Source organism: Alnus glutinosa, chromosome 7 (genome assembly GCF_958979055.1).
Source record: "Alnus glutinosa chromosome 7, dhAlnGlut1.1, whole genome shotgun sequence".
In the NCBI taxonomy this organism is placed as follows: Eukaryota; Viridiplantae; Streptophyta; class Magnoliopsida; order Fagales; family Betulaceae; genus Alnus; species Alnus glutinosa.
Genome location: NC_084892.1, coordinates 8715347 through 8768526, shown reverse-complemented (window position 1 = coordinate 8768526; position 53180 = coordinate 8715347). Strand labels below are relative to the sequence as shown.

At 36.0% G+C, this 53180-nt stretch overlaps 2 protein-coding genes, 1 long non-coding RNA gene, 1 other non-coding gene and 1 pseudogene across 5 annotated transcripts; 3 read left to right on the top strand and 2 right to left on the bottom strand.

The window, feature by feature from the left end:
• Positions 1 to 10197: 10197 nt before the first annotated feature.
• Positions 10198 to 10270, top strand: TRNAA-UGC (transfer RNA alanine (anticodon UGC)). The gene has a single exon. It is a non-coding gene; the product is annotated as a tRNA-Ala (tRNA).
• Positions 10271 to 10372: 102 nt separating this feature from the next.
• Positions 10373 to 18743, top strand: LOC133873095 (homogentisate solanesyltransferase, chloroplastic). The gene is made up of 10 exons (XM_062310815.1): positions 10373 to 10670; positions 11328 to 11449; positions 11556 to 11702; positions 12164 to 12389; positions 13059 to 13132; positions 14207 to 14299; positions 15705 to 15822; positions 16059 to 16121; positions 17536 to 17568; positions 18476 to 18743. Exons 1-10 carry the CDS (start codon positions 10446 to 10448, stop codon positions 18548 to 18550), a joined length of 1176 nt encoding a protein of 391 aa, XP_062166799.1. The 5' UTR covers positions 10373 to 10445; the 3' UTR covers positions 18551 to 18743.
• A 9677-nt stretch (positions 18744 to 28420) lies between these two features.
• LOC133873212 (uncharacterized) lies at positions 28421 to 34306 on the bottom strand (annotated as a pseudogene).
• A 1572-nt stretch (positions 34307 to 35878) lies between these two features.
• LOC133872741 (uncharacterized) lies at positions 35879 to 42180 on the top strand. Of its 2 annotated transcripts, none has more exons than XR_009901070.1 (6): positions 35879 to 36142; positions 37049 to 37112; positions 37766 to 39261; positions 39399 to 39461; positions 41261 to 41892; positions 42050 to 42180. It is a non-coding gene; the product is annotated as an uncharacterized LOC133872741 (long non-coding RNA). The 2 variants fall into 2 exon arrangements; XR_009901071.1 differs by lacking the exon at positions 42050 to 42180 and having other exon boundaries at positions 41261 to 41475; positions 41791 to 41892.
• Positions 41885 to 46357, bottom strand: LOC133872740 (IQ domain-containing protein IQM6). Its single transcript, XM_062310332.1, is given in 10 exon segments — positions 41885 to 42113; positions 42116 to 42749; positions 43011 to 43112; positions 43225 to 43464; positions 43798 to 43885; positions 43988 to 44076; positions 44165 to 44230; positions 44421 to 44535; positions 44796 to 45257; positions 46084 to 46357. Coding segments are annotated over 9 exon segments (1830 nt in total). The 5' UTR covers positions 45185 to 45257; positions 46084 to 46357; the 3' UTR covers positions 41885 to 42006.
• Positions 46358 to 53180: the final 6823 nt, after the last annotated feature.

Here is a 53180-nt window from a genome sequence, read left to right as displayed (position 1 = left end):
TTGAATGAAATTTTTTGATCTCTATTTGTTTTAACCCTTTTCCTTAATTCCTTCACAGTTTTGTTCATTGAATCTTACATTTGTGAAATATTCTTTAATTAATATTGAGATAATAGCCAGTAAACATGATAAGACTTTCTTCATAGTTAATTCATAACATAAAATCAAATACAAACAGGGCTAACGAGAACCAAACAAAGGCCACAGAAAATAATCCATGGCAGAAGCTCAAGTACACAGAACACCATCCTCTTAATTTCCTCTGTGGTCTTAACAAAAAATGTTGGATCAAAACTACTGCACTAAACTCCGACAAAACTAGTGAATTAAATAAAAAAGAGTTAAATCCAAAATAGAGAGAGGAGCCATCAGCGAAGCCTTCTCGTCGGCCCTCCTCCCTCAATCGCATCTTCCGGCCTGAAAAGAAGTTAAGATTTCCTCCCTCAGAATCAGACATTTGTTTCCCTTGTCGCTTTTCTTTCCTGAATCTGCAGCTGGCAGCAAAATGAGACAAATTCTTTTGCATTTCTTGCTCCAAAAGCCCACGCAGACGCTGTTGCATTTCAGAACTTGCTGCCTTCTCCTTTGCATGCCGTACTCTCTTCTTTTGCTTTTTTTTTTTTTTTAAAATATATATATATATATATATATTTCTTTGGCTTGACTCGCACGCATAGGTCATAGGTGGCTGCAATGGATCCCAATTATTGAGATATGATCATTAGTAGCTTTGATTATTAGTAGCTTTGATCATTAGTAGCTTTTACTTTTGAGTTGTTTTTTCCTTTTCCATAGATCATGGCTTTTACTTTTTCATAGATCATGGCTTTTACTTTTCTTTCTTAGTCCTTAGATCATGGGATTTTGTTCCCTTGGCTGTAATATAAAACAGAGAACAATGACACATAATAATCAACGAGATTAATTCTCTTCTTCTTTTTCTTGTTCAATATTGGTCCCATTGTCTTTCTCAACATGGTAGATCACTCTCTATTCACTCAGTCACAAGGCTCTTCCTTCACAGTTGTTCTTGTCTACATTGATGACATCTTGGTGGCTGGCAACAATCTGGATTCCATTAACAAACTCAAAGTCTCCTTAGCTCAACAGTTTCGGATCAAAGACCTTGGTACTTTAAAATGTTTTTTGGGCCTAGAAGTTGCTCGTTCTCCATCCGGTATCTTCCTTAATCAACGAAAATATGCCCTGGATATTCTCAGCGACAGTGGTCATCTTGGTGCTCGGCCAGCTTCTTTTCCCATGGAACAAAACCTCAAGCTCACCAATGAAGAAGGCACTCTCCTACTTGATCCCAGTACTTATCGGCGCCTTGTGGGTCGTTTGATTTATCTCACTATTACTAGGCCAGACATTGTGTATTCCGTCAACCTTTTGAGTCAATTTATGCATCAACCTCGCCAGCCCCATTACGATGCTGCCATCAGAGTTCTCCGTTATATCAAATCATCTCCTGGCAAAGACATTTTTTTCCCTTCTGACTGTGATCTCCAAATCTATGGTTATTCAGACTCTGATTGGGCGAGTTGCCTCATTACTCGTCGCTCCACCACTGGCTATTTTACTACACTTGGAAATAGTCCTCTCTCATGGAGAACCAAGAAGCAAACCACAGTTTCCCGCTCTTCCGCTGAAGCTGAGTACCGAGCAATGGCAGCAGCTACTTGTGAACTCCTCTGGCTCAAAATGGTTCTTCAGGATCTCGGGGTTTCTCATTCTCAGCCCATGAAACTTTATTGCGATAATCAAGCAGCTCTTCACATTGCTGCCAACCCTGTTTTTTACGAACGAACGAAGCATATTGACATTGACTGCCACCTTGTCCGTGACAAACTCCGTGCTAAGATCATTTCTACAGCTCACGTCCCCTCTAGTAATCAGCTTGCCGACATTTTCACTAAAGCTTTGGGCCGTGACAACTTTCATCGCCTCCTTAGCAAGTTAGGCATTACGGACCTTCATGCTCCAACTTGAGGGGGAGTATTGAGATATGATCATTAGTAGCTATTAGTAGCTTTGATCATTAGTAGCTTTTACTTTTGAGTTGTTTTTTCCTTTTCCATAGATCATGGCTTTTACTTTTCTTTCTTAGGCCTCGTTTGGTTTGTGGAATGTCTATTCCATTAGGAAAAGGAATAACTATTCCTGGGAATAGATGAAGGTGGAATGGAATAACTATTCCTATTCTTTTGTTTGGTTGTAACAGTGGAATAGAACATTGCATATGTATTCTTTTGTTTGGTATAGTGCAATACATTGGTGAATGGAATCATATTATAATCAAATTTCCTAAAACACCCTTATAATAAAAATATAATTTATATTCTTAAGGACATTTTTTTTCTTTATTTTAGAAACATAAACAATCATACTATGACCTTTTTTTTTTTAATTTCAAAGAGTTCATGGCTTTTTTTTCTTTTTTTTTTTTCATATACAATTACGCTACAAAATGATTTGTAAGGAAAAAAAAAACACACACACACACATATAATAATCATATCACCATCATAAAAAAAATAAAAAGAAAAAAAATAGATCATCTGCAAAGCCCTTTTTATTTTATTCTTTTTTATTTGTTTTCCAACAACAAACATTCATTCTTTGCTTATAAAGTAAAATGATTTATAAGAAAAAAAAAAAAAAAAAAAAACATAATCATCATAAAAAAAATAAATCATCTTCAAAGCCCTTTTTATTTTATTATTTTTTATTTATTTTTCAGCAACAAACATTCGTTCTTTGCTTACAAAGTTTTTCTCAAACCTCCGCCAGGCAATTGGAGTCCTCCCGATATTAAGAGGTACTCGTTTTGCTACGTCTAAGTGCATTATGTAGGCTAAATCATAGGAGGAAAAAAAAAAAAAAAAAAAAAAAAAAAAAAAGACTAACCCACAACAAATTAAGCTGGGTTGAGAAACAGAGAGAGGGGGATGGGAATATAATTGCAGAGATGGAGAGAGATATTGATGGTGCATTTGAGTAATGAATTTTTGAAATCAGAATTAAATTCTTATTCTGTTTGCGAATTTTGAGATTTGACTTTTTAGAAAAAAAAAAAATAAATATATTGAATAAAATATGATTTGTTTATAAAAAGTTGAATAAAATATGATTTGTTTTTGAAAAATTTGAATAAAATATGATTTATTTTTGAAAAAAGTAGAATCAGAATTATATTTTATTTTCAAAATTTCGTATCCAAATACACCATGAGTTGAGAAAGAGAGAGAGAGAGGGATAAGAGACTTGGATGTTGAGAGGGTTGGGGTTTTTGGGCAAAAGACGAATTTTATTTATTCCCACAGAAAAGGAATAGGTATTCCACTCCTTTTTGAGTGGAATACCTATTCCTCTTCGTAAGGGAATAGCTATTCCATGGGAATAACTATTCCCTTAAATAATATACAACCAAACAAAGGAATAGCTATTCAGTAGGAATAGTTATTCCTTTCCATGGGTCTAATCCGCAAACCAAACGAGGCCTTAGTCCTTAGATCATGGGATTTTGTTTCCTTGGCAGCAAAATTTTTTTTCTGGTGATTGCCACGTGTACACTCACATGTTGATTTCTCTCCAATCCTATTTGATTTTTTTTTTCTTTATTAATGCACCATTTAAGCTCAAATTTAGGAACTCAACAATATTATACAATTAAATATAAAATGCAACAATTAGTAAAAAAAGGAATAGGAAAAAATTATGATAATGCTTACTACGCATTTTTAAGCTATTATTCGCAAGGCAGTATTTTGTTTTATATAATTCACGTGTAATATGGGAACATTAGGGTTTAACTGATTGGGGTTAATAATTCAATTTATTCAAGTGTAATATTACGTGAGCATTAGAGTTTGTGGGCAATTATGGTTTTGTTAGTAAAACTTACGGGATATGTTATTTTTACTTTATTTTGATTTTACATTAAGAAACACATTTTTTTTTTTTTTTTTGACATGACATCAAGTAACACATTAGGTGTGAGACTATGCACCTATAATTCACATGTATAGATTTTTTATTTTATATATTTTGGTGTAGAATTGGTGTACATTAATATTATGTAAAATAATTATTTTCCAAAACGTAAATAAACCTTGTATTTCTCTTCCACGGATCAAAGAATAACACTTTCGTAAAATTGGGTTTTATTTGTGGTAAGACTCCACAAACTGCATTTAGGGCTAATAAATGTTGTACTAGCTATTAAACTTCCCATTTTCCATACATTAAACGTTCTTTTTATAATGATAAATACGAAGCTCCAAAAAGAAAGAAACTAATTGGTAAGATAATTTGTAAACATGGGCAATTTCTTAAACGTGGAAAACATAACTTAATGCTAGCAATAATCTAAAAATAAGAAATTTTAGAATAATTGAAACTGTATTAGAAATATGGAAAGTTAATATCAAAATAAATAAGAAAAGACAATTTATAGAGACTTTCAAACCCTGCTGCCATTTCCCTCGCAATTCGCATGGCCGCCTGACAACCCACTCGACCACTCCCAACCCAGAAAGAAAAGACAGCTAATTAAAGGTTTTTATTGGATTGGAGATAACGTACGTACGAAGTAGAAATCACGTATAGCTCCTCCTCACGCTAAAACCCTGTACCCTACAGGTGGCTATAGACCCGCAAGAGGCGCAGATCAGACTCTCTTTCCCCTTATCTTCACGCAGATGTACACGTAGAATTCAGAAAACAGCTTCCACAACCTCTCCGGTGTCGACCATGAACGACGAGCATATAAGCATCACAACCACAACTACTCAGAGACTCCGAATCTTTAGGGTACTCTTCTTCGACCGCAGCATCCACGTCACGGTCACCTCCACCCCTTCCGAAGTTCGTACATGGCTGAAGAAGGCTATGCACCGGTTCCGCATCGATGTCCGCCGCCGCCGCCTCGTCGTCGGCCTCGGCGTTCAGTGGACCCCGTCGTCCGACTCCGCCGCCACTCTCCAACTCTGCATTGGTAACCTCTGCCTAGTGTTCCAACTGCACCACGCGCCCCGCGTCCCCCTATACCTCCGCCGCTTCCTGTCCGACTCTGACCACACCTTCGTTGGCGTGTGGAACTACAACGACCAGGACATGCTCCGCAGATCCAAGCACAGGCTCCGTGTCCCGCGCCTCGTTGATATCCGCGACGTGGTGGAGGAGAAAAAGGGGTGGAGTAGGCAGCTCTCTATGGAGACGCTGTCAGAGGATCTTTTGGGTTTCAAGGACGTGACGAAGCCGGCCTGGGTTCGGAGGAGTGACTGGGAGGCTTATTGGCTTGAGGAAGAGCAGGTTCAGTATGCTGCCGTCGACGCTTATCTTTCGTTCAGAATGGGAAAGGCCTTGCATGTCTGGAACTGGTAACTGCTGATTTTTTCCTTTTGGGTTGGCTGATGTGATTAATGACGCTATTTTACTCATGCGTACATGATCAGTCTCTGTTTCTATATGTATATTTGTTGTATGTGATTTTTGAATCTAGTTCTTCTCCAGCTGCTATTTTACTCATGCGTACATGATCAGTCTCTGTTTCTATGTATATTTGGTGCATCTGATTTTTGAATCTAGTTCTTCTCCACCTGAATGAAACGTATTTGACTCGACTTGTGAAGATAAAGCACTCTTTGTTCTTTTCCTATGCTGTCTATGATATGACATACAGATATAGATTAATATATATATCTCAAGGCAATGTTTATGAAATCAATTTTGTTGAGAGGTAATCTTCAAAAGATAACCCGTATAAAGTTGACTCATTTCAAATTCTGTAAGAATCAAAATTTATTCATTTACCTTAATATTGAGATGATAGCATGAAACATAATGGGTTGCTTTACATGGAATGCATGTCCTCCATTTTGTCTTCAATTTTGTATAAGGTAATATAACTGTTGAGATTTTGGTTACTTCTAAAACGTAATAAACAATGAACAAATGGAACAATAATTGCTTACTGCTATTTCTTCTGTTCGATCGAATCGTGCCTATTTAATTTGGTGGCCAAACAATGAGAGCCCCTTTTGACCGGTCAGGGCAGAAAAGCACTGGTTTTATGCCTATTAAGAGATTGACACATCAGCCTATAACAAGAAAAATAATTGTTTGCAAAATACTGAATCCCAACCACCGCCACCCCAGACGCCACCATCACCGCTGCCACTATTCCACGCTGGAAATTGTTGTGTGGCCACTTCCCAGTGGCTGGGGGTGGCCTCACTGGGGAGTGGTCGCGATGCCCGGTGGCAGTTACTCCCAATTCCGGCGTGGGGTAGCAGCGGCTGGCTGGGATGGTTTTTTATTTTGTTTTGTTTTTTATTTTTTATTTTTATTTTTGTAAGACTAAAAGAGTGAAAATGAGGGTTTAGATCTAGGGATTTGTTAGGTTTTGTTAATATTTACTTTTTTTTTGGTTTAATAATGATGTGTCAATCTCTTATTGGAGGGCAAAAGCTAAGGGATTTTTGCCGCCACCGGATTAAAGTTATTCCCCCAAAGAATATGCATCTCTTTTAAAGAGCTTTGCTCTTCGATAGTATCACTTGTTTCGGTAGAAATTAAACCATTTGCACCACATAAATTTTTCTGGCTCTGATGCAACTCTAGCTGCATTTTTATTTTTATTTATTTTATATATATATTTTTTATGAATATGATATTATTGAGAAAATAAAAGAAGAAGGTTAGAACTTTTTTACACGAAAAGTATACGAGGGCCGGAACTCTAAAGGTGGCTACAATGTAAAAAGCAAATTTAATCAACCAGATTTGTTAAGACAAAGTTCGGAACATTTACAATAACCCATCTCAAGAGAGATTTAAAAGGATGATTTTAGAAATGGCACGTCGGTTTCACTATCCTTAAAGAGATGTCGATTCTTTTTTCTCAAAATGCCTTACATTAATAGAGCAAGAATAATTTTTCAGAATGCCTTTTAAGAATGTCCCCTCCCTTAAAATGAATAAGCTCTAAGATGTTGCTATGCATAACCCACGAGACTTCAAAAATGTTAAGAGTCCAGTGCCAGAGATTTGAAGTATTCTCGCTGTGGATGAGAAGACTCTAGCCGCAAAAAATGGTTGTTAATATGTCTAGTTTATCTAATTTTCTTTTTCTTTTTAATGCACATAAATGATCTTTTTAATACTCTTCTTAGTAATGCTCATCAATGATCTTGATTCTATACGAATTGCTCCACCAGAAGCTATAAGCATAATAAAATTGGATCTATAATACACATTCATCAAGATTAATCATAACAGATGCTATTATTATTTTAATATAAGCCCACAGGAAAAAAAAAAAAATCCATAGCAAAAACTAAAGTACTCAAAAAGAAGAAGAAGAAAGATAAAGAAGCCCAATAACACCATCCTCCATGTGGTCTTAAATAAATGTTCGATCAAAATAAACTCCGACTAAACTGAATTTAATTAACGGGTTATATTTGTAGGATCGGAGGTACTACAATAAGTACTTATTGTAGAGGGGGTCAAGATTTTTTTAAAATTTTATTATTATTTTTTTTAATGAATAAAAAAATTAAAATTGAACAAAAATTAATTAAAAAAAAGTAAAAAACGAAATAAATAAATAATATGCTCATAAAAAAAAGAAAAATGAAAAAAGAAAAAAGAAAGAAAACACTTTAATGTTTTGCCATCACAATTCAATTTTTTGAATATAATATATATATACCTCGGTAAGTTTGAAATTGAATGTGGCACCATTTAAAAAAATCAAACCCTCCTATTCCTATAGTTGCATTCCTACGTAAGACTTAAATTGATTAGGAAAAAAAGAAAAAAAAAGAAAGAAAAAAAAAGAGAGGAAGAGTCGTACCTAAGAATTTGAGTCTATCTCAATTAAGGAGGAGCTGCCTGGTAGGCTTCACTATGTGGCTCAGACCGGAGTGACTCAGAGAGAGAGAGGGAAAGAAGATGATCGAAGACGGTAAAGGGAGAGAGAAAAAAAAAATTTAGTTTGTGGAATAAAGTAAAAAAAATAATGATATAGGAAAATGTAAAGGGAATTTGTTGTGGAGTGTATTTTAATAGGGAAACAAAAAGTGATTTTGTTCTCTATATTTAAAGAAAATAATTAAGAAGCTGCTGGAAATACTTTAAAGGGATGAAGTCGACGCCTTTTATTCATTAACAAGTTATGCTTTTAGAGTTTTAGAAGGTGTCGCCTTAAGCTTTTTTTTTTTTGTTTTTTGTTTTTTTGTTTTTGTTTTAACCGATATAAAACAACGTGCTAGGAGAGCATTTAACAAAAATAGTTAAACGCATCGTTTTGTAAGCCTAAACGGTGTGTTTTTGTCAAACATAAAATACTCTTATCAATTGTCTTCAACCTTTGTTTTTTCAACCTGGTTTGACCTAAAATTATCAAATAACCTGAAACAGTCATAGAATGTCAGCGTGAGTCAAGATTATTGGTATTCGTAGAAAATATTTGCCACTTGATAAATGGTTGAGGGTGGGCAACCAAGGCATTCCAAAAAATTCTTCCAGGTGTAAAGGAATTTTTTGGAAGGTGAGGCCGTGAGGGGGGTATCTAATCCCTCTCGACCCCATCCCTCCGCCCCCGACTACAACCAACCCCAGAGGAGGTGGTAAAAAACGGATTAGAATTCTTTCAAATTATTCATCTGAATTTGAGAGAATTCAGACAAGTGATTGTGAGAGACCACTTATAGAACCTACCTAACCGGATAAGTGGTTAGGAGCCCAATTTTTATTTGGTCAGGTAAGTCTCATAAGTGGTCTTTTACAACCACCTGCTCGAATTCTTTCAAATTCAAACAAATAATTTAAATGATTCTGATCCATACAAAAAAGCCAATAGTAGCCGGTACAAACAATCCCGGCTTTGCTCCCGGGACCCTTCACGTTCCCATCTCCGAGAAACAAGATTCTCACCCTCCGATTCATAACCTTCACCACCCCTCCCTGTTTTACTTGAGACTCCATCCCTGCACAAGGAAATTTGTTTTTAATACAAAAGAAAGCATGGAAATATGAATATTTATGCAAATTAATTGATGTGAATATTTTGCTATGGCGCTGGCTGTGGCTGGGGCTCCAAAGTTCAACCCCATCCCATTCCATGGAGGCCTCCCAGCAAAAGCTGGAGGAGTCGGATGAGGAGTAAAACTAAAGGCACTGTCCTCCGTTTCCCAAGAACACAACAAAGAGCTAAGGTTTCGTACAAGCATATCTAAACACTAAATCTAAGGAAAAAAAATCCATGAATAAAAGATATTTTCATATTTTATAGGTAGTTCCCTTCTTAAATATAAGAAAAATTTGAAAAAAGTCGCAAAAAATCACCCACATTAGTTTTTCTATATTTCTCATAAACCTTTGGATAGCTATGGCCTAGAGTGCTAGAAGCTACCCAATGAATTAATTATATAATGATAAAAATGACAAAAAGTAGGAAAGTAAGAAAAATATAAAATAAGAATAAAGAAAGAGTATTTAATTGATATAGAGAAATATAAGGAAATCTATTGTGAAAATATTTTTTTTATAGAGAAGCAAAAAGTAATTTTATTCCCTAAATTTAAGAAAAATGGTTGGGTATCTACTGCTAGTGCTCTAAGATTGATCTGAGCTGACCGACATCGACGATGGAGGACTAAAGGGTTTGTAATTGTAGAGCGACGATGGACGAGTAGTTGGAGCCGGGCTCCATGAAAGTGACACTTAAAAAACAATAAGGGAATTTTTGGACTTGTTTATTTTAATTCACTTTTTGCGAAGTGACATGCTAATTAGTGCCACGTCACAAATTTATGACGTGTCATTTTTTGCCTCATCAAAAACTTTTTTGTCGTAGCAAATTTTACCACGTCAAAAAATTTGTTGGCATGGCTATACGTTAGAAATTTCTAACGTGGTAAAAATACATGTCAAAAAATCATTTTTGACGTGCTAGTGTTTACCACGTCACAAATTTCTGACGTGTCAAATACTGGCGCATAAAAAAATTCTCAGTTTTGACATCCTTATTTTTAATGTTGGACACGCGTTAATAATGGCACGTCAAAAACATCAGGAAATTATCACTTTTTTTTTTTTTTTTTGGCATGAAATGAAAATTACATACGTGTGAGTTTCTGCATTGATTAGGGTTTTATATTAATATTTGAATCAAATTTTGCATATGGGGATGTAGCTCAAACGGTAGAGCGCTCGCTTTGCATGCGAGAGGCACGGGGTTCGATACCCCGCATCTCCACGACTACATTTTATATATTTTTTCGTTTTTGTTATGGCCTCTGCGGACCGCCGCTAAAAGTGGTCGCTGTAAAAACTGGGTAAAACTAAAATTTGAAGCTCTTGTAAAGAGTGACCCCACTGCTGGACTAGTACTGTTCGCTTCCCATCCCCAATCTCTCTCTGCTTACCTCTGCATGGAGCTCTCCTTCTCTCCTTCGTCTTCACTTCGAATCCAAGCCGTATTCCCTCACTGCAAGACACCCTTTTATCACACAAAGATACCCACAAAGCCCACAAGCAAATCTCAGCGCTCTCTCTTAGAATGCCACCCGTTATTGCCTTCGATTGCGCTGTGCGGTCACCGAAGTTGCTCAGAACCTGCATCAAACAGACGGTATAAGCGTAATTATTCCATCTGGGTATGATTCATTTCTTTAACAAATCACATTGAATTTGTGCACTTTTTTTCTTTCTTTCTATTTTTGTTGTTGCTTATCTATGTTTCATAAGAAGTAGACGTATTTGATGATTGAAAACCGAGCGACTATCATTTATATTTGTTGTGAGGTGTTGTTTTTCATCTGGGTTGGTTTAATTTCTTGGGATTAGAGAAATTTATATGCAACCATTGAAATGTGATTAAACTGCGCTTTGTTAATTTATTCTTCTATTCTTTTTTCATGAAAAGAAAACAACAATACACAAAACCAATACCATCTGAAAGCTTCAAAGCTCAGGAATAGTATTGGACCATCCAATTGAGATATGATTTTTGCCTGTTGAATTGAACCAGTCATCCTTTTGCCTGTGAGAAAGGGGAACCGAAAATTGGTATAAACTGGTGGAGCTGCAATTTTTTCCCTAATTGTTATGCCAAAGTTGTTATCAACTTTCATAAGAATATCAAGCTTTTACGGCCTATTGGCCCGAGATAGATGGTGGGCAATTGGTTTTGACAGTGTCTATCCTATTGTATAACTTGATTTGGTTCAGTTAACATTATTGTGTCCAAGTTGTTTTATGGTTAATGAGTCTAAAGACTATGTACGGCATTAATGTGAAGTGGATACCGACAGGCCTGCACTCAAATTGGAGCAGCTGGGTCTGATCCAATACCAAATAAAATTTCAGATTTTAAAGATGCGTGCTGGAGATTTCTTAGGCCCCATACCATACGTGGAACAGCTTTAGGGTCCTCGTAAGTAATTACTACAAGAACACATTGACTAACACTGGTTTACTGATCTTCTCCCAACAACTGCCTAGTAGAGTAGACAAAACATCATCTTTAATATGTTTTGCAGTGCTTTGGTGGCAAGAGCGTTGATTGAGAACTCACATTTGATAAAGTGGTCTCTGCTATTTAAGGCCTTCTCTGGTCTTGTTGCTTTAATATGTGGAAATGGCTATATAGTTGGCATCAATCAGATCTACGATATTGGGATTGACAAGTAAGTCGTGAGAATATGCACAGATTTTTCAGTTGTATGTAAAAATCAATTTATGTAAGTGGCTTAAACTCAGAACGCACGATGACAAGACTTATGACACGTTTTCTGTGGTCTGAGACCAGGCACAAGATGAGCCATTATCACCCTGATGTTAATCCTTGGACTGTATAAAAACATTCGTTAGTATTAAAGAATGATTTCGGTATAGCCAGACGGTATATAGCCAATAAGTCTCTCTCTCCCCCTCCCCCCCCCCCCTTCTGAACAATAGATATACTAGGTTGTGTATTATTTTCCGTAAGCCTTGGTCTATTATTTAAAAGCCACGGGTACAAATTGCAAAAGTGTGCATTTTTGGATTTCGAAGTGTTTGATACAAGATTTATCCTAATGTGTTCACCTGTTCATGGAAGTATGCATGCAAAATTCTTTGAACTTAGCCTCTTTTGTTTCATTTTCAGGGTAAACAAACCTTATTTACCTATAGCTGCAGGGGATCTATCGGTTCAATCTGCATGGTTATTGGTGATATTTTTTGCAGTAACTGGCCTGTTGATTGTTGGATTGAACTTTGGATCATTCATTACTTCTCTTTACTGTCTTGGTCTTTTTCTTGGCACCATCTATTCAGTTCCTCCATTTAGAATGAAGAGATTTCCTGTTGCAGCATTTCTTATAATTGCCACGGTATGGCTTCTTTTTTTCGTGCTTATAATTTTGACTTTCGATGCCCACACAAGATTAAATAGGATATCCGTTAGGCACAAACGTCAAAACATGTGATTGGTGTCTAAAATTTAGTCATCCACAAATTTACCAAATTGATAATGAAGTTGAGGAAGGGGTTGTTACTTTATAGTTTAAGATGAACATATTATTGCTGAGAAAAAAAGGGGGACAGTTTTAAGTAACAGAAATTCAGGTTGGCACATTTGAAGCCATAGCCAGGGCAAACTGAAGTTGAAAGGGTTATCATTTCACATTCTAAGATGACCTTAACTAAGTTTTGAGGAAGGAAGAGGGCCCAACAAAAAAAATGTAGATAGCTTACAAAAACATAGACATAACGTGCATATCCACATTCATTTATATATACATGAATGTGGGTATTTATGTCTGTATAAATGAAGTCATTTATTTTAGAGGCCATGAAGAACCAAATTAATGGGATTCAAGTTTTGACAAAGGAAGGACTGTTTCGGGTTTCAAGGTAGGGGGACATGGTAATGGAGATTGTTGTTGTATACATTGATGATGCTCTTTTGACTGCAATAGCACAATAATTTACAACTATATTTTGCTTGCCAGGCGATTCCCTAGAACGCATTGGAATTGACCAAAAAATAAATTTTGCAGGTACGCGGTTTTCTTCTAAATTTTGGTGTATATTACGCCACTAGAGCGGCCCTTGGACTTACATTCGAGTGGAGGTGAGTTAACATTTTATTATATGTCTTTCGTAATATAGTTGAGTAAGATGAAGCCGCGCTCACATGCTTCACCTAGGGTTCAAAAAGATAGACTTTGTAAATCAACAGCCTAGGACCTGTTAAGTAGGTGCCTTGATTTTAACTTATAGTGAGAAACGGCAAATCAACTGTTGAATTAGGTTTTGAAAATTCGTAATTTACAGGATATAGGGCTTTCGAAGATTATGGGTTCGTTTAACTAAACTTTTTAGTGGGTGTTTTTTGCTTTTTGGTTATGATGTGACATAAAGTTGAAAATAGTTTAGAGTGTTTTATGAGTGTTTTTTGTTTTAAATTGTTTGTTAATGCTTTTGTTTTTATGCTCAAAAGCAAAATGCTACCCAAAAAAGCGTTGCCAAATAAGCCCTATGTGGTTTAACTTAAGTCGTTTGAAGATCTGGAGCCACTTTAGTTTAATGTGATTGGTGTGACTCCATAATCAAATAGCTCATGATAAGGCTTGATAAGCTCCTTCATATTGCACTTCCAATACATGTCTGAAAGTTATAATTGCGCTTCTGTATGACTTATGGGCTTCTATTTATTTAAAACATGGATCTTATAATTAGTGAGTTGACCGATTTTCATTCCTTTAAGTCACAATCAGTAGTTTTATGTACTGGAACATTTCCTAAACCTATTTCATGAACTCCACTGGTTTAAAAATAGCATGCTTAACGATATTGGTTTTCGTGTAGAGGACGAGCTACACTGATTAATTTAATGGGAGGAATATAAAATCAATCCATCTGGTTTAACTGATTTGCAATTAGCTCACCTTAATATCAAAATGAATTCAGAGGTCCTTGAGTTATGCCAAAAAAACAACTTACTTCCTACAGTCAAATTTTGTCTAGTGAATTAACATATTCCGATGGTGTGAGCTAATTGCAAATCAGGTAAACTACAAGGACTTATTTTGCATTTTTCCCTAATATAATATCTAATTTTATATTCTGAAATTTGAACCTACAATAATATTTCCGCTACATGTACACATCTTCAAATTTTTGAGATCTTAATTTCCACCTGCAGCTCACCTGTTGCTTTCATCACTACTTTTGTAACATTGTTTGCGCTGGTCATTGCAATAACAAAAGATCTTCCAGATGTTGAGGGTGATCGCAAGTAAGTTTCATGGCTTCTTTTTGTTAATTTACTTATTTCTTTGAGCTGCTGATATCCATTGACCTTTTCATCTCTATGAATTGTATGTCTTAGATTTTACCCTCTACATGCCTTGGAATTGGATCCTCTCCATTTCAAACGAAATGGAGAGGAGTCGGTTCATGGCCTAGATTGTCTTAAAAAGATCTAAGGTTATAAATTTGCCACGTCATTTAAAAGGCTAGTTAATGGCATCTAAAAGAAAACGACAGAATTTCAAACCAAACCATCCCACGTCTAAATCAGATCTAACTATGATGGCGAAGGCGATGGAATTGGGGAAAGAGTTGTAGTTTACGGGTCATTCTAAATTTCTCCTCATTTCTTCACTTCCAAATCATTGAACGGGTTGCTTTTGTTTATTTTCTCTGTTTGGTGCGGGAGTTTTCATTGCAGTAACCAAAACTTTCAGAACTTTCTTCCAAGTCTCTTTCTCTTGCTAATCTCATAACCCATTTCTCACTTTTTTTTTATTCCCCCCAAAAAAAAGGTCCTGGGCAGTAGCACAGCAAACATTGAATCAGAATTCAGATGCTATTATGCAGAATATAACCAAACCAGAGGGCGTATGTGAACAAGGGAAGGGGTATACAAAATCATTGGGAGAAATAGCCTAAGAATTAGAGAACTCAAGGTTCAATTCCAGCTTGCCCCAACCATTCTCTTCTATTTTCCTTATACAGTCCCACATAATCAACACCCCCACCAATTATCTCCCCGAAAGACAACACATACGTTCAGCAGCCAAAAAAGAAAGGGAAAAATGGAGAAGAGACACAGAGACCATGTTGGTTTTTAATGCTCTGAAGCTGAAAAAAAAATTTGGGGAAATGAAGAAGAGGGGGGAGAGAGAGAGAGGGGGGCAAACAAGGAAAACAGCTGCGACACTTACAGATAAGAAATGAGGAGAACGACCCATGTACTACACTTACAGAATAGAACAACCTATGAACCGCAACTCTTTCTCCAATTCCATCGTCTTCACCATCATTGTCGGATCAGATTCTCTAGCAGACATGGGGATGGAAGAGGAATTTAGGTTTGGATGGAAGAGGAGGGGATTTGACGATAACATTGAACGTTTTCTTTTAGATTCCGTTAACTACCTTTTAAATAATGTGGCAAATTTTTATTCTTAGATCTTTTTAAGACAATCCCAGCCGTGAACCGGCATTTCATTTGAAATGGAGAAGATTCGATTCCACATGCCTTAATTTTTGCAATTTGCTTGCTCGTTTCTTGTTTGAAACTCGATTCACATTTTCAATCAAACCCAACCCAGCTGTTTCTTTTTCCGAGAAGCTGGCATCCCTTGTTTAAAAAATCAACGTAGATCTAATTTCAATTTGATATAATCATTTTACAGGTTTGAGATATCAACCTTAGCAACAAAGCTTGGAGTTAGGAACATTGCGTTCCTTGGTTCTGGGCTTTTGTTGGTAAACTATGTTGCTTCTGCACTGGCATCAATTTACATGCCTCAGGTGAACACATTTCCATTGAACTTTAACTTTTCTTCTTCTTCTTCTTCTTCTTTTTTTTTTTTTGAATATAACCAACCAAGGGTAGGGAGAAGGCGGATTCGAAGGAGTGACCTCCACTTCATGGGGCTTGGTCTCTTTACATACATTCTGCTCAGCTTATGCATATATGTATTTATTATTGATATTCTTCAGCAAAGATGAATCCAAAATGAAGTCCTTCAATTGCATGTGTACAGGCTTTCAACCGTAGCTTAATGGTACCTGCTCATATAATCTTGGCATCAATATTGATCTTCCAGGTTTGTTTCTTGTGATTTATAACTCTTCTTCTTACTTATCAAAATAACTCTTCTTCTTACCACAATAACCAGGATGTCTTTTTGCATGAATATTTTTGCCCTAAATACTTCTCTATTTGATCCACTCACAATTTTTTTCCCACTACAAGAGAGATTATGGGCTTGTTTGGCAAAGACATGTATAGAACAGAGTAGTGGGTTGTTAATTTTGAAATTAGTAAAAAGTGATGATGCGATATAAAGTAAAAAGAATTTGTGTAGAAAAGTGAAAAATTTTTGTATTATAGTGAATTTTTTTATTTGAATAGTAATAAAAAATTATTGATGTGATATAAAAAGTGAAAAAAAGGTGGGAATGTTTTGATGTTGATTGGTATTAGAAAATATGAAAAAGTTAAAAAAAAAAAAGGTACATGAACAATAATCCGCATTACTGTGTTCTGTTCCAGTTTTTAACAAACAAGGCCTATGTTTCATTTCTGATCTACTATTCGGGAACCTCAATGAATGTTTCGAAATGAATTTGGGTTTGGCATAAATGATTCTTTACAAGAGAGGAAAGCAACTCCAATGACTGCCTTTTGGCTATATGATATATTGGAATTTAAACTGATACGATTAAAGTCGTGATCAGGTCCGCATCTTATCCTGCATTGCTAGTACTAAGATTTTGACCAACCCCAACACCTCGCCATGGTTTTAGGTACCAACTAGACTGGCTGATCTGAACCAGTGACCTGCTACCTATAACGGTCCGATCAACCCCCTAACCCTGCAAGGCTGCACCTACCAAAAACCGCCCAAACCTACCAAACCTGGGGTCCAACCATACGACTAAATGGACCATTAGCGGTTTTGGACAAATTCGAATTAAAACACCTCGCCACCCCCGCAGGAGTCTTTGAACACCCTTGGACCCTTTACCTAATACCCGTCCACCTACAATTGGCTATCAAATAAGCATCCAAACCCTTAATTGCCTCAGCATCTAGCAAGTAATCACCATTGCAGTCAAGTCTGCCCCTTCCCCGTCAACTACAAACCATGTTGTTCAAGATTAGAGGTCCGTTCTAGTACACCAGAGTAGAAACTTTTGTTTGCTTCTGTTAAAAAATAGGAAGAAGGTTGGTTTTGACTCACATTCATACATAATGAATCCTACTTTGCTACCTTCAACAATATCAGTGCAAGTAAAGAATTATTAACTGGTTTTTTCAACAAACTGTCATAGCAATATGATATTTATATGCATGTCCTGATGCAATGACTCTTTCATGTTTCGCCTCTTCCGGCTCTCTTATGTGGAAGTTGGTTTGCTGATTGTTGATTCTTTTCCACAGACAACCTGTTTTTGTGCAAATATTTTTAAATTTTGAAGGCTCTGGCTTACAATTTTCTTTTTGTGTAATATCAGGCAAGGGTGTTAGAACAAGCAAATTACACTCAGGTAATTCATTGCTTCATGTTGTATGAAATTATTGTAGACAATTTTCCAGTATCATTACTTTAGCTGGAGTAATTATTTATCTTTAATCCAAAAAAGAAAAAAGGAGAAAGAAAAAGAGTAAGAAGAATAGCTAAATACTGCTGCGGCACAAAATTCAAGAGGAGTCAAGTCTTTGTGTTCAGATATTGAATTTAGCTAAAGATAACGAATTCAGTAACACAAACTCTATGTCAAGGAAGTTTGGAGTGTTCTATTTGTTTAATACCAATCAAGTTGTCAAGGGGACAAGTTGGAGTCTTGGACACAAGTGAGAGAAAAGTTTGTTAAGGTAAGGAAATAAAACGATTCTATTTGTTAAGAGGCACGATATCTTTTCTTCTTCTTCTTCTTCTTCTTTTTTCTGAGCGTGCGGCAGGATGTGCACGCGATTTTTTAAACCCTAAACAAATCCATTAAGAGGCATGATATCAGAACATACTTGTTTTCACTTTTCTATTGGCAACTTTTGACGACTCCACTATATATGCTTGGCTTGTGCCTTTAAAAGTGAGAAAGGGAAAATGGAATGATCATAATCCCCATATGATTCATAGACACTCCTTATTGGTACACTGTAACAAAACAAGTCACACTTTGTCTGGAAGTCATATGAACAATTTCAGCCTTCTGAGTAGTCCCAAGTATTACTGTGTGAATAAATTACTCTGGATAATATACATAGTGAAACGGATTGGTGATTGTAAGATTCTCTTCACCTCTTCTCTTACTGATCAAAGTCATACTAATTGGAATTCAGGAATGCAGCAGAAGGATTTAGATATATATTCTTGTCAAAAGAAAAATAAACACCAAAATGAGAATTTCATTTTAATTAGTGTCTGATTTCAAGTTTGATGGCATTGTGCAGGAAGCAATCTTACGGTTCTATCGATTTATATGGAATCTCTTCTATGCTGAGTACATTATATTTCCTTTCATCTAGCAACTTAATCTTTATTTTTCCTGATCTCTTTTTAGAGAGAGAGAGAGAGAGATTTGTACTTTTCTGTAAATATCAGCATATGCTTTTCAGTTTAGCAATTTTGTTGTATGAATTCATTGATAGTGTTTGTCTACAAGGACATGAACAAAACGCTAGTTTTGTCGTCTAATGCTCATTCTCCTTTTCAACTCAATTTTCTCATCTTATTTTCTTGTAGTTAACTATTTTTTTTTTATTTTTTTTTATTTTGGATAATTGCACTTAACCTCCACAAACAAACTACCAATCGTATCCTGTAAAAAATCATTCTACCCTTTTCTTTGACGCCCTCCCTTCTCTTTAACAACTCTCACTATCATTCAACTACTTCTTGTCCTTAAAAGTCCTAGCCTCTTTGGGCACCCAAAGCGAGCTCATAACCCTGGATTTGGGCAACAACGAGCTCAGAGGCCTCTTAATTACCCTCGTTCTTGGCGTTAATGCCAAAGCCAAGAACAACAAGCTCATTGGTATGCTACCGATCATGTACGCCTTAAAAGAGTTGTACTCCGACCAGGAATCTCATCGTTGGCAACGCTCTCGCTCGACGACAACTACTTGTTCCGACCCATTTCGGATCCTCTAATGGGTATCAAACCGTGTTTTGTTAATGTAAGAGCTTTGCTTCTTTAACACTTGCAAATACCCATGTTTCTGATCCCGACAACATTTGGGTTTTTTTTTTTTTAATATCTGGACCCTTATTTTTTTCTTTTTATAGCAGAGGTATAAGTTAATTTAACTACATTACATAAGCCAAATCGTTTACCGATTGTCCCTACAAACTACTACTCGTGACACATGACCTCCTACGTACGATTACTAATTGTAGGTGTTTTTCTACCAGATAATCAATTTTGGCTTCTCTGCTATGCATCCGTCCATCTACTTCCATGCCGTGCCGTTCATCTTCTTCCTAGCCGCCGCTGCTGTTTACTGATTGTGTTTTTACTTTGAATAAGAGTTTTCTTCTCTTTACATTTGTCTTCATGGACGATTTATGGGATGCAGGTTACTTAGGTGTGAGAGATTATCTCTCACAGCTTGGATAGCTCGGTTTGAGAGGTTATCTCTTACGGCCGGTTTAAATAAATTTTTAGAATATTTGGCTACCATTGTCTTAGATTTAATATGTTCGGAGCATATCTGTTCTTTAACTATTTTTGTATATAGATTAGTGGAATATGAAAGCTACAGATATCACTTTATTGTAAGAATTTTGTTTGTTTTTATGACTACGTAACCTCATAACATGTGACTATAATTTTGCAGAATTTTATACTTTGTGATGTAAGAACTTTATGCTCGTAATCTTTGATCAATAAAATACTAAATTCTTCCGTAAAAAAAAAAAAACAATACATAGGCTAGACCGGCTATTGGAGAGGCATTCGATCAGTTGGATTTCATTCATTCATGTGCAAGGTATCCTTAATGACGAAGCTACTGGTTTTTATTACTGAAGTAAAAGCTTAATTACATGGCTTTCACGCACTTAGGTGTGCTTGTGAAGCTCTCATTATATATATATATATATATATGGATCAGGCTTCAGTGCTGTAGTAGAAAACTACAGCACATCTGCTGTAGAAAAATAAAGGGTCCAGATTTGTTTTTACAAAACACAGTCGTTTCACTTATCCATACAAAGCTGAAAAATTAAACCGGCAAGAAAACGAAAGAAAACGTCCGTTTGGGAAGGAGGAACAACTGTTTCCTGTTTCAAGCAGGTGGAAACAACATCCATCCACCATTTGATTTGAGGAAGATGGATCTGGCTTTCAACCCAGCAGGAACAGGAAACAGCAGGTCGCCGAGCCCAAGTACGTCGCCGCGCCGTCACACAAGCAGCTCCCAGTGCCGGCGGAGACGGGAGGCATTGGCCGCCTCAGGTGGCCGAGTGGGTGGGAAGTCGTTCTCTTCGCGTTCTTCATCATCGAGAGCTATTCGGTGTCGTATAACGCACCTTCGCCGTTCGGTTTTAGCGTTGGCGGAGGTGGGTTTTTCGTGGGTCCGGCTGTTGACGTCGGAGTGGGTGCTAGGTCGAGTTTCTTTTTATTTTGATGGGTTTCGCGACGTTTGTTTTGGTTTCTGGATTTCTTTCGGACCGGTTGGAGGGTGGTGTGCTTACTGCTACGGAGAAAACCAGTGTGCTCAAGCTTCAGGTACTGTGGAAATTGGATTTTTCTCTTATTTACATGGCCTTTGAGTGATTTGATGTCTGCTATGCCGAATTGGGATCGTACATCAACAACAACCCCAACAACACCGTAGCAATCGCGGGTTTTCTCAATGCCTTCAATGTCAAAATTAAAATGCAAACTTTTTTCTCCCTCATATATACATATTTTCCTGCATTTTCTCAGCAACCAAACAGACCCTCCAAAGAAAAAAAAAAAAAAAGCAACAATGTAAATCTTACAGCAAATTCCACCGCAACAAAATGCCAACGCCTAAGCACATCTATTTTTAGGGTTGAAAAAGGAAATAAAAATTCAGTTGAGTTAGAAGAAGCAGTGTTTGAGTGTTTCAGAGGTTGAGAGGAGGGATAGAGGGAGAGGAAACTCAGAAGGAAGGCTTAGTTTGTGCCAAACGGACGTTTTCTTGTTTGTTTTATTATTTTGGAAAAAATAAATCTGGGCCTTTCATTTTCTAGAGCAGATGTGCTGTAGTTTTCAACTACAGCACTGAAGCCTGATCCTATATATATATATACATAGGAATCAAATTTCTCAAATAATAATAATAATAATAATAATAAAAAAAAAACTCTTATCATTTACATCTTTTCGAAACCCAAAAAACGTGGAAGAAGATCGATAAATAGTACTTCACATATACGGATGGATGCATAATATAAATTTGATCATCAAACTGCAAATTTCCTCCTCTTGGCATTAGCAACGATAACAGGCTTGGTCGAGCTGTACAGATGATAAATCGATCGAAACCTCCTCTTGCTTGGCCAGCAAATTCCATCTTCTTCAAAGGTTTCTCCAATGGTATTAGTAGAAGACGCATCACCGACTTTGCTTTGTTCTGCTTTCCCTTTGGCACAGCTGTTATTATTGTTATCGTCGTCGTCGTCGTCGTCGCGGTGGTGGTGGTGGTGGTCATCGGACTCTCCGCTGAGTTGTATTAGCTGCCGAGCCACGTCCATCTCGAACTCGGAGAATCTAAAGACCTTCTGGGTTCTTCTTGCTTTGCATGCTAACGCTGATTGTGCCATTATTTGCCCGTTTGAAGACTTGAGAGTTGAGAGAGAACGAGATTGGGTGAGACAGAATGATGCTTTACATATATATAGACGAAGATAAGTCGGTTGCAATATTATTTGTTTTCTTGCTGGGTAAGTTATCCGTAGTTAACAAGGCGAGGAGGGAAGTCGGTCTATATATATATATATATATATATTAATGAAACAACTTCATTCAACGACTGAGGGTTTTCCATATTTGTGGGTGCATGCCGCTTATCGGTTCGACTCTTCAACTGGGTTTCGAGCTCTCTGATATGATCCTGAATTAAGTATGGATTTAAGAAACCTCTTATATATATTACAAGTCGGATCATGTAGATTGACGAGCGCCACGCCATATACCTCTCCGTAGCAAACTCAGGCTGGCCCAATGGGCCTTTATTACTTTTTTTTTGTTTTTTTTTTCAAACAGTGCCTTCTTCTCCATTTCTGATAAATAATCCTCAAATGGGTTAAACAATCAGAGAAACAATACAAAGAACAAGAGTACCAAATACAACTACAACGCCCAATGACGAGAAAACAGAGTCCAAATGCCATAACTGTGAACTAGAGATAAAGAATCTCTATCTACAAAGTTAGGAAAAAACCTAACTTAAAGCTAGGCTTGACAATTCGGGTTCATGAGTTAGGTTCGTGTCAACATGACTGACCCGATTATGTAAACGAGTCTGACACGAAACCCGACCCAATTATTAATCGGGTTAAAACATGTGGCCCCGATAAACACGATTACGGGTTGTATCAACCCGACACGACCCAAACCGACCCAATAAACACAATTACTTGATCACTCTTCTTTGCAACAAAGCCACCCTTCTTGATCAACTTCTTAATCGCACTTCTTAATACATCGTCCAAAACTAAAATAGAATCCAGATTGGATTCAAGACCAGGACCGACTCTTTCGTCAATCTCTGCAAGTACTTGGAGGTATTCCAAGTCGGCCACCATGGAATAGTCCATTGGCAACGCGTGCGACGCCAAGCGCGGCCAGATTGTGGTTCACAGGCCCAAGATAGAGGCGCGCGGCCGCTTCGGAAAGGCAGCGTTGGTAAAAGGCTGGGTCTCGGAGCCAATGGGCAGGAACATGGAGAAAAGGCAGTGAAATCTCTGGTCGAACTTCAAGCGTGCTCGTAGGTTGGGTGGCTTGGCGCACTTGCCTTCCTTGCATGTGTTCAAGAGAAATCTCTGGTCGTAGCTGAGGGCTGAGGCCATTGATGCTAGGGAATCAGGGACCTAGGGTTCGTTTCTGGCTTTTAGTTCAGCGTTTCTTGAAGTTTTTTTTTTTTTTCGTTTTGTGCTGGGTTCGTGGGTCGTGTCAAAAATTGCCAAGCCTACTTAAAGCAGCTACCAAACGGTAAACTGTGAAACAAAGACAAGAATATACATAAACACAAAGCAGAAAAACACCAAAAATAAGCCGCCGGCAGTGGAGACAAGGCTGACTTCGTTGGAGACAGCGGCGCGTGAAGGACATACGTCGTCATCGGTTGCACCCCACCGCAAATCGGACACCAAAGAACCATCCCCCACCGTGCACGACCAAAAAAGGCAGAGCGTGAACTATCACGCGAGCCAAAGAGCAAAAGGCTCTTTGGCGCGTGAAGACCACGCGCTGAGCTCCGACGCCCGATGTGACTTGTGCTTCCGGCAGCGGGTGCGGACAACGACAGGGAATGCTGTTGGGTGGCGCGTGTTTAGCAGAAGTCGGTGGACGTGCGTAGATTTGGCTTCAAAAATCTAAAGAAAAAATAGTGAAAAACCGGCCAAAGCACTCCGACGACGACACGAAAAGCCGACCACTCCCCAAACCTGAGCTTCTTGAGTTGAGCCTTCATGCCTGAACCAAAGAAAAAAAAACAAGAAAACACAAACCACCATAGCCCAAAGGGTTAGGATAAGATCAACCACTACTGGATCTACTGGGGAGAATAAAAGCTCTACAGCCTTAATGGCTGAGAGAAAAACTAACCTCCATTGGTAAACATCATGGAGGGACAAAAACACACTCTCAACGAACCAGCTTCAAAGAAGGACTCTCTCTCTCTCCAGAAAAACGGGAGCTTCTCTCTCTAGAAATTAGAGAGCTTCTCTCTCTAAAATATTTTAGCAATGGGTCTTTATTACTTAAAGGCATTTATTGCATCACTAGGCGTGCAAAGTTTTCAACATCTTACAGATAGATCTCACTCAAGTAGTCTAAACTGTGCTTAGATTTTGGATTACCTAAGGAAGGAATTATAATTATTTTAGTAAGGGGTAAAAAAAATTATTTCTAAAGGGTTTATCTCATGAATATGTGATGGGAACCTTTCAAGGTAGAGTCACTCATTGTACTCGATCATTTCTTTGGACCCATACAAAATAGTCCTTCCATACAAATCGAATAAGACTTGTTAATCATGTCAGTTTTGCACGAAGCATTTTGCATTGACCAATAAAGCTAATTCTTCCCTCTTCAGTCTTCTGCATAATCGATCAATATTCATATAAAGAGAAATGATACGTTTACATCCATAAGTATGTCTGATTTAACTCCGACCTTAATTGAAGGAATTGAATTTTTTTTTTTAAAAAAAAAACATAAATATTTGATTAATAATTGAGATTTTTTTAAAAAAAAAAGGGAAAAAAACAAAAAATGAAGAAAGTTAATTTAACTACATTACATAAGCCAAAACCTTTACCAATTGTCCCTACAAATTACTACTCGTGACACATTACCTCATTCGATTACTAATTGTTGGTAAAAAAAAAATTATTCTATTAACAAAGCATGTCAAACCCGACAGGAAAAAGCACACGTGACATGCATGTGCTATTTTTACTTGAAATAGTGACAGAGCCCTCAAAGTAAAAATAAAAAATAAAAAATAACTAAAAAGACTTAAAGCAATATATAGGCTAGAAAAAAAAAAAAAAATCCAAATTGTATCTTTTATAGACTTCACCCATTAGAAAACAGATCTGAGATCTGCTCCCTCCTCCTCTTCCTTTCCCTTTCTACCCCCCGCTCCTGCCCGGCATCCCCCTCCCATTCTGGTTTTTTCTTTTGTTTGTAGGTGTTCTTCGACCAGATCATCAATTTTGGCATCTCTGCTATGCATCCGTCCATCTATTTCCATGCTGTGCCATTCATCTTTTCCTTAGCCGCTGCTGCTGTTTACTGATTGTGTTTTTGTTTTGAATAAGAGTTTTCTTCTCTTTAGGTCTGCCCTCATGGACGATCTATAGAATGAGGTTTACTCAGGTGTGAGAGGTTATCTCTCATGGCCTCGATAGCTCAGTGTGAGAAGTTATCTCTAACGGCCGGTTTAAATAAATTTTTAGGATATTTGACAACTATTGTCTTAGATTTAGTATGGATGCTCGGAACAGATCTGCTTTTTAACTATTTTTGTACATGAATTAGCGAAAGATGAAAGCCATAGATAATACTTTATTGTAAGAATTTTGTTTGTATCAATTTTGTTTGTATCTATGACTATGATTTTGTAGAAGCTTTATACTTTGTGATGTAAGAACTTTATACTCATGATCTTTAATTAATGAAATACTAAGCTCCTTGGATTAAAAAAAAAAAAAAAAAAAAACACATACAATATATAGGCTAGCTATACCGGCCATTGGAGAGGCATTCAGTTGGATTTCATTCATTCATGTGCAAGGTATCCTTAATGACGAAGCTACTGGTTTTGATTACTGAAGTAAAAGCTTAATTACATGGCTTTAATTCACGCACTTAGATGTGCTTGTGAAGCTCTCATTATATATATATATATGGAATCAAATTTCCAAAAAAAAAAAAAAAAACTCTTTTCATTTACATCTTTTCGAAACCCAAAAAACAACATGGAAGAAGATCGATAAATAGTACTTCACATATACGGATCGATGCATAATATAAATTTGATCATCAAACTGCATGTTTCCTCCTATTGGCATTAGCAACGATAACAGGCTTGGTCGAGCTGTACAGATGATAAATCGATCGAAACCTCCTCTTCCTTGGCCAGCAAATTCCATCTTCTTCAAAGGTTTCTCCAATGGTATAATTAGTAGAAGACGCATCACCGACTTTGCTTTGTTCTGCTTTCCCTTCGCCACAGCTGTTATTAATGTTGTTATCGTCGTCGTCGCGGTGGTGGTGGTGGTCATCGGACTCTCCGCTGAGTTGTATTAGCTGCCGAGCCACGTCCATCTCGGACTCGGAGAATCTAAAGACCTTCTGGGTTCTTCTTGCTTTGCATGCTAACGCTGATTTTGCCATTATTTGCCCGTTGAGACTTGAGAGAGAGAGAGAGAGAGAGAGAGAGAGATTGGGTGGGACAGAATGATACATGCTATACATATATATAGACGAAGATATTGTTCATAACTCATAAGTCGGTTGCAATATTATTTGTTTTCTTGCTGGGTAAGTTGTCTGTAGTAACAAGGGAAAGGAGGGAAGTCGGTCTATTATATATATAATATTATTATAATGGGACAACTTCATTCAACTCCTCAACTTTCATTATTTTTATAATTTTTTCTTTCAATTTTAAAAATTCTTTTACACGTTAGGATTTAAGGGTTAAAAATTTTCTCAAAACATCCTCAATTTTTTTTTTTTTTTTTTTTTTAAAAAAATTATTTGTAATTTAAGAGTAATTTTATAATTTTATAAAATTTATAAAAATATAATAATCGTTTTCCCTTTTGAGTCTTTGACCCTCTTATTTAACTTCGAACCATAATCGGAGGAGTGGAATTAAAAAAAAAAAAAAGAAAATTGAAAGTTTTGACTAAAATTTTGAAAAAAAAAAACCAATATGATGAAAGTTTTGGAATTATTAAAAAAAAAAAAAAATTGAAAGTTTTGACTTAAATTTTGAAAACAAATTACCAACATGATGAAAGTTTTTGGTGCTAAGCGAAGTTCCCTGTTTGTTATAATACTAACTCTGAAGACATGCAGCATGTAGCTCTCGTTCTCTCCTTCGTCTTGACTTCGAATCCAAGCCATATTCCCTCACTGCAAGAGACCCTTTTATCACACAAAGATACCCACTAAGCCCACAAGCAAATCTCATCGCTCTCTCTCTCTCTCTCTTAGAATGCTACCCAATGTTGCCTTCAATTGCGCTGTGCGGTCACAGAAGTTGCTCAAAACCAGCATCAAACAGACGTTATAGGCGTAATTCCATCTGGGTATGCTTCATTTCTTTAACAAATCACATTGAATTTGTGCACTTTTTTTTTTTGGTTGATTATCTATGTTTCATAAGAAATAGAAGTATTTGATGATTGAAAATCGAGCGACAATCATTGAGATTTGTTGAGACCTGTTGTTTTTCATCTGGGTTGGTTTAATTTCTTGGGATCGGAGAAATTTATTTGCAATATTCATTCAAATATGATTCCATTGCACTTTGTTGATTTATTTTTCTGTTCTTTTTTCATGAAAAGAAAACAACGATGCACAAAACCAATACCATCTGAAAGCTTCAAAGCTCAGAAATAGCACCGGACCATCCAATTGAGATATGATTTTTGCCTCTATCGAAAATGATAACGCTGAATTGAACCAATCATCCTTTTGCCTGTCCGATATTAAATGTTTGAGAGACCTATCTCCTCTAATTTCTTGAGAGACCAATATTCTCAGAGGAGATAGATCTTGACCAAACTCAGCCAATAAAAGAGAAGAACAAGTCAAAAGTACTCATGATTCAGCACTCCAAGCACTGAAAGTCGTCATTTCAACCCGCTTATTCAAAAGTCGTCATTCAAAAGTTTTACAAATAAAATAGGAGTAGAAATTCTGAACAAGTAAATTGTTATGAAAGTCACAGTTAACATGATATATAATGCAAAGGCAACTCGTTAATATTTTCCCTATATACTTGGTGTAAATGAAAGCATAATTTTTCGCAAGCTGAAAAAGAATAGCCTTAAAATTGAAAGCCAAATACCCACAAAATATATGACTCCATAGAAAAGAGTTCTCACCAAATGTAAACTGTTCTCTGCAACAAATAAGACTCCTTTTGGGCATTCCACAGAACATACAGGGGTCACATGTGTCGAAGATTGAACTGAGATGGATGTACAAGAGAGGTTGTGCCTTGCAGTATGCAACAACCAAGGTCTGTTACTGTTGATGATATTTTTGAATCGGTGACATGGCATGATCAAAGACGTCCTTTCTTCCCCGTGCTGGCCTGCAAAACAGGAAAGACCCGTCGGAGGTTGGCCGGCGGAGCCTCCTCCGACGATCAAGTCAGTCCAGTATTTATGTGAAGAGGGGAGACAGAGAGATCTTAGAGAAAATTGAAATTACCCTTTAATAATTTTAATACTTCCTTTTTATACCCCTATGTGTTATATGTCTCTTTTACCCCTGTCAAGCGCAGGGCTCCATGTAGACGTTTTATATCTTCTCTGACTTGATTTGACTGGCCTAATAAATACTAAAGGCTGCTCATGACCGAGGCTCAAGATCCAAAGACCAAACCGGAGTCCGAAGTCCGGGATTCCATTATAAAGGCAAATCTGGCCCCACATTGATAGGGGACGAATATTCCCTAACAGTTACTAAGAGGAATTAAATCTGCATCAAGTGAATCACTCAGTGGAACGAGGAAAACAGGAGTGCTGCCAATGCGACTAATGGCAATCAAGTGAAGATTAACAGGAACGTCGTCTGTCTTCTGAAATAGATTAGCCTCACACAGACGTGGGCTACAAGAAGTTGGCACTCTAACACCTGATAAGGCAGTAGGTGTATTTTCTAAAGACGAACTAAGAGATTGGTATCTGGGAAATTCTGATGAAGACACCTTGGAGGCATCAGGCCACTCGAACCGGAGCAGCATTCCGTTCCTCAAACCAGAGAGTATATAAAGCCTATCAACCGATACAAGCCTTACATCTTGAGGAATGCAGCCACTTATAGCAGTTCCCATGGTATTTGTTAATGAAATCATCCCTGAAGCAAGGACTCGTAGGCCTTTCTTCGGTATAGAGGACAAGATTTCTACCGAAGGCCTATGTGTCCTAATAACAAATGTTTTACCAGTGTCAACTCCAACTGGAAAGGCATCCACACGGCTATTATTTACCAGTTTGATGGAAGAACTTGATTGTCTTTGCTCAAAATGTTTTTGAGGTATTGAAATGCATGATAATTCATTTTGCCGGCTCAGACGTTGCATTTCATATATTTTGTAATTATAAGCTGATAGAAATCTGATCCAAAGGATAAATAAAAAGCATGGATTAGAGGTAGAAACAACGACCATATTATGTCCAACTGCCCCCAAACTAATACTCATATTGTCTGGGAACCAAGATGTGAAAATTGGATAGGACAAAGGGATGCCCTCAGAATGAGCAACCTTGGTAGGTAAACAAAGCCTGACAGCATTTTGGTGAATCTGTACAAGCAAACCATCACTTTCAAGGCCACATGCCAAATTATAGACATCAGGTTGGAAACCAATTGAATCAGTCACATCAGTAAAACTTAAGCCAACCGATAGCACCCTGGTCTCTCCAACAAATGATAGCACAAGAAAAGAATGATAAGAATCATTTACTTTCATTCGAACTGTCCAAGTACCAGTTATGCCTTGATAAATAGGAGCAGTCTTCAACAATTTTTCTACACTGATACCACTGCGAATAATCCTTAACGATCCCTCTGGTGCCACTCCACAGCAGGCAAACATTTGATCATGTTTCTCATCATGGTAATCAACAAGTGACATATCTAATATTGGTGCAATGTTTTCAATAGTACTTGTGTAATGCAGTCTTCCATTCTCCAGTGTGAGGACCATCCCATCGCCCGTCTCCACAACTGCAATCAGATATCTGCCTTGAACCCACAAAAGTTCCTTGCATGGTAGACCTTTATAAAGGCATTCTGATGGATTAACTTTAAGGCCATCAGAATCAAACGAAATTTCAATCATGAATAATTCTCCAGTATCCACTCAAAAAATCATCATTGGATTTTTATGATGTTCTGGTTCCCAACTCCACGAGCATACATGTTTGCGGGCTGAACCCACATTTCCATTCTCACCATCTATACACATAGGATCATAATCCCTCCTCAACTCCAGCAAAGCACATGCAGCAACATTAAATAAAACTTCATCATCAACATCATGTACTCTACATGATTCCTCAACAAAATTATGCTCATCCACTGCAATAGGTAAAAAATTTAAGCTCGTTCGATATAGACAGCATGGATTGTGCGGATCTCTAAGATCCATTAAGAGAGCATCACCAACCCTGAACATAAAGGCAAACCCGTTACAGTGTGGAACTTCAACAATATTATGCGCCAAGGGTCCGGCTTCCGTATGCTCAGAGAGAACAGATATAGCACATTCTCTGATATTCCATCCCAATAACAGAAGTACATTCCCGTCTGCTCCCCCGCCTGCAGTCCAAACTTTGGTTTGTAGTTATGTTTACCTTAGCAGAACACTGATAGAATAGAAATAGAGAATAACTTTCATCCTAAAGCCACATAACTATGACAAATAAAGACTATATTCCCCTATGACAGATACTCAATTACCATACCTATTTAGAAGAATGGCTAGTTCAAGATTATGCCCCTTACTTGGTTGACAGGAATCTTGTGAAATAAAGCAGGTGCTCCATATAGTACCCCGTATACTGTTTTCCTGGACGCTTCTGGACACACTTGCATCCCCTTCATTTTCAGGAGGGTAAATTATTCTCTGAATTTGTGTGACAAGAAAACATCTCAGTAACTCCATGTAAAATTTCATGTCATGAGAATAAATAAGTAAATTAAATAAAATGCTCCCTCCATCCCCATTTTTTTTTTTTTTTTTTGATTAGTCCACATTTCCTTGTTGGGGTGTCCTAAAATTATTGTCCCTTTTCAAAACGTCTATATATATTACACTTTCCACAGTACACCTTGTCATCACATGTGAAATACTTAACTCACTTTTCAATAAAAAAAAAAAAATTAGGATAATAATAATAAGGTACCTTAAGTAGGTGGGATAACATTTAATGTTAATAAAAGAAAATGTCTCTTGTATTATTAATCAAGGGAGTAGTTACGTTCCATATATTGCTTTCTTTCATACATACAGAACAACAAATCACTTTCTAATACGTCAGCAAGTTAACCTCATCAATGATATCGGTGTCATTATACATTGAAACGGAAAACAGAGCCAACCGATCGATCTTCATATGCACTAGCAGCAATGAAGCAGCCACTGTAAAAAGAGAATCATAGAAGTTAGAACTTAGGAAAATCCTAGGTATATATTCCAGATACTTCTCCTTTTCTTCCGAAACTCGAGGAATGAGAAAAGAAAAGACAAACACATATTGACATGGAAGTTCAGGCTTTATTTCCATAAACAATCGATATATATCCTACTTAATACAGTTGATGTATTAGCCTTCAAAAGATTAAGCATGCGTACCATAAGGCATAATATAATCCTACATAAAAAAAAAATGATGCATTTTTTTCTTTTCTTTTCTTTTTTCCTTTCCTTTTAGACAAGCATAACAGAAGAAATATCATGCTTGTTTGTCTTGTATACCTTCACGTGCACTTGGTTTATGCCCCTCTGCACTTCTTTATGAGATTCGATTACTTATCAAAAAAGAAATATCATATTTTGGGGTTGCTAATCAGTAATCACCCTAGCTCATTGAATCTTCCTCGTGTACTTTCATCAAATTGCTTAATAGAAAATACTACTTCTACCTTCATGTATTTGACATAGGCAGTTACTCAAAAAATAATTTATCATCCAAAAGCATGCATGGACTGTTGGACAGGAGTTTGCGTAGCTTCAGAGAGATTTCCCATATAATATAAGACCAATGCCAAAAAAATAATTTGCTAGTAGTAACAAGGATTGTTACCGCACTACTCTATAGAAAGGGCCCTAAGAGTTTTGCAAATTCAGCACTAGGACTCCAATTAAGTCCAGCAAAAGGGGAAAGTAAAAAAGCAAAATTTAAATTTAAAAAAAAAAAAAAAAAAATTAAAAAGGAGTGCCAAACACCGACTTAAACAAACCAGCCTGATCATGAAAAGAGTATCATTTCAAATTTGTCTAATAACCACAAATGCAGCCTACCTGGAATCAACAGCCAACATTCTTCCAGGCTGATGCCTTGAGTTTCCAGGATTGGAAAGTTGAACTTGTGTTAGCGGGAAAAACCTATAGGCTATATCAACAACCAATATACGGTAAGCAAGCTTAATAAGGACTAACCCACTGTAAAAAATTAAACAAAGAAGTAGCGAAGTCATTTATTTCTTTTGACCAGGAAAGAACGAACTAAGCAAAAAAATAAATAAAACCTGTGCCTTTCACTGCAAAATGCGAGAAATGAGAGGTTCCCCGAATCAGAAATAACAACCACAAGGTGGTTCGGTCATCTCAAATCAGTTTTGTTGTCTTTTGTCTGTCATAATTTGTCGAACTTAAAGGCCCAAACTCTTGGGATAGTGAAGAAGATTTCAACAATGCCCTTAAGCTAGTGGGATTGCTGTGATATCACTCATAGGGACAGACATTTTTGTTATGACCGATCCAAAAAAAAGTGGTTCGGTCATCTCAAATTAGTTTTGTTATCTTTTTTATGTCATAGTTTGTCGAACTTAAAGGCCCAAAACATGATTGGGGTATGCAGAATCTTTTAGAGAAAATACTTTGTATAAAAGAAACAATATGCCGAAAAAGAATTTACAAAATAGAGAAAATTTACCATGAAACAAGAAAATCAGTCTTTTGTTCTCTTATAACTGTAGAGATTGACTTTCTAAAGACTTCATCTTTCATTTCTCTTGAAAGTTGAAAGTAAAAGGATTTGAAGAATTTAGAAAGTCTTATGGTTTTATTACAACAATGGAGTATTGTCGATCAAATCCTTTTATTTTCAACTTTCAAGAGAAATGAAAGATGAACCGTCTTTAGAAAGTTAATCTATACAGTTATAAGAGAACAAAAGACTGATTTTGTTGTTTCATGGTAAATTTTCTCTATTTTGTAAATTCTTTTTCGGTATATTGTTTCCTTTATACAAAGTATTTTCTCTAAAGGATTCTGCAGACCCCGTTCATGTTTTGGGCCTTTAAGTTCGACAAACTATGACAGACAAAAGATAACAAAACTGATTTGAGATGACTGAACCACCTATTTTTGGATCGGTCACAACAAAAATATTTGTGTCCTTATGAGTGATATCACAACAATCCCGCCAGCTTAAGGGCATGGTTGAAATCTTCTTCATTATCCCAATAGGGAGATTTATTTCGTGTTTTTTTTTTCTTTCTTTTTGCAAAATTACTAATGAGAAAAATGATATTTATTTAATGGAGGTATGAGCTATATATGGTGTATAACTAATGAACAACCCACTCTACTCACTGAACTAGATGCTTACAAGTTACAACCTCAAATGATTATACTGAAAGATAATTTCCCCCTTTTTTTCATACAACCTTTGTATATAGAAAAAGTTTGGATATTAGTTAAATTATTCAATTTTTTTATTTTGTATTAATTTAAACTTTTAGAGTAAATAGTAATTTTATATGGTATTAAAGTAGTAATCTTGAATTTGGGGACTTTTTGATTCTACAACCTTAACCTCGCTTTTAATTAAAATATTCCACACATGCGAAGAAGAGTATTAAAAGACTAATTATATTATTAAATTTGCTATTTCAGTAATGTTAGTTTTTGAGGTTTATTATATATATAGGTTAGCTAGACCGGCCATTGGAGAGGCATTCAGTTGGAGTTCATTCATTCATGTGCAAGGTATCCTTAATGACGAAGCTACTGGTTTTTATTACCTAAGTAAAAGCTTAATTACATGGCTTTCACGCACTTAGATGTGCTTGTGAAGCTCTCATTATATATATATATATATATGGAATCAAATTTCTCAAAAAATAAAAAAATAAAAAAATAAAAAATACTCTTTTCGTTTACATCTTTTCGAAACCCAAAAAACATGCATGGAAGAAGATCGATAAATAGTACTTCACATATACGGATGGATGCTTAATATAAATTTGATCATCAAACTGCACATCTCCTCCTCTTGGCATTAGCAACGATAACAGGCTTGGTCAAGCTGTACAGATGATGAATCGATCGAAACCTCCTCTTCCTTGGCCAGCAAATCCCATCTTCTTCAAAGGTTTCTCCAATGGTATAATTAGTAGAAGACGCATCACCGACTTTGCTTTGTTCTGCTTTCCCTTCGGCACAGCTGTTATTAATGTTGTTATCGATGTCGTCGCGGTGGTGGTGGTGGTCATCGGACTCTCCGCTGAGTTGTATTAGCTGCCGAGCCACGTCCATCTCGGACTCGGAGAATCTAAAGACCTTCTGGGTTCTTCTTGCTTTGCATGCTAACGCTGATTTTGCCATTATTTGCCCGTTGAGACTTGAGAGTTGAGAGAGAGCGAGATTGGGTGAGACGGAATGATGCTTTAGTGCTTTACATATATATAGACGAAGATACGTGTCATAAGTCGGTTGCAATAATATTATTTGTTTTCTTGCGGGGTAAGTTATCCGTGGTTAACAAGGAGAGGAGGGAAGTCGATCTATTATATATATAATATTATTATAATGGGACAACTTCATTCAACTCCCCAACTTTCATCATTTTTATAATTTTTTCTTTCAGTTTTAAAAATTCTTTTACACGTTAGGATTTAAGGGTTAAAATTTTTCTCAAAAAATCCTCAAATTGTTTTTTTTTTAAGGGTAATTTTATAGTTTTATAAAATTTATAAGAATATAATAGTCGTTTTACCATTTGACCCTCTTATTTAACTTCAAACCATAATCGGAGAGGTGAAATTAAAAAAAAAAAAATTGGAAAAGCAATTACCAATAGATGAAAGTTTTGGAATTATTAAAAAAAAAAAAAATTGAAAGTTTTGACTTAAATTTTGGGGTTAAATACCTTTAAGGTCCCTGAGTTTTGACAACTTTATTTTTTAGTCCCTGAGTTTCAATTCGCATCACAGATGATACATCAATTTTGAGAAATGACTAAATTAGTACCCCGGTTAACTTTTCCTTCCAAAAATTAACGGTCCGCCACGTGTCAACTTCAAAAGTTGACACGTGGCACTATATAAAAAATAAAAAATCTTTAAAAATTAATTAAAAAATTTAAAAAAAAATTGAAAAAACTATAAAAAAAAAAAAAAGGGGTGGCTCTTGGCTACCATGGGGGTGGCCGGCCACCCCCATTTTGGCCAGGGAGGTGGCCGGCCGGTCTGGGGTGGCCGAACCACCCATGTGGTGGTTCGGCCACCCCCTGGACAGAAAAAAAAAAAAAAAAAAAAAAATTGGGTTTAGGGTTTTGCCCTTGGGGGTGGTTCGGCCACCCCAAGGGCGGAAACGGGAAAAATAAACCCTAAAAAAGAATTTCCCGTTTTGCCCTTGGGGTGGCCGAACCACCCCCAAGGGGCACGGGGGTGGTTCGGCCACCCCCAAGGGCAAAACCCTAAACCCAATTTTTTTTTTTTTTTTTTTTTTTCTTCTGTCCAGGGGGTGGTGGTGGTTCGGCCACCCCAGACCGGCCGGCCACCTCCCTGGCCAAAATCGGGGTGGCCGGCCACCCCCATGGTAGCCAAGGGGGTGGCTCAGCCACCCCTTTTTTTTTTTTTATAGTTTTTTCAATTTTTTTTTAAATTTTTTAATTAATTTTTAAAGATTTTTTATTTTTTATTTTTTATTTTTTTATATAGTGCCACGTGTCAACTTTTGAAGTTGACACGTGGCGGACCGTTAATTTTTGGATGGAGAAGTTAACAGAGGTACTAATTTGGTCATTTTCCAAAATTGATATATCATCTGTGATGCAAATTAAAATTCAGGAATTAAAAAATAAAGTTGTCAAAACTCATGGACTTTAAAGGTATTTAACCCTAAATTTTGAAAACAAATTACCAACACGATGAAAGTTTTTGGTGCTAAGCGAAGTTCCCTGTTTGTTATAATATTAACTCTGCAGACAGCATGGAGCTCTCGTTCTCTCCTTCGTCTTGACTTCGAATCCAAGCCATATTCCCTCACTGCAAGAGACCCTTTTATCACACAAAGATACCCACTAAGCCCACAAGCAAATCTCATCGCTCTCTCTCTCTCTTAGAATGCTACCCAATGTTGCCTTCAATTGCGCTGTGCGGTCACAGAAGTTGCTCAAAACCAGCATCAAACAGACGTTATAGGCGTAATTCCATCTGGGTATGCTTCATTTCTTTAACAAATCACATTGAATTTGTGAACTTTTTTTTTTGGTTGATTATCTATGTTTCATAAGAAATAGAAGTATTTGATGATTAAAAATCGAGCGACAATCATTGAGATTTGTTGAGACCTGTTGTTTTTCATCTGGGCTGGTTTAATTTCTTGGGATTGGAGAAATTTATTTGCAATCAATCATTCAAATATGATTGCATTGCACTTTGTTGATTTATTTTTCTGTTCTTTTTTCATGAAAAGAAAACAACGATGCACAAAACCAATACCATCTGAAAGCTTCAAAGCTCAGAAATAGCACCGGACCATCCAATTGAGATATGATTTTTGCCTCTATTGAAAATGATAAGGCTGAATTGAACCAATCATCCTTTTGCCTGTCCGAAAGGGGGAACAAAAAATGAGTATAAGCTGGTGGAGCGGTAATTTTTTCCCCTTAATTGTTATGCCAAAGTGCTGTTATCAACTTTCATAAGAATATCAAGCTTTTACGGCCTATTGGCCTGAGACAGATGGTAGGCAATTTGCTTTGACAGTGTGTCTATCCTATTTTATGTAACTGGCTTAAACTCAGAACAAGGTTTTCCAAGCACCATGAAAAGACTTGGGGCAAATTTTCTGTGGTCTGAGACCTGGCAAAAGATGAGCCATTATCACCCTGCTGTTAATCCTTGGGCTGTATAAAACATTCATTAGTATTAAAGAACGATTTCGGTATAGCCAGATGGCTTTTATCCAATAAGTTAATTTAAAAGCCATGGGTATAAATTGCAAAAGTGTGGGTTTATGGATTTCTGCGTGGTTGATACAAGATTTATCCTAATGTGTTCACCTGTTCATGAGTATGCATGTAAAATTCTTTGAACTTAGCCTCTTTCGTTTCGTTTGCAGGGTAACCAAACCTTATTTACCGATAGCTGCAGGGGATCTATCAGTTCAATCTGCATGGTTATAGGTGATATTATTTCCAGTGACTGGCCTGCTGATTGTTGGATTCAATTTTGGCCCATTCATTACTTCTCTTTAGTGCCTTGCTCTTTTTCTTGGCACCATTTATTCAGTTCCTCCATTTAGAATGAAGAGATTTCCTGTTGCAGCATTTCTTAGGGCATGTTTGGGTAAGACATTTATTTTTATTATATTTTATTATTTTTGAAATACATGTTTGGATTGTTTTGCTAAATTTGAATTCTACTCAAGTTTTATCCAATTTTTTTCAATTTTGTCTCAGGTTTTTTAAACTATCTAAACATAATTTCAAAAAATAAATTTTTTCGGTATTCGCAATTTTGAATATAGTAAAGAATAGTAGAATATAATACAAAAAAATCGCATACCCAAACGTGCCCTTAGTCATCCACAATTTTACCAAATTCATAATGAAGTAGAGGAAGGGTTGTTACTTTATGCTTTAAGATGAACAGATTATTACTGAGATAAAGGGTTATCAATTCACATTCTGAGATGACCTTAACAAAGTATTGAGGAAGGAAGAGGGCCCTACAAAAAAAAAATTGTAGATAGAGTAAAAAAACATAGACATAACATGCATATCCGCATTCATTTATATATACATGATTGTGGGTATTTTTGTCTGTATAAATGAAGTCATCATTTTAGAGGCCATGAAGAACCAAATTAATGGGATTCAAGTTCCGAGAAAGGAAGCACTGGTTCGGGTTTCAAGGTGGGGAACATGGTAATGGAGATTGTTGTTGTATATATTGATGATGCTCTTTTGACTGCATTAGCACAATAATTTACAATTATATTTTGCTTGCCAGATGATTCTCTAGAACACTGGAATTGACCAAAAAATAAGTTTTCCAGGTACACGGTTTTCTTCTAAATTTTGGTGTATATTACACCACTAGAGTGGTCGTTGGACTTAGATTCAAGTGGAGGTGAGTTACCATTTTATTATATGTCTTTCATAATATAATTGATTCAGATGAAGCCACGCTCACATGCTTCACCTAGGGTTCAAAGAGATGGACTTCTTAAATCAGCAGCCTGGGACCTGTTAAGTTGGTGCCTTGATTTAGCTTATAGTAACAAACGGACAAATCAACTATTGACTTAGGTTTTGGAAATTTGTAATTTACATGATATAGGGCTTTCAAAGATTATATGGTTTCGCTTCAGTCGTCTAAAGACTAAAGATGTACAGCAGCCACTTTAGTTAATGTGATTGGTATAACTCCATAATCAAATAGCTCATGATAAGGCTTGATAAGCTCCTTTATATTGTACTTCTAATACATGTCTAAAGGTTATAGTTGTGCTTCTGTATGACTTATGGGCCTCCATTTATTTAAAACATGGATCTCATAATCAATGAGTTGGTGGTTTTCATTCCTTTAAATCGTAATCAGTGCCCAAATTGATGAATGAATTAGAGTTTGAGTTTTTATGCACTGGAACATTTCCTGAACCTATTTCATAAAGTCCACCGGATTAAAAATGACGTACTTAACGATATTGTTTTTCATCTAGAGGATGATGAGCTAGACTGGTTAATCTAATATCTAATTTTATAGTCTGAATTTTGAACCTCTAATGATATTTCCGCTGCATGTTCTCTTCAAATTTTTGAGATCTTAATTTCCACCTGCAGCTCACCTGTGGCTTTCATCACTACTTTTGTAACATTGTTTGCGCTGGTCATTGCCATAACAAAAGATCTTCCAGATGTCAAGGGTGATTGCAAATAAGTTTCAAGGCTTTTTTTTTATTTTTTTAATTTACTTATTTCTTTGAGCTGCTGATATCCATTGACCTTTTCATCTTTATGACTTGTATGTCTTGGATTTTCCCCTCTACATTCCTTAATGTTCGCAATTCTCTTTCTCATTTCTTGTTTGGAAGTCGAATCACATTTTCAATCAAACCCAACCCAGCTGTTTCTTTCTCCCAGAAGCTGGCATCCCTTGTTTGAAAAATCAACGTCGATCTAATCTATCAATTTGATATAATCATTTTACAGGTTTGAGATATCAACCTTGGCAACAAAGCTTGGAGTTAGGAACATTGCGTTCCTTGGTTCTTGGCTTTTGTTGGTAAACTATGTTGCTTCTGCACTGGCAGCAATTTACATGCCTCAGGTGAACACATTTCCATTGAAGTTTATCTTATTTGTCTTTACAAAATTTCTGCACAGCTTATGCATGTATGTATTCATTATTGATATTCTTCAGCAAAGATGAATACAAAATGAAGTCCTTCAATTGCATGTGTACAGGCTTTCAACCGTAGCTTAATGATTCCTGCTCATATAATCTTGTCATCAATCTTGATCTTCCAGGTTTGTTTCTTGTGATTTATAACCCTTCTTCTTACCACAATAACTAGGATGTCTTTTTGCGAGAATATTTTTGCCCTTAATACTTCTTTATTTTATCCACTCACAATTTTTTCCCACTACAAGAGAGATTATGTTTCATTTCTGATCAACTATTCAGGAACTTCAATGAATATTTTGAAAAGGAATTTGGATTTGGCATAAATGATTCTTTACAAGACAAGAAAGTAACTCCAATGACTGCTTGTTGGCTAAATGATACATTGGAATTTAATCTGACTTCCTGTATGGTTGCTGATGTTAACCTAAGAGTCTGTTTCAGCTGATATACAATTAAGGTCGTGATCAGGTCCTTGCATGTGCTGCATCTTACCTTACATTGCTTGTACTAAGATTTTGACCGATCCCAAGTCCCAACACCTCGCCATGGTCTTAAGTGTCGGACCAGACTGGCTGATCTGACCCAATGACCTGCAACCTATAACAGTCCGATCAACCCCCTAAACATGAACCTACTAAAAACCGCACAAACCCTTAATTGCCTCAGCATCTAGCAAGTGACCACCATTGCAGTCAAGTTTGCCTCTTCCCCATCAACCACAAACCATGTTGTTCAAGACCAGAGGTCCTTTCGAGAACCAGAGTAGAAACTTTTGTTTGTTTCTGTTAAACATAGGAATAAGGTTGGTTTTGACTCACATTCATACATAATTAATCTACCTTCAACAATATTAGTGCAAGCAAAGAATTATGAACAGGATTTTTCAACAAACTGTCATAGCAATATGATATTTATCTGCATGTCCTGATGCAATGACTCTGTCATGTTTTGCCTCTTCCAGCTCTCTTATGTTTAATGAATCTCTAGGTTATGTGGAAGTCAGTTTGCTGATTGTTAATTCTTTTTCACACCAACAAACAAATCTCCTTTCGTGCAAATATTTTTAAATTTTGAAGGCTCTGGCTTACAATTTTCTTTTTGTGTAATATCAGTTATGGGTGTTAGAACAAGCAAATTACACTAAGGTAATTCATTGCTTCATGTTGCATGAAAATATTGTAGAAATTTTTCTAGTATCATTACTTTAGCTGGAGTCATTTTTATCTCTACTCATCCAAAAATGAAAAAGAGTAAAAAGAATAGCTGGATTTGTGCCTTTAATAGTGAGAAAGGGAAAATGGAATGATCATAATCTCCATATGATTCATAGACGCCTCTTATTGGTAGACACTATAACAAAACCAGTCAGGCTTTGTCTGGAAGTCATATGAACTATTTTAGCCTTTTGAGTAGTCCAAGTATTACTGCGTGAATAAATGGCTGGATAATATACATAGTGGAACGGATTGCTGGTAAGATTCTCTTTACCTCTTCTCTTACTGATCGAAGTTATACTAATTGGAATTCTGATAGATGGGAGATTGTGGATTTAGATATATATTCTTTTCAAAAGACAAATAAAAATGAACACCAAAATGAGAATTTCATTTTGATGTCTGATCTCAAGTTTGATGGCATCGTGCAGGAAGCAATCTCACAGTTCTATAGATTTATATGGAATCTATTCTATGCTAAGTTCATTATATTTCCTTTCATGTTTATCTTTTCTGACCTCTTCTTTAGAGAGAGAGAGAGAGAGAGTTTTGTACTTTTTTGTGAATATCAGCATATGCTTTCAGTTCAGCAATTTTGTTGTATGTAATGTAGTGTTTGTCGACTTTCACATACACAAAATGCTAGTTTTGTTGTCTAATGCTCATTCTTCTTTTGAAATCATTTTTCTAATCTTATTTTCTTGTAGATCATTATTTTTTATTTGGGAAAATTACACTTACGCCCACCAACTACTATTCACTTACCAATTGCCCCTACAAACTACTACTCGTGACACATGACCCCCTTCAACTACCAATCATTGGTACATATATAAACAGAAGAGGAGTGTTCGAACCACCCCTATTGATGTTAGAGCCACCCCAAGTACTTAGTGGTGGATCAGTCACTCTCGAATCACAGGTGAAGGAATTGTCACATCCTCGTTGCCTTTCTTTTATATGATAAATATTCTTTTCCTTTCTCCCCCCATCAAAGACTGCAAATTCTGAGCCGCCCCATCATAGACTGCAAAAGTCCGGGTAATAGTGGACCAGTTATTCACATGCAAAAATATCAGTGTGTCTGTGTGTGAATAAGGTCCAGATAATACTAAGCAAATGGCGATCAACTTTTGCAAATTTCTTCAACTGTAATCTACAAAACTTTACTCTGTGAGAACATTCTCATCTTCAAAAGTGATGCTTTTTGGTTTCCTGCTTTATGATTTCAATACAGGATTACATAGAATTGAAAGAAGGGAAAGGGGTCTCTTCTCTTTTTAGTTTAAAGGGCTGCACATCCTGCAAAACCCTTTTCAGTTCTCATTCAATTTCTACGGTAAGCTACAAAAATGTGTAGAATAATGGCAGGCATAGAAAAGAATGCAAAAGAATCCTATATCATTTTCTCTACCCCCAGCATGATGTAATAATTCCAGTATGGGTTTTGGTTTCATCTAAATTTACTCAGTCTATGGTGTTGCTGATTAAGACAGTATATCAGTTGCTCCGGAGCATGGGAACTTCTGCTTGTACTTGTCTCTCTACACAAAGAAGTTGAGTCACCACCTTTGGGCTGCAGTGGGATACGATCCGGGGGGATGCATTAACACTTCTTGATCTTGGAGACAAGTTGGCTTGCTCTAAAACCTGGAACTGAAGCTCGGAAGGATAGTCTCTCATGCAACCAATCCGTGGCCCGGCTCCGGTTGCCCATTTACTGGATAATTGCTTAGCTAACTGATATGACTTCATTCCTTTATGTGAATCTATCCTTTGCATGATTTTCTCTTTTGGGATGGGCTGTTCATCGTCTTCTTCTTTGTCTCCATCAAACAAGTTCAGTTTGGGAACCATGAAATCTTCCTCGGATAAGAACGACTCTTCCGCTGTCTCATAACCATCTTCTGCAGAATCTGGAAGGTGAGTATGGCAACCTGATCGAAGTTCTTCCTTCTTAAAAATGTCAAATACATCCTGTTGGTATGGTATTTCAAGTCTGGGTACTTTTGACCCTAATTCTCGTGACAATCTTGACATGGAGGGTCGGGGATTTTCTTTAGCATTAGAATCCTGGCCTCTGGAATCAGAGTACTCTTGAGCCAAGAAACTTTCACTCATTGATGGGATGCTTTGGAGGCAAATGTCATTGGCCTTTTCGTTAGGGGCTTCTTCTTCCTCTTCATTTGGGCTTTTCTGTTACATACAAATAGAGAAGCGCATCAGTGATTTGCCTTCATGGTGATAAAATTCAATATGAACTCTGGCAAACAGTCTGTGTGCAATGACAAAGCAGAAGATTTTGGCTAGCTGCTAAACAGCATGTGTTCCCATGTTTAAGTGTCACCATTGTATGAAGTATCCCAATACTCTCCTGCTATGTCATCTGCTACATAAATGAGACTGGATAGATGTTAACTTTATGAAACTATGAGAAGCATAGTCAGCTTGTTCTACCTTTACATTGGTTAGATCTATATTCTGTTCCTCAAGGAACAACATGAATTCTTGAAAATTTTCTTCTGTCGGTCGATAATGCCCACTGTGAGGCCAAACTGCCTAATGAGTTTACAGGAATCCTATTAGAATGTCACACAAATTCCACAAAAAGAAACAGCAACCAATTAATCAAGCTATTCTTTGAAAAACCGTCTTTTTTTTTCTTTTATACCTTCAGAATGCCGTCTTCCACTACCAATCTTCCAGCAGACAATGTGGCGCCTCCTGCCAAGAAACTAGAATGTTGAAATGTGCCCTTGTTCTTCAGCCCAACATACAAGGTTTTGGATGTGCTAAGAACAAAGATCCACTTAGCATCTTTGGGTCCTTCTGTTGTATCAAGGAATTTATCACTCTGCTTGTACAAAAGTTTCCCATCCCGCACCACAACTTCATAAGCCTTCCGTTCTGCCTGCAATTCGAAACATTTGTCAGTAAATAAATACCAATGGGAAATCATATGACGTTTTGTTTAAATTTTGAGCCACTTAAAAATCTTGAGCTTTAGATTTAATCAACTTTGCCTTGTACTTCAAAGTAAATTTCAATTTATGTATAAAGATAATATAGAAGATACAATCCATTAATTCTTAATTATATTTTACTACTGCAACCAAAACAAATGAATAAGAGTAACATTGGCCTAATAATTATTCCTGTCACTAATCCATTTGATTCAGTGTACCAAACATGACCTAAACCTAATTCTAATTCCTTGAAATCACAAAGGGGACATGAGGCTCACTGGACCAAGATATTTGATGCATTGTTGCTGAAGCTTCAATCGAGAACATCTCTCAAGATTTACTTCTTTTCCGTCTCCTATATCGAGCCTGCATTTTTTCGAAGTCCAAATATCAAAAGGGCAGAAATAATATTCATTGTCAAGCAAAAGTCAATCTGCAGGATTTGCTTTTGATCCCAACCAATCTTACCAGTAGAAGAAAGGCTGTTTACTCTCACACTGAAGCCAATTAACATAATAAATTTGAAGATTATGGCCATAGCGATGACGGGGATCAATCTGTTAAGGAGAAGGGACAAGACTAAGAACAAACAACAAATGAAGCTGTTTGTTTGTTTCGAAGATTTTACTTTAACCATGGACTTACTGCCTCAAGCCAATGTTGTAAAGCAAGTTTAAGAGCCTTTTCATCCTTAGATAAGCCTTTCCCCACCTGCAAAGGGGTAAATTAAAATGAAAAAAACAAAAGAATCAGCAATTTTGTTTGATCTTATATTTATAGGGGATCTTCTATAATTTTGCACATGAGGGGTTATTTCTTGGTTTCGTCTGGTCATTAGTAACTTGATTATTTTATAACTGAGCAACATCATATAAGGATGCATTCAATTGATTAAAATTACCTTAGCAGCTTTAGTTCTTGCCCTGGACCAGCGTGAAACAGCAGTCTCAGGTTTCTCGATGTCAAAGAATGATATCGAGCTCCGCTTCAGTTCTGCAAAATCGAGCAGCTTCCACCTACAAAGTGAATTGCAAGAAGCTTATTATACAAATATGGAGACGGTGTTTGGACAAACAGACCTAAAACCAATCCATTTAATCCTTGTAAAGCAAAGACAGACCTCAAACACCACATGTGAACATAAATAGTGACTCCAAATTAAATTATCAATCTTTGTTCCCAAACTATATGGGACGAAATTAAACGGATGCTCTCATCTTCATGTATTGTCCAAACTTTCCTTAAGAGAAATGCATGTAATAAAACTAAAACAAACCATCTCTGCTCCACAAGAACTGCACAATCTGCCAGCTGTCTCCTTGTTCGGAAACTCTTGTACACTTTCTGCAACTTTAATGCAGCCTGGTTCCTATGCTTCTTTGGGTCCGACAATGGTGATTGGTGAGTTTTCTCAGACAATCCATCTGATCTTGGCAATTGGTCTACAATGTCTTTAGTCTTAGAGCTCACAGTACATCTACCAAACACATTGTTCTCCTTTTCTGCAGAAGGAGTTTTGACTGAATCACGGCCATTGAAACTGACTGGTCGCAATGGACTCATCACATCTCTGCCCCCAAAACTAATTGATCTTACAAGAATAGCTTCAAAGCGACTATCCACATCATCTAGGTCAGCTAATGGACAGGATAAGGATAACCCCATCTATCAAAATTGGATGTCTTGTATATCCAAATAACCAAGATCTCAATCAACAAGTTCTATGGGGACTGGATACCTGTTGAAATATATAAAAGTCGAAAATTAAACACCAGAAATTTGTAAATTGGTTGCAACGACAGACAATCAAATGGTAAAGAAAATAACACTAGGATATCAGTATTCACCAATGAGGGTATATGATTGATTTCATGAACACCTGCCCATACTTTGTTTAATGATAAGGAAGAGAAGGAAAATGCCTGACAAAAGTTCGCCAGTTTTGAGCATTTCATCCCTTCCCCAATAAACAAATTAAGCTCCCTCAAAGAGCATACCTTTAAAAATAAAAATAAAAAGAAAGAGCACAAAAAGGATCGTACCAAATCTTGAGGATTTGAATAACTACACATTATGAATTTCTTGAGTACATCATATACAATATTAAAAGACCATATATCATAAAGGAACTTCAAATTACACAACTCATATGCCTGGAGTGCATTTTTCTTTGTAGGCCAGAAATACTTCTTAATATAAATGGGAAAACAGGTTCAGACTCCCATTTCAATCAAACAGAACAAGAAAGAGATACCATTAACGTATTTGATCTTTTCCTCTACAACCCAATTTTTATATATACATATAAAAACATATCTACTTTTCTTTTCTTCATTTTTTAATATGTGGGTAAACTCTCTCTACAGTTTTCATCAAGGATATTTCCCGGAAGGGCCTCTTCAAACCTACCCATTTCAATCAAACAACATGATAACATAACCCATATATCATTTTCAAAATTTATCAATAAGTTTCAATAAAAAAAGAAAAAAAAGAAAGAAAACCCAACAACAGGAGAGTGAAAGTAGGAAACAAATACGAAATGAAAGGTATAGAAGTCTTACCTTAATCCATTGGAGACGAAGTGAAAAACAGGGAAGCGAGTGGCTTTAACACAAAATCGAAATGATAGGTAGAGAGAGAAGGAAACCGAAAAGAGAAACGGCCAAATGAGAATTTGTAGGTGGCAATGTGAGAGAGAGCGAACAATGTGGTGTGGTGGTGAAGAGGTTTTTGTGTTTGTTATTCAGAGGTTCAAAGATTACAGAGTGGCTTTCGTCAGTTCTCTCTCTCTCTCTCCTTTCGTGCAAAGCTCTCTGCTGTGTCTTAAAAGCTCTAACACGTTGGCTTTGTGCCTTTCTTGCAGACGTATCATGTATATATAGGAGTGTGTGTGTGTGTGTGTGTGTGTGTGTGTGTGTGAGAGAGAGAGAGAGAGAGAGAGTGGCAATAACAAATAGATGGTCTCCGTCCACTTGTTACTGACAAATTTGACAATGAAATACATGTTTTTTTTTTTTTTTTTTTCTCTTTTCTTTTCTTAAAAAAATACTTTTTATTTTTTTTTTGAAATTAAAAAAAAAAATACTTTTATTAAAGTAGAAGCAAGAGACTTATTATTAATTTTGCCTGTGTTTAAATGGTAAACTCATTTGATTAACACAACTTAATCGATTGTTCGAGTTTATATATATATATATATATATATATATATATATTTGTGATTAATTCTAATAGGATCTCATCTTATAGTGAAGAAAATTCTTGAAGAAAATATTCACAGTCCATGCCCAAAATAAGGTGCTTGACTTCTTCTTCACGCGATGAGCTTTGAGACCATTAAACGACAGTGAAAGCATTAAAAGACTAGGTATGGTAGTTAGAACTGGTCTATAAAAGTCGATGCAAGCATCCCCATCCATATGTTCCTGTCAATTTTGGTAAGTAACCCTACTTATGGGACACTATGAATGTATCCAAGTAATTTGAAAGTTCTCGTTTTAGTAATGTTATAAATTATAGGCAAAAAGGTAAAGTCAAACTCTTGAATTGATTTTACTACTCCGACTTAAATTAGAAGTGTTTGATGTTTGATTTAGTCTGAAAGTTCAATTCTCATTCAACTAAGAGTTGGATTGTTGATCAAATAATTCAAAGAGTCTTTATTGGACCCGGATTGAGACTACTACCCCAATTCAACTTGGAATATGATTATTCTCAACATAACTCATCTTTAGATCTGACCTTTATTATAAATAAATAAATAAATAAAATTAAGAGTTGGTTGTAACTACTACGTTGATTGTCGAATAAATATCTGAAAGCTAAGTGGCTTGGATTCAGTTTCAGTTGGAGTTTAACCTCTTGAAATTGAGACGTGTTCTATGATAGGACACAAGAAACACGTGTCCCAATTTTAATTGATCTAGTTTCAATTAAAACTTGATCGGAGCTGAAGCCAACCAATATTCATTGTTTAAACTGACTTTTTTAAAAAATATATATTTATATATAATTGAGTTAAACTGTTACAAAGGGAAGCTCCTAAATGGTTGCAAGGCAAATGGCAGAGGGAAAATGTCTTTTTGTAGCTTGGGCATACTATTAAGAAATTGTTTGAAAAATATATTGTAAACTAAATGGGGCCAAATAATCTTTAAATGGCCACCAGTGGTATCCCATGGTGTCATGATTAGATACTTTTGAGTACCTACAGGCTACAACTATATAATTAATTAATGGTGTATTATAGTTGGCTTTGTACAGCCACGTGTACATGAGTAAAGAACCCATTGGTAATATGTTAAAAAGAAATTCTCTCCTACCAGATCAATTAAAATATCAAAGCTAAATGTAACTTAATTAGGTAGATTACAACTCATTCAACTGTTTTATTTTATCAAACCATGATATACATGCACGACTTGTTCCTTCCTCTGTCTTCCTCTTATATTTTATTTAGATCACAAAATAAATAAATAAATAAATTATATTTTTTAATAATAATAATAAATTAATAATATAGAAGACTTCAAACGATTATTATATACTACTTGCGAGTAACATCTAATTGAACTAGGAGTCTGTTTACTAAACTGTAGCTTCCTCGAACCTTCTTTACGACAATGGCTATTATCACTCTTCTAAGAAAGGTTACCACATTTAATTCTAATCACTACTTTCCAGCTAATTTCATCTATTTTCTACAAGAGGCCAAATTCCAATCATGAACAAATCTTAACTGGGGTCGAAAAGGGTTGAGATACTTTTTAAAAATTTGCGTCCCTTTCTATGTGTGTTTTTTTATTTTTTTTATTTTATTTTTTTATTTATTGGAGAAATGCTATACATTTAATTTTTATTTTTTTTTAAGAATTTGGTTTCAACCTGATGAGTCACAATCTCATGAGATCTATCATTTTGAGAAATGTGTTAAACCAAATTATAAAAAAAAATATTTAGATGTTAAGCATTTCTCTTCTTTTGGTATATTGAGATTACTTATCATTGATTGCTCTATTTCAACCATTTTGGTGCATTTTGTCTTGTTGTGATGCTTCACCGCTTGTTGCAGCTGCTGTTTAGGTTATTCATTTTGAAAAAATTTGTGTTTGGAAACCATCGTTCATGGGGGCATCAGTTTTTTCAATGGATCGAATGATTTATTTGACCAATTCATAATAGTTTTAGTTTTTTTTTTTATTTGTACTGATTTATGATTGTTTTAAAACTTATGTTTAGGTTGTTCAGCTTTTATTTTCATTACTTATATTGTAATTACCCTCTTTTCTTCCATTTATTTGAATAGAAAAAGATATATATTTCTTTATAAAAAGATTATTTTATTTTGTTGTTAATTTTGTTTCTGTTTTTAGGGATCGGCTTAGAAATTGAATTTTGACCAAATCATTTTTCTTCCTAATAGTGGGACTTTGGAATGGGTTGGGACTTGTAATCATTAAAATTTTATAATGACCATAAACAGGGGTGGAGCCAGCTTTTAGATTTTGGGTGGGCTAAATTAATATAATTTGAGAGGGCCAAAACTAAAAAAAAAAATTAAACAAATTTGGGGTAAAATTATATATATATATATATTTTAGGTTTTTTTTTTTTTTTTTTTGAAGAAAACCTTTGGCCTAGGGGCCACCTCCGGCCAAAGTATAGCTCTGCCCTTGACCATAGAATACAAGAAAATTGTTAAAAAATTTATAATTTTATTCAACGTTTATACAAGTGTCATTTTTAACCTATCATTGATTTTTTTTTTTTTTAATAACACTTAATTTAAAATTTGTTGAAAAATGAATATTATATAATATTATAGTATCTCACATTACTTTAAAATAAATTAAAATTGACGTGGAAATGAATGGTTTTTGTTAGAGCGTGAAAATCACGAGCATTAAAGAGTGAATTAAGGTTTGTGGAATTGTGGGAATGATCAGAGTCAAAGCATGTGTTTGACAATTTTGCCATCGCCAAGTTGCCAACTGTCGTACTCACATCCCAAGGCAAGGCAACCAGCTTCTATGTACGTCGTCGCGTACGGACCTCATAAACATGCGTGGCCCGAAACCGGTGGCCCACGTTTTTTTTTAACTTTTTGCATGATTTTTTAGAACTTTGGTAGCCGTAGCCTGTAGGTATTGCCGTATAGGCGTGCCTCCAACGTATTGACTAATAAATCGCCCTTAAGCAGGAAGGGAACTATAATTCCCTTGGAATATGATTTGACCAATTCTTACGCAATTTAATATATATTTATGCATGGTAAGATTAACACATACATACATACATAAATGATGAGATTCACGTGTATAAATCTCATCAATATATTTTAAATTGTGTAAAAATTATGTAAATAGGTTGTGCGATAAACACATTCCAATTCATTTTGTTAGGAAGAGCCAAAAAAAAATTAATAGTTCATAAAGGATGAACTTAAATTTTAATTATTTTTAATATTTTTTCAAGTTATATATAAATATTTAACATAAATACATTAATATTTTAGTTATATATAAATTTTCAGCTGAAAGGGGGGAGGGGTCATAACACTTACCGGCCCTCTTAATTTCGCCCCTACTCCTGAGTGAGTTTTAGGTTTGATTAAACAAGCACCTAAATGTGTCTGAATATAAATTTTTAGTTAAAAGGGAGAAGGGGTCATAGCACTTATTGGCCCTCTTAATTTCGCCCCTACCCCTGAGTGAGTTTTAGGTTTAATTAAATAAGCACCTAAATGTCTCATCAGGATTTTTTTCAAAATATCTATTCTAATTTAAAAGATTTTTTGTAAGTGATTGTGAGACATTATTTATGGGAACTATTTGACGAAATTTAACCACTAATCCGGTCAGATGAGTTTCATAAATCGTTTTACACAATTACCTACTCAAATTTTCTCAGATTCGGACAAATAATTTAAGGAAAAAATATTATAAACCCTAGGTATCTTACTACATCAACAATTCAACCTTATAAAAAAAAAAAAAAAAAAAAAATTCAACATATAAAAATAAAAATGTGATTTTAAAAGAAAAAAATGAAAATTAAGTTTAGCTGAGCTGCATAGCGGTGGAGTGTGGACCTAAACGCTGTTCCCGATGCCAATACTGGGATTTGCTGGGATTAGATTGGACAGCGCTTTTTTCGATGAGTGGGATTACAATATTACATACAGCTGTACTACCTTTCCCTCACAGAATCCGACCAACTAGGTTACGCGAAGACCATGCTCTTCCTTTTACGTCCAACGCGCTTGTCTCTGAGAGTCTGAGCTGAGGATGTCGGTGCTTCGGGCCTTATCCAGTTATCCTACTCTAAAGCACCGACAAATATAAAAATTGTTTATTAATGCGATGAAATGAGCTTAATTATTATTATTATTATTTTTTTTTTAAAAAAAAAAGTACAATATATTACATTAAAAAGAGAAGGTTATAATGGAACAAAAATCGAAGCAATTAATTCAAACGAAAAAATAATGCTAAAATGGAAAACTCGAAATTAGAAAATGAGTTCAAAGGGACAATATATTTTGAACAAAAGTCAAGATAGTATAAACACAAAAACAAAGGACGGACATAGAGATGACCCTCACAAGACTCTTATCGAAGCATAGAGTGTTACAAAAATACTTCTTACATATTCTTTACACATTTGCTTTATATAGGATGAAACTCACACCACATAGACCCCACCTCATGTGAGAGGATAAATGTGTAAATAATATTTTTTTATTTTTTTTTCTACCCAAACTTTTAAAGGATAAAGTGAAAAAGAAATGAGTTGTCAAATGGGCCCAAGTCTTTATTTATTATTATTTTTAATTTTTGATGAATAAACAAATGAAGTCATGGTAGCTGAATGACTAAATTGGCTTGATTAGTAGAACGACCAATTCAACAAAACTAGTTTCCTCTAACAAAAAAAATAAAAATATCAACAAAACTAGTCTATCGGTTCATTAATTGGTTTTGAGACGAGCCAACGCGGCAATTAACTCCCCATCGTTGAACGTTGATCGTTGAAGGACATGTTTGTAAAGGCAGAATTTGGATTTTAGCAGATCAAGTTAGAGACATATATATATATATATATATATATATATATATATATATACACTTAGCATTTAATAAATTTTTTGTGAATAAACAAAAGATAAGCTTTGGATGGCCATTCATGAGTAGGGGAGCAATTATAAAGATTTGCAGGAACTTGGCCCTTCAACGCATATTTATGGCAGCGTTTTTGCATCCCTTGCCCTCTCGAGATGATAAAGGTTCAAGTTTAGAGAGAACGTTTGTACATATAGGAATAGGAAGGAAACAATTCGAAAATCTATGTCAATATGCTTACAAAGTTTCCGAACAATGACGTGACGGTCGTAGGGTAATTCTTCTAACAGTAGGAGCCCGAAGAAGATTACAGGGCCAATGGCATTGGAATCTATAAAATAGAAAAAAGGAGTTCGCCAAGGGTTGGCCGGCGACACCTCCTCCGATGATTAAGTTAGTCACTGCTTTTGTGAAGAGGAAGGAGAATAACAATTAATGCAATTGAGAAGTTAGGTGTTACCCATTTATAATTTCTATTTATACCACATTTTTTATGTGAGCTCACACGTGTGATCTTCACAATGTCAGTTAGAGCCAACTTAACTTTGACTTGTCACGATCAACGGTCATTTATAGTATTCTGACCATTAGTATGATGAACTGGCCTAAATAGCGGTACATGGCGCTGCTATTCCCTCCATGCTTAGTTCTGATTGGATTGGCTGATCTCATGTCTATTAAATGGCCAAAGATCTTCATAAATGACGAGATCTTCCTTTTTGAACATATGCCGAATACCTAACCAATCATCCGAGTGTCCAAGCATCACTCACTTGGATGCTCGGCACTACGACTTCTTTTTAAAGGAGTCTTTGGCTACGATGGGCTCTTTTGATTGATGGGTCTCTTCCGCATTATCCCCCTTCATGGTACTAGTCCATCCTTGATGCTCAATCCAATAATTCGAAGTATGATTACCCAACACAACGGATTGGAATAATTCCATATCATCTTACATCAGAAAATACAGGTGGCAATTTGTTTTTGTGTATCGGGTTCAGATTGTGTGTATACGACTATATAAGTCAACTTTAATTCGACTCATTAAATTAAACAGGTCAGATCCCTTAACCATAACCCGTTAATTTTGTATTGAGTTCGTGTCAGATTCGCGGGTTGTGTAAAAATTTGTCAACCCTTATGTCGCATGTCGGATTCGAATCTTGTCGATACATGTATATAAGACTATAGAAGTCAAACCTTACCAAACCCAATCAATAAAACATGATAAATTCCTCGACCATAATTTGCTAATTTTGTGTTGGATTATTAAATCGTGTAAAAAAATTGTCAGACTTATAAGATACTATTCAAGATGATAATGCATCGAACGAAAGAGAAGATGTAAAAACGATTTTATTATTATTATTATTTTGATTTTTGTTCTCAAGTTAAAGATATTACTAAATAATTTCAAATGCAAAACATTTTTTGAACCAAAAAAGACTCCTTACGACACATTAACAAATATACTTTAAAAAAAAAAAAAAGTGGAGGAAGGAATTTTTTATTTTTTACTTTTTAAAAAAAGGCAATAA

Excerpts from the sequence above, each read along its gene's own strand:
- LOC133873095 (XM_062310815.1), top strand. The coding sequence starts at position 10,446 with ATGGAGCTCTCCTTCTCTCCTTCGTCTTCACTTCGAATCCAAGCCGTA. Across the intron at positions 11,703-12,163 it reads TACGATATTGGGATTGACAA|GGTAAACAAACCTTATTTAC; the intron begins GTAAGTCGTGAG and ends TTTCATTTTCAG. Across the intron at positions 17,569-18,475 it reads AACAAGCAAATTACACTCAG|GAAGCAATCTTACGGTTCTA; the intron begins GTAATTCATTGC and ends GGCATTGTGCAG.